The following is a 72089-nucleotide window of genomic DNA, read 5'->3' as shown; positions in this document are numbered from 1 at the left end:
AGTATCCAAGGTCCATCGCACATGTTAATGGGTCAATGAAGCCCAATATACGTATATATAGTATACAGGACCGATCACACATAAAAATGGGCCACTAAGGCCCAACAACCTAGAAAATGATCAAATTAATCCGTTTGTTAGTTTATCGTTGGTTTTGATTCAAGTATTCACTAAAATAGCATAAAAGCCGACTTTTTGTAAAAATGACGTTCTTGGCCCAATAAGCCAAAAATTTACAATTAGGGCCCAATTTTTGTAAGAAATACACTTTAGTCTCCATTCTGTTCAAAACTTGTGTTGATGACTAGTTTGTGGTAAAAATAACATTTAAAACCCATTTTTTTCAAAAATATCATTCTTGGCTTGATTTTTTGTGAAAATACACATTTTCTGGTTTTTGAGCTTTTCCGACCTAGTTGTTGGAAAATTTGTAGAAAAATAATCATAAGTCGAAATTTGGATCCGTAAATTCTGGAAGTTTGGAAACTTTGTCTACTTTGTTCACAATTTTTTTCATAATTTTTAATGGCTTCTAACAAGTGTGAAATTGCTCACCTCCACAGGGTGGTCAGAAATTATTTCAAATCTGATAGGCAGTTTTGTAAAATTCGCCAAAAATTGTAGACAAATCGTATGAAGACGTGAGAGTAGTCATTGTAAAGGTATAAACCTGAAGTTTTTGCATGTAAAACAGTTTTTTTTGAAAAATATTATCATTTAGGTGGTCAAAATAGTTCGAGATTGGACCAAAACTTTTCTGTGAAAGGCTGATTTTTGAGTTTAGTTTATAGATCTTGGAACACAACACTCATTTTTACTATTTTAAGTGTATAATTACCAAATCTACTAGTTTACATGTACTATATGTGATAGAACATACTTTTCTCAAGGTTTTCATGTAGATCTAAGTGATAAACTTCATGTTCTTAACATCTTCTTAGGTTTATGAAGTAAACAACACATAACCACCAAATAAATCATAAAAAAAACACACATATTCATGCATGCAAACATAGATCTACACAACACAACTTGTATTCTCCCCCAAAACAAAGTAAAAATCAAAAATAGGGTGTATGAACTCACCTTGCTTTGAAGTTTTCGGTTTTTGGTGAAGAAATGAGGAGATCTCGGCCCTTGATGTGTTCTTGAGGAGGTTTTCGAACTTAAGATAGATCAAACATGATGATCTTGAAAGATCTTCTTGAGCTAACTCACGCCAAGCTCAAGAATTTGAGGGAATGGATAAAGGAGTTCTCATGTGCTAGAAGGGAGAGATGTTTGGAGTAGTTTGAAGTGAGAATGATGGTGGGGGATTTTGGCTTTGGCCATGAAGTAGATAAGAGGAGAGAGAGAGAGAGAGAGAGAGAGAGAGAGACCTAGTTGGTTATTACTTGATGGTTTAAGATGCTTAATTGTGGAAATATGTGAGATAACCAACTTGGAAGACCTCTAGTAAATAATGAGGTGTCTTCATTAGGATTTTCCCATCTTTTCTCTTTTTTTTTTTTTATTTTTTTTTATTTTTTTTAACCGAGAATGAGGTGAGGAGATGGGATAAGAGTTATGTTGGGCCGCAATTTGAATAGGCTTGAAAATACAAGGCCCAATTATGGAAGTTTTCGGCCCATTAGGCTCTCATTGGTGTTCACGGCCCAATAGAAGTCCAATAATGTAGTTTACGGCCCTTTAGGGCTAATGAAATCTTTTACGGCCCAACAAGGCCCATTAGAGATAAGATGGATTATTTTAGGCCTACATGGCCCAAAATGCTAAAGTTTTATGAATGTGGTCTAATTAGAGCCCAATTAGGGTTCCTAGGCCCGAGGTGATCAAGTTGAAAGTTTATTGGTCCATTAGGCCCAGTAAGAGAATCCTAGTCCATAATGAACTTGAACCGGGATTTCTAGGGTTTCCAATCCTTATTTGAACACATGAGATGTATTTGAATGAGCATAGAGCATGATATTCACTTAGATTACATGTCTTTCGATAGTTGAATGATTACATGAGAATAGAATTTCCTAGCAAAATGCTAGGTGTGACATCACCGCCCTTCTTCTTCCCGTCACCCTAGCGCCCCTTCATCTTCTACTATTCATCAGGATTATGCGGATGTAACCCCCCTCCGAGCTGTCCACAACGACGACTATTACGTTTCTCCTAATCAGATGTACACAAACATTCAGACTGATTTTCAAGATCCCTCACAACCCCCCACCTCACATTGACCCCAACACCCCTCTCACCTATCAGCAGTATGTTAACCTCCAAAAGAGCATCGACAATCTTTGACTCAATGTTCAGCATGTAGAGACGACATTTTTAGGTGAACTTTGCAGTTTTCGTGACGAGGTGTTCCGTCGATTTCCACATCTTCCTTAGTAGACCCTTCCTTCTCCTTCCCAAGCATTGAGGACAAAGTTTTATTTTAAGCTTGGGGAGGGGATTTCATCTTTTTGTACAAAATCTTTATTTTCTTTTGCATTAGTTTTTATAAAAAAAAATTAAAAATTAAAAAAATCCAAAAATATGTTTCGTTTATGTTCTTAGTTTTCCATTTCTTTACTTAGTTTTTCTTTAAAAAAAAATCAAAAACCCAAAAAAATATTTTCAGTGTGTCTCCTTTAGTTTTTTACAAAAAAAAAAGCAAAAAATATTGTCTTATTTTCTGCATGTTTGCATATGCATTTATTTAAAAAAAAACCAAATTTTTTTCTTTGTTGTTAAGTTCAAAAAAAATATACGAGATGAGGATACTCTTTACATTCGATAGCTCTGTGAATATGGAAAATGAAAGTCTGAAATGACCGGATCGTTATTAGAAGTGTAGAATCAGCTACCATAACTAGGGACCCAAACAACGTGATCTGAGACCCCGACCGTAGAAAAAAAATGGTGTACTGAAACACTTTGTGGGCAGTAATAACAACTTTGGGATGATTTGCTTTTGAATATTTAAAAAGAACCTTTGTCGACAAGTCTGAACCCACAGAACATGACCTTATTTGTTGACACGTGTTACCTTTGGGTAACTGAGAACCTTATATCAGATGCACACAGTCAAGAAGAAAAGAAGGGTACAACTATCATATCCGGTACCCAAGTTGAATTTCAAGCACTTACAAAGATATCTCAAGAAATCCAAAAGTTGATTGAAGAACTCAAAATGAAGATAAGATTCAAATTCAAGTTTAATCATATCAAGAGTCCCAACGAAGACAAATCTGGCGCAAGAACTATGTGATATGATATTTGTCGTTCTCTACCAAGTGAAAGCATATATCTTTGGGCTCCTATGTGGGTTGGCCCTTTGCTGCTTTGGTGAAAGCTGATTTAGTCATGTCGGGTTCTTAAGGATGCGTCGAATCTGGGTTTTGACTATCTAGTCATGAGGACATGAGATTTTGAGTTGTGTTATTTCGCTCGCAAGGCTAATTAAGGTATAAAGTTTAAATAAATCTATGTTTGGATTATTCGGTTACATCGTATCAGGTCTTCCTCACTTTGGGAGTCTGTGATACATGAAAGGTAGTAGGATGGTCATCTAGGTAGTGATTCCATTAGAGCTCCCTCAGTGTAGAGTTTGATCGTATAAAAAACAAATAAAAAAATAACTTTTAGTTGTTTATTTTCTTTTCTGTATCATTGTTTATTTTTCATTTTGTTTTATCTTTGCATGCATATTTTAATCTTCATTTATTTTTCTGTTGATCTTTCTAGTTAGGTTTTGCTTTTAAGTTGTTAGTTCGTCTAGGTTATTCCCTTACTACCCTTACCCTCATATTTGTTCCCAATGCTTATTCTTTCCTTACTCGAGGACTAGTAAGGTTTAAGCTTGAGGAGGTTTCTTAGATGCATTTTTATGCATCTTTTAACACATTTTTCTCAGTATTTTTCTATAAAAAGCTAGCTATCTCCCTCATGTTATTATAAATTGTGTGTTTCTCATTATATTTGCAGAATGCCCATACTACTCACTTTTGTTATGATTTTGAGGGTAGATTGGAGCATTTTAACTCATACGACATATCGGGATGTGTTCTAGGGAGCATCAGATCTTGATTGGAGATGGAATTAAGGAAGGATACTGAAGAATGATCAGGAATAGTTTGAAGAAGAATTGCGACCAAAATAAGATAGGAATAAAGAAATGCGATCGCAGATTGTGCTCGCACACTTGCTTTGAGGTTCCTATGTGCAAAAATTCTATCTGGAAGAAAAAGCTCAAAAATGTGATCACATTTCCCATATATGTGATCGCAATTTTTCCTCGAAGTCCCCTAAAATCTCCAAAACGGTGTCCTATTGCATTAAATCACTTTAGGACATGTTTTCATAAAAATGTGATCGCTGAATCGGTATATGTGATCGCATTTCTTCCCTGTTTTTTGACTGGACGTATAAAAGGTTTTGAAAAATACCCGAGTGACCTAATTCGTGATTCCAGACGATTGAGAGGCGATTTCCATAAGTTTTCGAGTGCCAAACACAGATCTGAACAACACTATTCGATTTTTATTTTCGTTTAGTAAGATTCATCAATTATGTTTCATTTTTACATCTTGTAATTCGTTTTTAGCCATGTCAGGCTAGAAACCTTAGATTTCAGTATTCGCAAATGACTTGACTTTTTGTGCAAGTAATCATTAGGCATGATTTTTGATTGTGTTCACCGTTTAGTTTGACCAGTTTATGCTTAATTGAACGTTTGATTTTAATTCAGTTTTTGTTGGCCACTTTAATTGTTAATGAATCATTCTAGTTATCCGATTTGTTTAGATCCGTAATTGTCTTTATTAATCATTAAAAGTAACAAATATTAGATTAATTCCGTGTTAGGGTTAACTCTAATATAAACTGATCAAACAAGTCTTTACGCTTCCGAGCTTGTGAGAAGTATTGGATGTTACTGAGAATTTTACACTGTTTCTAATGCTGCTTTTCTAAATTAATTAAGAGCTTATTTGGTTAATTCATTAAAAAGTAAGGTTTAATTCAAAAATCCTATTTTGGTTAAACATTTTAGTAAAAGAAAATTGTTAGAGCTTATTAATGATTTCAATACCAGTTTAAACTGTACACTATTCAAGTATCGTGTTGAAGGTTATTTGTATGATTATGGGAGTCACCGCGAAACTAAAATTGATTTTACCTTCCGAATTTCTATTTTTTTTAATCAGTCAACAAATCCCCTCATCTTAATTTCTGTTAATTTAGTGAGTGCCTTATGCAAGAGAGACATAGACCTTAGGATGTGTCCCTGTAGATTTGACCCTGCTTTCCTGTACTACCCCTCAGTGCATTAGAGTAGTATTTTTATTTATATTATTTGTTTGATAGGCGTTGCAACACGTTGTTAACAAATTGCCGCCGTTGTTGGGCACACGACAAACACTAATCCTTTTATACCAAGATCTACACATACAGGTACTCCACTACAGTTTGATCAGGAGATAGAGAAGACAACAAGAAAACTCAGAAAATAAGCACTTCAGTAGAAAAAGTTAAAGGGTTTTCTCGCATCAACATCTTCTTGAGCTTCAGAGCAAACAAATCCACACGACACTCCCTTGTGGAGCGAGCCTGAAACAACCTTCTCATCTTTTCCCAAAGCACCCCCATCCTCACCTTCCCATAGTCCATTTAAAAATTACTCACCCACATCTTCCATCAAATCTGAAACACTTGAATCTTCTGATTTAGATCCTAAAACAGAACAAGCTATGAGCGAACACAGAGACGATCCTGAAAAAGACTCTTCGAGAGTGGGCGACACAAGATGTTACACAAGCATTGAGGACAATGCATTATTTTAAGCTTGGGGAGGGGATTTCATCTTTTTGTACACAATTTTTATTTTCTTCTGCATTAGTTTATATAAAAAAGAAATCAAAAAATTTTAAAAAATCGAAAAGTATTTTTTGTTTATGTTCTTAGTTCACTATTTCTTTTCTTAGTTTTTCTTTAAAAAAAATTCATAAACCAAATAAAAATAATTTCAGTGTGTTTCCTTTAGTTTTTTATAAAAAAACACAAAAATATTGTCTTATTTTCTGCATGTTTGCATTTGCATTTATAAAAAAAATATAAAAAAAAACCAAATTTTTTTCCATTTATGTTAAGTTCGAAAAAAATACGAGATGATAATACTCTTTACATTTGATAGCCCTACGAAAATGGAAAATGAAAGTCTGAAACAAATAGATCGTTAGTGGAAGTGTAGAATAAGCTACCATAACTATGAGACCCAAACACCGTGATCTGAGACCCCGACCGTAGAAAAATGGTGTACTGAAACACTTTGTGGGAGGTAATAATATCTTTGGAATGATTTGATTTTGAATGTTTAAAAAGAACCTTTATCAACATGTCTGAACCCACAGAACATGGCCCTATTTGTTGACATGTGTTACCCTTGGGTAACTAAGAACCTTATATCAGATCCACACAATCAAGAAGAAAAGAAGGGTACAACTATCATATCCGGTACCCAAGTTAAATTTCAAGCACTTAATTGAAGAAATCTCAAGAAATCCAAAAGTTAATTGAAGAGCTCAAACTGAAAACAAGATACAAATTCAAGTTCAATCAAATCAAGAGCCACAATGAAGACAAATCTGGCACAAGAAATTATGTAATATGATACTTGTCGTTCTCCACCAAGTGAAAGCATATAGCTTTTGGCTCCTACATGGGTTGGCCCATTGCTGTTTAGCAAAGCTCATTTGGTCATCTAGGGAGCATTGGAGCTTGATTGGAGACAGAATTAAGGAAGGATGCTGAAGAATGATTAAAAATAGTTTGAAAGGAATAATTGCGACCGAAACGAGACAGGAATGAAGAAATGCGATCATATTTTCCATATATGCGATCGCAGATTATGCTCGCACACTTGCTTTCAGGTTTGTACGTGCAAAAATTCGATCTGGAAGAAGATCAAAAATGCGGTCGCATTTCCCATATATGCGATCACAGTTTTTCCACGAAGTCCTAAAAAGCTCCAAAACAGTGTCGTATTGCATTAAATCACTTCGGGACATGTTTTCATAAAAATGTGATCGCTGAATCAGTATATGTGATCACATATTTTCCCCTCTTTTCTATTAGACATATAAAAAGCTTCGAAAAAGACTCCAATGACCTAATTCATGATTCTAAACGACTAAGAGGCTATTTCCATAAGTTTTCGAGTGCCAAACACAGATATGAAGAACATGATTTGATTTTACTTTCGTTTAGTAAGATTCATCAATTACGTTTGGTTTTTACTTCTTGTAATTCATTTTTCGCCATGTCATGCTAAAAACCTTAGATTTAAGTGTTCGCAAACAACTCGACTTTTTGTGCAAGTAATCATTAGGCACGATTTTGACTGTGTTCATTGTTTTGTTTGATTAGTTTTATGCTTAATTGAATGTTTGACTTTTATTTAGTTTTTGTTGGCCACTTTAGTCATTAATAAATCACTCCAGTTATCTGATTTTTAGATCTGTAATTGTCTTTATTAATCATTACAAGTAACAAATACTCCTTTTGTCCCAAATTTATTCTCCATAGAGAAAAAACGCACAGATTAAGAAAACATTAATTACGACTAACTTTATTAAATGAAATGACAGTCTTACTCTTTTTTTTTTTGTATTTAATTCATTTATAGTTGCATTTAATTCTATGGTAGTTTAACTAATAATGAAAGGTATTTTGATACAAGGGATGTTTATTTTTAGAAGTAGACTATTATTTTGGGACGAACAAAAAGGAACATGAACTATTAATATGGGACAGATTGAGTATTAGATTAATTCTATATTAGGGTTAACTCTAATATAAAGTGATGAAACAAGTATTTACGCTTCCGAGCTTGTGAGAAGTATTGAAATTTACTGGGAATTTTACACTTTGTCTAATGCTACTTTTCTAAATTAATTAACAGCTTATTTGGTTAACTCGGTAAAAATTAAGGTTTAATTCAAAGAGCCTATTTTGGTTAAACATTTTAGTAAAAGAAAATTGTTAGAGCTTATTAATGATTTTCAGTACCAATTTAAACACCACACAATTCAAGTATCGTGTTGAAGGTTATTTGTATGATTAGGAGAGTCAACGCGAAACTGAAATTGCTTTTACCTTCTAAATTTTATTCTAATGTTTAAATTGTGTTTTTCTTTTATAATTTTTTTTGGTAAAAATAGTTTTAATCAGTCAACAAATTCCACCCCCCCCCCATCTTAATTTCTGTTAATTTAGTGAGTGCCTTACGCAATAGAGGCATAGACCTTAGGACGTGTCCCTGCGGATTCGACCATGCTTTCTTGTACTACCCCTTTGTGCATGAGAGCAATATTTTTATTTATATTATTTGTTTGTTAGGCGTTGACACACACTGTTAACAGGGGAGATGTGATAATACATGTTGTCCCTAGTGCTTTGCTTCGCAACATATTTATACCCACTATCCTTAGGTGATGATAATTTACCCTTTTTTAAGTTAACCACTACATGATTAGGGTTACAATTCCCTTTGAATTCATCTTCTTTAAAAATATATGATATTTTTTTCTTCAAAATCCTCACTAGTGTTAATACTTTCATCTTCACAACCACTTTCCTATCATGATGGAACCAAAGCACTATTCCTAATTAATGTATTATCTACCAATTTTCAATCTCATCATTAATTAGTGGAATCTTTCCTTCTATTTCCCATACTCCAAAAAAAACATTTCTTCATCAACTGCCACCTTTATGGTTTTTAATGCCTTTATTATTGGTTGTTGTAATGCACACCCCAACAATATATAGATTATTATTTTTGTCATCATCATGCAAAACAAATACATCCAACTTTGAAGCCACTTTCAAAAAAAAGTTCAAACACCAATTTTGAATATATATATTCCTTCAATGTCAAGCCATGCAAGGCACTCTTGTAAAAAAATTATATTCTACGTAATGGCACAATGAAATATGTGATAACCACCATTAGAAGCTTTAAATTTATGACATCTGTTAGTGATCTCAAGTTTTAACATCACCTACAAACCTCAAATGAACTTTAGTGTCAAATCATCAAATCTCATGTCTATACAAAGAGTATGTAAAATTCATCAAAGAAGAAAACTCGTTCACACACCATAGAGAACTATGTGAAGGTGCATCTGACTAATTACATCATACCTGCTTGATTCAAGGGTCGTTTGATAGTTTCTAACTGAGTTAGAGCTGAGTAGGTTACAAGTTGTTTGGGTTAGAAGTTTTGACTGAGTTAACTTCTAACTGAAACTTGTTGTTTGTATTTTGCATCTACCTAAATGTACACACTATATTACCCTCAAACAATATTATTCGCTGTGACAACCCAAAATTTTTTTGCTTTAAAAGCCAGTCCAAGAAACCTTAAGTCAGACTCACTCCTGCTAACATTTGGCATTGTTTAGAGCCTGTTTGAGTGTTCTGAGCCCAATACACTCAAGAAATGAGTGTTAGGAAGTACCAGCTAGAACCACGGAACAATGATCGAGCCTCCAACACAGAAATCAGGAGTTCACGGCCACCACCAAGGAGTTTACGGCCGTAAACTCCATGTGGGCCGTAAACTCACCCCTTATATGCAAGTCATGGCCATTTCTTTCGTTTCTTTTCATTTCTTGGCTGATTTTCCTTCAAACTCTCTTAACTATCATCACACCCTTCATCCTAGATCATTGAAAGTTGTAAGTATTCATCCGTTAATTTGCTGTTACATCTCTTAAACTTGCATCATCTCATGATTTCATCCATGAAAATCATGTTTGTTTAGATCTTCAAGAAACACCAAGAACACATACTAGTGTTCTTGGCCAAAACCAACCCTTTCAAGCTTCTATATCGATCAGTGTGTGTGTTCAAGTCTCCACTTGACACCTAGCACCTTGTCCGACACTTCCATCCAATCCACTCACTACAGGTGAGTTCATACCCCTACATTTTGTCACTTTTTACTGTTTTAAGGGGGGAGGGGGAATACAAGTCTAAACACAAGAAATTGTGTTTATAATATATAATACTCTTTAAATGTTGTAAATGACATCAGGTCATCAAAATGGTTTTAAATGGTTTTTAAACTCTTTTAATATTAGAAAATGGTTTTAAATGTTTTATAAATTCTTTTAACTTATGTTGTGTATATTTGATGTCTATATAGATATAGTTATACAAGTAGTGTTTAAAGGACTTAGGACTGACTACCAGCCCTAATCCCTTTTCCTTGTTTGGATGTGGGTTTAGAGTAGGGTTGTTTGTCCGAATGTCGTTTAGATATTAACAGTATATCATGTGTATGTATGTAGATATAAAAGTTCTTAAAGTCAGTTTAATACCTTGGGTAGCAATGGTATTCTTTCAGTTCAGTTCAGTCCAATTAGATGCAGGGAACTTACTAGTAACTATAAGGAGTATAGTTAGAGAGTCAATATTCACTACTGGGTAGGTCAATACGTTTCACTTAGTAGTTCATGGAAGTCATAACTGTACATAGAGATATAATACTTGTTAGTTATCTATTCAGAAAGTACGAACAATAATACGAACTAAACTTAAGGAACTTAAAAAGGTACATCTTCCAATGTACCACACGTATAAAAGGGGTACCCAGGCACGGTGCCATACCTTCAGTTAACATGGGTATGAGAGCATTGTACCACGACACCAATCATAGGTGGGTACGCGCGCATAGTACCAATACCAAACATAAAATGAACATAGGTAGTAGTTTCTGTGATTTCCTAGTATGTACCCAAAAGTTATGTACAATGAGAAACTGATAGACGGCTGAATATGTGAACTTTCTTTTGCTTTCCTTTTCCTTGTTTGGATGTGGGGGTCCGACAGGATCGCACAATCAATTGTCCGTACTTTTCTGATTATGCATAATAAGTATGTACTATGTGAATCACAAGACATCCTTTTCAAAGTACTAATCAGAAGAACATAAAGATCATACTATAGTCTTTTCGTAGTATATTTATTATATTATGAACTGAGACAGAACTTGTTATTTCAATAGCATAATATCCAATACAGGAATGGTTTTATGAGATATAAAACTAAGTATTCTATTCCATAGTATATTTATAGATTCATTAAGTCGTACTTTTAGAAGGTTACAAGATAACTATTCCATATCACAGTACGCCATCCTTCAGTATAACGGTTTTAGGGGATAAAACCACAGTTCAATAACAGTTAGGGAATAAGGGTTTTCATAGGTTCATGGTAACATTTTCTAGGTATTCTAGTAACATTTACTAGGAACTCTAGTTCATTAATAAGGATTCGTGAGAAGGTTATTATTATGATTTCCTCGCTTATACATTCTCGAGTTATATATAACGAAGATCTGGTAGACAATAGAATGTGAGATTTCTAACTTAATTTCTTTTCCTTTTTGGATGGGAAACTAGGGTAGAACCACACATTTTATTATCCGCCCAATCTTGATTATATCATAACATGTATAAGCTAAGTTTTCATGGATAATAACTCACCACTTAGTTAGAATCCGTATATCATAGATTACTTTTAATTATAACTATAATCCTTCAGTTTATACGTAAGGTTATATATAATGAAGACTAGATAGATTGGAGATTGTGTGAACCCAGTTTTACTTTCCTTTTCCTTGTTTGGATGTGGGGGTACAACCGAATCACATCGCGTATTGATTATATGTAAGTAGTATAAACTAAATGATTATAGAAGAAATTGTTTCAGTATTACTTTACTTTTAGGGAAACATATGGTTTTCTTTTCAGTCTTTCAAACTTATTCAAATGTCAAAGAAGTTTCTTACTTTAAACTAAATCTTATGCACTCACTAGCTTTATAGCTGATACTCGCTTTCAAAATACTTGTATTCTCAGGAATAATATTAAGACAGGTATCCAACCGGAGTTCGTGAAGACGGAGCAATCGTTTCTCGTTTTATCTTTTGATACTATTATACTATAACCGCATGTAATGTTTTGATCTCGATGTAAACACTTTTGCATGTATATATATATATATATATATATATATATATATATATATATATATATATATATATATATATATATATATATATATATATATATATATTAAAGAATGTTGTTGCTTTGTTTTTTATTATTTATTTGCTGTGATACTATATATGACGTCCTCCACCCCCGAACGTTTCCGCCGTTCCGGTTTTGGGGTGTGACATTCGCATACACACAAACTTGCCAACCAAAATTTTGTGTTGTGAAAATTAATAAAAAAACAAACAATAAAACAATATGGTTTGAGAGTGATACACCATTGATTTAACTACCTTGGCTTCCCAAATTCTCTTTATGAAACTTTTGTTGCACATAATCACTATATATTGATGATTCTTACAAGTAATTGCTACAAGAACAAGATCTTAAATTCCTACTTTTATAGATTTAGACTTGTTGTCTACCATCTTTAAGGCTTTACAAGTTACAACCAATTAACCTCATAACTTAAACTTATCTTCAAGCTTTAAAGCCTAAACAACAAATTCAAAGCTTTAGACCTGTTGGTAGGTGTTAATACCTTTAATCTAAATTTTAAATTTATAATTATCTTGGTTATCATCATTCTTCCATGCAGATCCAACTCTAAACTTGCAAACAGGACAGATTCATTGACGTCGTAGCCATGGATCAATGCAGTCTAAATGAAACTGCAACAATACATAATTCAATTCAATATAATACATTACTCATTTATTTTGTACCAAATTGCATTAGTCTTCATTTCAAAATATGTTACATGATGCAAGCATGGCAAGCTACGAACTAGTTCACCTACATTAACTTGAGCAAAATTGGAAACGACTTGCATGGGGATGGAAATCATCAAGACTTTCTTTTCTTTGTCTAGTAAGTAAGATTTCAAGAAAGACCAACCAGTGCTGATGATAACAATCAGAGTGAAGAGTGTGACACCCTTTAAGAAACTAAAGATGTAGAACAGAACATCCCAACTCGTGTTCACATTGAAATCGGGAACTTATGTTCCCACTGAAATTGAAATTGGGCACAAGATAAACAAATATCGATAGGGCATACCTGTATTGGGAAGTTATGGTCGGAAGAAGACATGGGACGTAGGTGGGACAATGGAGGCGTCTCATATAGGGAAAAATAGGAATTATGGGTTTTTGGTGCACTTTTTTCCCAATCCTTCACTTTTGAAGAGAGGATTGGATCTGCACTTCCTCATAGAGCGATTAAGCTCTTTCGACCGAATCCAATAGTTAAAAAACAATATCAAACATGCCAAATTGGGTTTTCTTGGACCCAGTTAGAACCCATATCAAAAACCCCCTCAGTCTTGATGTTAGTCTCATCATCCTTCTTGTGATTCTTCGAAGGTTTTATTTCCATAAACCATGTTAGCATAAGGCATATTGCCTGTAGACATTCTATTCTCCACCTTTGTTTTCATATGATGTGTTTCTTGCTTGTTCCCATTCATGTGAGCCTCCCTCTTATTCTCCTTACACTTAAACCTAGCCTAATAACCTTTGTAGCAAAAAGATAAAGATTCCCACCCAAACAAAACATATTTTTTTTGTTAAAACATGCACCTTATCAACTCTAAGGAACCTTATGAACCCAAATATCTTTTCTGTAATGACCCAAATTTCAAGCCCGAAAATTTCATTTTTAAATTAACAATTCCATAAAGATTTTTACCAAATATTGTCGAATAAACAACACGTCACAAAATCATATTGTTGTGTCCCAAACCATAATGTCAAAAGTAATAAAAATCAGAGTACAGTCCCAAAAACTCCTTGCGGAAAACCATGTGTGCGTGTGATGCGCTGCTACACCGCCGGCTCCTTCCCCTTCGACGAAGAGGTACCTGAAACCAAAACCAAAACTGTAAGCACAAAGCTTAGTGATTTCCCTCATCATACCACATACCATACAGTATCATCAGTATCTTTCAACCGGTAACCTACATCGGTATCTTTCAACCGGTAACCAACATCGGTATCTTTTAACCGGTAACCAACATCGGTATTTTTCAACCGATAACAAACATTGGTATCTTTCAACCGGTAACCAACATCGGTATCTTTCAACCGGTAATCAACATCGGTATCTTTCAACCGGTATCCGACATTGGTATCTTTCAACCGGCAACTGGGGACTATTTCACCCCCTACCACTAGCATACAATCTACAGATATAAACATACAGTCAGGCATATCCGGGTACTGACCTACCCTTGGGTCCTACGGACCACTGTTAGGGAAACTAATCCCTACTATACATATAACATATCATCCAAATAAATCTCATAAACAACACATAACTAGAGCAAGATAATTATCACAAAGACCATTATCTTCTAAATACCCCTTTTTGGTGGGCCGACATTGTGGCCTTAGACCCACCCCTACTGGAAGGTAACTCACCTTAATGTCGTGTAGTGTTTGAATTCTCACTGGCGCACAAGTCGACTCCCTTCGACTCCTCGATCCCTACACGATAACCTTCAGGTCAACACACAACAAGTACAACCCTAAACAAGGTCAGTCGAAGTCCAAACAAATTCAACTTTAAGTTGACCCGACTCGCCGAGTTGGGTCGTCAACTCGCTGAGTCCCTCACCCTTTACTCGTCCTCATCCATGACCCCACTCGTCGAGTTGGGCCGTCAAATCGGCCAGTTCTTCTCTCATATGAACATCACATGAAAACTCATCCAACTCGCCGAGTTGATGAACAACTCGTCGAGCTTATCGTCATCCTTAAGAAGGTTGCCTTGGACTTGTCGAGTCTGTTCTAGCACTCGCCGAGTCCCATGAACTCCAAGTCTAAAATCACGTCCAATGCATTGGGTAACTCTTTCTGTCCGGTTACAAACCTTCTAACACTCAACTGGGTTCCTTTGACTCTCAATAGATATGGGGCTCAAAGCCTCGGAGTCGTCGAGACCAAGAACGGACTCGCCGAGTTGGTCACGTCCACACTCTAAATCTTTGATTTCTGATGTACAACCTTTGATCAAAAGATAGATCCAAGCTTCTATAGTCGATCTAGCACGTAAAGTTACAAACTTTACGTGTTTTCATGGGACATTGACCTCAAAAAGACATAAAACAAGCTCTTAAGATGCGTGGAGCCTTTCATGGGTGCAAAAGCCACTCAAATCTGCCTAGTGACCCCTTAAATGATGTGATTCAGAAGCTTTAACCGCCAACCATGTTCGCAAACATGGTTGGCTACCAAAAATGGCTTATAAAAGCCCTAAATCTCCCCAAAGAGGGATCTAACAAATGAATGAGCAAGGTTACAGATTTTTACCTTCAATGAGCTGTAGAAAGTGCACAATTTCGGGTTCCCTTGGTCTCTACTTGCTACCTCAAGCTTTTCTCCTTCCTTCTTAAGACCACAAGCACCAAAATCTACCAATAAGGCTTAGATTGCTTCAATGATGGCTAGGGTTTCAATGAGAGATGTTTTGGGAGCATAAGGGATGTTTTGGACGACATAAAATTGTTTAAATAGGTGCAAACCCTTGGATTAGGGTTTTTGTCCAGACAACGTCTACTCGCCGAGTCCGGGACCCGACTCGTCGAGTAGACGACTTAAACCCCGCATCACATCTCACTTCTACTCGGTGAGTTGGTCCTTCAACTCGCCGAGTCCAAGTCCAAAAATGCAAAATACATAGATAAAAATAAAAGAAGAGCGTACCAAGGACTAGGTGCTACATTTTCCATCTTAGATCTTTCTCAAGTAATTAAACATCAACAATGGTGTCAGAATTAGAACATATAACCTATACGCACATATTATTGTTACAATTGGAAAATTCTTAACATTCATCGTACATGTTAGATGATAAAAAAACATCGACTGTTATTCCTTCCCCTTATCATAAGTTCACAGGGAAAATGACACAAATGCCCTATGAACTTTCTAAGGTTGACTCGTTGAGTCTCTAAATTATTTTCTTGACTTTATGAGAGAAGGAATTTGTGGTCGAACTGTCCTTTTAGTACTCCTAATTTATTTCCCCAGTTTTCTTTGACATGTAGAGTAGAAATGCCATGACACCCACTTTAGTCCATTCAACCATAACCTGGAATGTACGTGGCACAGACGCACTGTTCCAAACACCAAAGTAAAACGACGTCTCTTCATTCTAATCGTAGGCTCAAAGATTTGAGTTTTGGTTTCCATTGTTGTATTTAATCGGCCATTTTGTGCCGTAAAACATCACTCCATCGAAACATTGATACCCTTCCTTGGAAAAAAAGTTCCTACCCTAATCTCTTATAACTTTTCTTTAACATGCTGCCGGTTCCATCTCCCACCAACAGCTGGTCAATCAACAATCATGGTCACTACGGTGGAAGCATTTCAAATGGTATCCATGAGGAAGATCTTGCCATCAGCTTGCTTCAAACTTTAATGGAAATGTCACTCATACGGGATGAGCTTGTTGTAGACATACTTCAGATTCAGGAGACCGTGAAAATACAATTAGATGCTCTAAACCTGGAGGTGGACAACATTAGAGCTGGACAAATCAACTTGCTCAACACGGTGGGTGATCTGAGAAATCATTTCGACTCTATTCAAGCATGTTATGTGAAGCTCCTAGTGAAGAAGCGTGCTGTGAAGAAGCATAACTGATTGGTGGTTTTCTGACTGTGGTTGTTATGGGGGTTGCAACCTACAAGTTGAGTACCTCAACTGATGGAAGGTTTCACGATTTCATTCTTGGGTTTGTAATTTTGCTGATGTAAAATACCCCTGTTGTTATTTGTTCTTTTGGTAGATGTTTTTAGGGGTATGTTACTTTATGGGGGAAATGACGTTACTGGTAATAGATATTAACTTTTTAGTTTGTATTTTTGTTGTCTTATGTAACCACCTGGATGGAACTGTAAAAGAAACAAACCTATAAGTAATGAAATCCTAACGTTTATGCTTAACTACTTGTGTTTTTATGTTGTTTATGCATGAAAGCCAAAATAACTATTAACATCTACATAAAAAAAAGGCCTATGTATTTGCATTTAGTAGTTGGAACATGGGATCACATACCAAAAAAGAGAAGAACAAATAATATTATCTTTATTAAAAGGGACAAAATAGAACATGCACCCACACAAATGCACTTAAAGGGGATAAAACAAATCATTCCCAAGTTCATATATTACCATTTCTTTTGTTTAATGGGGCCCATTAGTCATTTGTGTTTGGAAGATGCAACACTGCATGTACAAACATAGCAATGTAGCACAATTTTAACACCAATACTAAATTGACCAAAATTTTTAATTATCAAAAGGGCATTTCCCTCTTACATTACCAAAATTTCCCCTAGGTCCTACATTAAATACCAAAACTGTTCCTTCTACCTAAAATAGCAATGTACCATGATTTTAACACCAACACTAAATTGTCTAAAAAATTTAATTATCAAAAGGGCATTTACCTCTTACATTACAAAAATTGCCCCTAGGTTATACATTAAATACCAAAACTGTTCCTTATACCTAAAAGAGCAATATACCACAATTTTAACACAAATACCAAATTGTCCAAATTTTTTTTATTGTCAAAAGGGAATTTACCTCTTACATTACCCAAACTGCCCCTTATACCTAAAATACCCCTTACTTATACATCCTAAATGAACCAAACTTCTATTGCATCCTCATATACCAAACTTGCCCTTAGTTACATCAAACACATATACATTAACCTTACAAAACCATAAATTCAATTAATAAACATGATGCTCAATGTCTTATAAAAAACTCAGGAATGTCAAACACCATAAATACCCCACTTAAAACAAACATTGATATGTTAACGTTACACATACACACTTAAAACAAGAACTACTCCAATTCCATTATAGTTGCAGCAATGCTACCTTCACCTTCAACTACCTTAATAAGCTTCATTTTCAGGATTCTCTCTGATTTTTTCTCTGCTTTGGTTGACCTGTAGTATCCACCTTCCCAACAGTTTCATTCACCCTGACCACTTGTTCAGTTGCATTAACATGCACAATTTGTTGGTCACCTACGTCGACCATAACTACATCTTCCCTACCCTTTTGCAAATTTACTGGCTTTTGTGTTTGCCTTACCTTTTGTTTCTTTGTGACAGTAACTTTGGGTATCCTTTCCACTTGACTACAAGTGCTTTTGTTGTGTCCTTCCTGTTTGCATATGCCACAAGTAATCTTTTTGCCTACCTTTGAAACGTTGTGTTTTCCATGCCTTTTAGAAGCATCCCTTATTCTCTTGATGGTTGGCCTGCCTAGCATTCTTCTTTTCATTGGAGGTATGTACTCTGTAGAAGGCCACATGTTGCTTCCATTCATCCCATGTATGGGTTGTTTGTAAGTATTATGGAATAATGCTCCCAAGTACATTAGGTAAACATATGATCCATCAGGTGTAATGTTTAAGCATGCTAATGTAGCTACATAATGAATACACCTATACCCATTTAATTGCCATAGCCTGCAATTGCATTCCTTTTTTAGGACATTAACAATATATGCCTCATCCAATTTCCTTGTTTCAAACTTCACCCCCCACAAGATATAACCTGAGAATACCTTCATAATGTAATGTAAATAATTAGATTTCACACTATACTATTATGTACTGTAATATGTATACATACCTCTCCCGAGTTTGAAGGATATTCAATTTCTCCCAGATGTATGAACAAATTGAATAATGACCCTATCCTTCTCCCTTAGCTTTCATTTTCACCATCCTTTGCATGACATATATACGAATGTCCTCCAACAAGTTGATAATAGGTTTCTTCCTAGCATCCAATATGACACTATTAAAGCTCTCTGAGAATCCATTCTTCATAGATTCACATGAGGCATGGTGAACTCTAAAAAAAGCTAAAGACCATGTCTTTGGATCCCTCTCCATTAGATAAGTAAAGGTATCAAGGTTTAACTTTCCAATCTCTTTCATGGATGCATTAAAATGAGCCTTTGTTGTTGCCTCACCAGCTCTCTAAAAAATGTTTTCAAATTGTGCTCCACTAAATCTCTTTATAAAATTGGCATAAATATGCCTAGCACACCGCTTGTGTTCTGCTGCTGAGAATACATCCTTCATTGCCTCAATCAAACCCTACATACATAACAACATATTATGGAGTTAAATTAAGAATGTGTATTTTTATACATTTATAAAATTGAAGCATACCTTGTGTTGATCAGAAATTAAAACTAGTCTAAGACCTTCATTCCAACAGTTCAAATCTTCCGCAAGATTTTCAATGAACCGTTTCCAATTCTCTTTGTTTTCCATACATACAACAACCCAAGAAATTAGTAATAGTCCATTGTTACCATCCCTACCCACATCACAAAGCAACTCCTGTCACACCCCCAAACCGGATAGCGGAAACATTTGAGGGTGGAGCGAGAATACAATATCACAATAACTGAATACATTAAAAAACAAGTACATAAACAACCATCATGCCATATGTTTATATAAGTTACATGATTCAAATGTTAACTGATATCAAAATACATTACAAGTTCTACATGTTATCAAATAAAGTAGTTCCCATTCAAATATCACCAAGTTCAAGCAATGATATCCGATGTCTTGTGTTCAAAAGTGGTTCCATTGATCCGAGCTTATTTGTTTCCTGAGATTACATGCCGTTTTAAAAGTCAACATAAAGTTGGTGAGTTCATAAGAGTTTAGCTGTAGAAAAATCCGATGTTTTTCCTTATGTGAAAATCATATCTCTACCTTGTAAAAAGTTTTGTATTTGTATGCCTTAAGCATATAAGAAGAATGTATGTCTATAGAATGTATCTAAAAGTATTTATAATATAGAAGTTCCTATAACTTCTAACCTTATAAAAAATGTGGCTTGTCATGTGATTTTATTATCCAAAATCAAGTGTACAAGTAAGTAACCATACTTATAAATGTAGTGTATAAGTAAATAACCATACTTATAAATGTAGTGTACTAGAATTTCACTATTCGATGTTATAGTGAGCCCTTATAATCGACCTATCGAATGTAATGCTGCCCGCCAAAACGCTTATTCGGACGTCGTGAAAATGTTAAGACAATTGTCACCCTTGACCCGTTGGTCGTGGTTGTAGCTAGTAACCTTAGTTGGGGGTTGTCAATCCCATATAGATCTATACACAACTCTCTTGCTCATTTAAGATTTAATGATTATAAGGCCGAAACTTAATGTATTGGTTGAAGAAATTTCTCAGATAACCCGTCGAAAGTATGTTATTCTAGTTGTAAATAAAACCAAAGTTTTCCATGTCCAGGGTAATGATTAAAGTGTTGTGTTATTTACCTAATGTGTAATCGTATTATCCAATGGATAATGGTATTATACAATGTATAATGATTTTATCCAATGTATAATCATAAAATATTAATCTTTCAAATCTAGACTTTTGGTAAAAATGTCATTTTGCAATTATCCAATGTGTAATAGTATTATCCATCATGGAGTAGATCTAAACTTTAGAAACTTATCTAGCATGCATATAAAAGAATGTAACTTGTGTACTTTATTTGGAAACCAAATATGTATATATACTTTCATAACTAAGGCATAATCATGTATGAAGTAGTATTACCCAAAGGTTAAAGGTTTTATCCAACGTATATTAGATCTAGACTAAAGACTTAGCTAACATGCATATAAAGGAATAAAACTTGTGTACTTCATTTGAAATTCGAATATACGTATAGATACTTTCATAACTAAGACATAATCATGTATGATGCAGTATTACCCAAAGGTTAAAAGTTTTGTCCAACATATATTAGATCTAGGACTTTTGTGTAAAGTCATTGACCAAAATGTAATTTGTTAGCATGACATGTAATCTCCCCCGAAAGAGTGAAATGAGTAAAACTAGTAGAAAGGGGGGGTATGAACTCACTTGTTATGTTATTGTACAAAGGTTAAACGAACTTGAAGATGGCAGTCCTTGGCTTGGATCTTGGTGTTCTTGAGCTTTCCTAACAAGATACTAAGTTGTGAGGGTTGTATGAACAAGAGATTGAGCTTGAAATGAAGATATTGGAGGATGTTGGTGGTAGGGGTGAGATTTCCGGCCAAGAGAAGAAGGAGAGAAAATGAGAGAATTTCCTTGGTTTATCTTGAGTTATGAAGGAGGTAAGTGAAGGAGATGAAGGTATTTATAGGGCAAAAGTGCCCTAGGTTGCATGAGGGATGGGGGCCGAATTTTTGGGGCATGGGAGGGGGTATTTTTTTATTTAAAAGGTGTAAGAAGACATCATGATGTTGTCTTGTAATGTTTTTGCATTATTTTAATGGGTTGACTTTTTTATATTAAAATAAGGATGGTTAGTTATATATATATATATATATATATATATATATATATATATATATAACTATAAAAATACATAACTATAATAACTTTTATATATGCATGTATATATATATATATATATATATATATATATATAGGTGTATGCATGTATTTATAACTATAATAACTTTTATAAAAGTATACCAATTCTTATTCTTAGAGAAAGTGTCATAAAATTGGTTACTATAATAGTTTTTCATATGATCATTAGTGGTTGGTGATATGGAAGTTGGTATAGTTCATGTATACTCATTACGACCTTAAACTCTAAAGGTCATTTGTATGTTGTATTTCCATATACCTTGTATAACGTTGTATTGTTATAACCCGAAAATCATTCACCGATCATCTATTTTGTCACACATGTATTGTAGTGTTAAATGTACCGATCTACATGCAGTTCAAAGTCTGAAAGGGCAATGTACTTTCATTGAAAGAATTTCTAACATATCATAATAATTGTGGGGGATATATTATTAATACCTTAATTATGGTTGACTTTTGTTGACCAAAGTTGATGGGTGTCACAATTCCCATTGGCAACAACTTTTAAGGAAACATCCATCCAAGTTAATGATCCTTCTACACCTTCCCCTACATCCTTGTTTCACTCCATCAAAGTATATGTAATTCTTGCTGAAGCAAGTCTTACCATCAGGCAATGCATCCACAAAAACTTTAACTGTTGAGCCAAGAGTTAATCTTTTAATCTCCTCACAATATGACCATATTCTATAGTACTTTTCTATAATTGTGCCTTCAACTAGAGTCATAGCATAGTTCTTGGCTCTTCTACACTGACTCAAACTAACATTAATGTCAAAGGTGTTTTTGACCTCCTCTCTTAACAATCTCACACTCATCTTTTGATTGTTCATGAATTCTTGAGTAAAATGGGTACCTATCCATTTATAAGTGACAATGGAAACTAATTTGAAATTCTAGGAAAAATTATGGTCACCTATGAGAGACATGATTTGGAAAGACTTATCATCAGTCATCCATGAACCCAAAACCCTAAAAGTGTAACGTCCCAAAAATCAAGGCCAAAAATTTCATTTTTAATTAGGTTATTACATAAAACCAAAGTGTGAATAATCAGAATATAATATTATGAAACCATATCAGAGTATAATCCCAAGGATCTCGTGTGCGGAAAACATAGTGTGATGCGCTGCGACCAAGCCGGCTCCTTTCCTTTGAAACAAAGTACCTGAAACCAAAGTTGTAAACCTTAAGCACGAAGCTTAGCGAGTTCCCCTATCATACCACATACCACATAACACCATCGATATCTCTCAACCGGTAATTGTCATCGATATCTTTCAACCGGTAACCAGGGACTATTTCACCACTACCACTATCACATAATAATATGTCATAAACATACTGATCACGTATTAACATCATAAATATGCTGATCACATACTAACATATCATAAACATGTTGATCACATACTAACATATCATAAACATGTTGATCACATACTAACATATCATAAACAGACAGATAAGCATTGCATGGCTTCTGTATACCCCTTCGGTATCTTTCAACCGATAATTGCCATCGGTATCTTTCCACCGGTATCTGCCATCGGTATCTTTCAACCGGTATCCGCCATCGGTATCTTTCAACCGATAACCGAGGACTATTTCACCCCTACCACTATCATATAATAACATGATATAATCATACAGTTAGGCATATCTGGTGTACTGACCTACCCTTCGATCCTAATGACTGAGTCAAGGAAGAACTAATCCCTGCTACTACCACTGACACACATAGCATATATCACATGAGCATATCACATAAGCATATCTCATAAGCATATCACATAAGCATACCAAGATAATTATCACAAAGACAATTATCTACCAACTACCCCTGTTGGTGGGCCGGCATTGTGGCCTTAAACCCATCCCTACTGGAAGGTAACCCATCTCGCACCGTTGAAGTCCCGTAGACTCAACCCCACACTGCTGAAGTCCCGCAAACTCAACCCCAGCTACTGGAGGACAGATTCCCGATCTGTCAATATCAAAACATCACCCAATTAATAATTGGGTTCCACTACATAACCATAAGTACATGCTTTGGGTAATTACTACATTACCTCTAACTTGGCTTATTCAAGCCCAAGGCCCAATCCATAGGCCCAAAGTCCATTAAGAGTCAAAACCCAACACATGGCACAATTTTCCAAATTGGGCCTACGCCTACACATGGTCTTATTCTAAGGCCCAACCTCATATAATCATTAAGGCCCAAACTATGGCCCATCTATGGCCCAATTTTCTTAATTGGGCCCAACTCCTCATATGGGCCTTACCCTAAAGCCCAACTAGTTATTCTAGTCCATTTGATTATTCTTGGATGGCCCAATAATAATCCAATCATCCAGACCCAATAGAAAGCCCAACTCAAGGTCCAAGTGAAATTAGGGTTTAACATAAAATGATGATTAGGGTTAAGTTTTCACACTTAACCCATTAAGAACTTAATCCATTAAGTCCAATATTACTTAGATTAATTTCTTGCCAATGATTATTATTTAATATCTCCAGTTATTAAATAATTCCTGTCTGTCCCAATTAATTCCCCAAATTAGAGTTATATAGGCATTAGGCTTTTCCAAACCCTTATTAGGGTTTCCAACCCAATTGCTAGCATATTTATCAACTTGTTGGGCTTTTAGTTCGATTAGGGCTTTATTGGGCCACTTAAACCTACCAGGATATTATTAAGCACCTAGGGTTTTATTTAAGCCCATTAGGCTACTTTGAGCCCATTAGGGTTTCAATCACCCCAAACGAATCAAACTCACAAGGCAAGCACACTGCCACCCGACACGGCAGCCGGTGGCGGCAGCCACCACCTTAAGTTTTAATTTATTTTCATTATACCATTCTTGTTACAATTTACAGCGCAAAATCCAATATCTCACACACACACACATTAATATAGACACACCCGCAGCCACCCTAGCAGTGGTCAGTGGTGACACATGGTGGCAGCCACCACCTCGCGGTGGTGGTGATGCCTTGCACCTAGATTCCGGCCAAACACACACTAAGGAAATAAACATACACACAAAATTAACCCATACATCAGCATACACAACCGTTATGGCGGTCCTTGAGGTGGCAGCCACCATGGCCGGCAGAGATGGTGGTTCTTCCTTGGCTTTTTCCGGAAGCAACAACACATAGCGGCGGACATGGCGATGGAATAAATGGAAGAAGAAGAAGGATAGTAGCGATTGGAAACAGCTACAACAGCCGTGGTGGTCGCAAAGGACAGCGGCAACGACAGAAGGCAGAAGAAGAAGAAGAAGAAAGGTGGAGGGGAGTGGTGGAGATCGTCGGTTCTGGCTTCGTCAACGACTGTGCAAGGCAATAGCAGCAGATACAGCAGTGAATCGGTGGTTCACGCTACCGGTTCTTGCTCCCGAGATTGGTGGTTGGAGGTAGCAGCGGTGCCGGCGATTGAAGAGGTGAATGGTGACGGCTGGAGGGAGGTATAAGGTGGGAGGGTGACGGATGCATAAGAATGGTCGATACGGTTAGGGTTTTGAACCCTTAAATACCCGCTCCATCTAAATGTTTGCTTTATTTACAATAACAGTCCCTCCCTTCACATTTTCTTTCAAGCAAGGCCACTATTTACCATTCAAACCCTGAATCCATAAATATCATTCATAAAAAGTCTGGGTTTACTAAACAGCCCCAATCTTCTAAAATATTTATGAAACTAATCCAGAATTTACAAAACCGCCCCTTGCTTGACAAATTCTTTTAAATTAAGGTCCAAAATTTACCCTTCAACACTCATCTTCTAAATTTGTGACAATTAGCCCCTCGAGACCATCCTTTGATATATAATTATTTATTTTAGGGCTACTATTCGTTCATTATTTTGTTTATATATTTAATAAATAAACATGGTGTTACAACTCTGCCCCACTTAAATTAGATTTCGTCCTCGAAATCATTCCTTACTCGCCCAACCACTCTAGTAGCATGGTCACCAACCTGGGCACACCCCAGCCTTCCTAGGGTAGCCATGACCAATCCTCGTAAAGCCCTAAGATCCGTAGGTGAACGAATTCCTCACCACAAGATCACATCCACTTCGTCTGAAATATGTTGCATTGAGATAGTCTGATTCCCTGACAGACCACTCATACGGAGTCATTATCGTTGAATCCAATCCGTTTATCTCACAAGTGACTACTGAACTTCTGATCACTCACGGTTCCCACTATAAAACAGGGGCACAGACCCAATTATCCTTGCATAAGACTTAGACTCGGCCAAAGCTCAACAAATTCCGCAGCGAGTGACTTGGCATAATCCAACAATCTGTAATTCCGTCCAAACTTGCAACCCCAAACACAAATACTAATACTGCCTAGACGCTGAAACTACCCGAACACTGAACTGCTTGACAAATTCTTTTCAATTAAGGTCCAGAATTTACCCTTCAGCCCTCATCTTCTAAATTTGTGACAATTAGCCCCTCGAGACCATCCTTTGATATATAATTATTTATTTTAGGGGTACTATTCGTTCATTATTTTATTTATATATTTAATAAATAAACAGGGTGTTACAAAAAGTACATTTTCCTTCACAACATTTGGCTAACAGCTATCTACTATTATTTTTGACAAAGCATAAATGATTACCATTCGCAACAACATAGTTACAGAGCATGTGTTTCAATTGTCTAGGACTCTCAAACCTCATACCTAACACCGGTACCTGCTCCTTCCAGTGTAGATGTTCATTGAAAATGTTTGGCAAGTCAGGATCAACATCTATATTGTCATCCATATCTTCATCAACAAGCTCAGCTACACTTGGGTTGGTACCCATGTCCGATTGTGTAACCTTATCCTCTTTGATAAAAAGAGGCCTTCCATTGTCATCATCATCCTCGTCTTTAACCTCAACCTCATCCTCATTCACTTTGTCAAATGGGTCAACTTTTTCTGCATCATCAATTACTTCTTCGGGGCTCATTCCTTCTTCCTTCATGTTATCAAAAACTTCCTCGTTCTCTTCATCTAACCATTCCTGCATGTTAGTATTACCAAAATGGTCTACATAGATAGGGAGAATGACATCACATTCGTAAGCAATTGCTATAAATTCGACATAATCCTTCTCATTCCTAATTAAGATCAAACCTTTTGGGAAATCTATATCAGGTTGGCAGTAGTAGAGCTTCTCACACATTTCTCCACTTAACCTTGCCATGAACGCATAACACTCATCCTTGTCCATGCCTGTGAATTCGATGTCGACTAGCCTCTGAGTAACCCCATCGGTGTAACATATGGGGTATTTCGCGAAGATTCCTTGGAAGTGCACATCCACAACGATGTATACATCATCCATCTTTGAGTTAGGAGGAGAGAAATATTGAAATAAGGGTTTACTGGAAGAGATGGAACGATGAACAATCTTCGTTGATAATCATCTTCTTAAAGGTGTAAAGAACACGCTGCATAACTGATGTGGCATTAGTAAATGATGTGGAAATAAACGAAGGACACAATCAACTCTCTTTGTTTTCTTATTAAAGGAGGTGCCCAAAAAGTGACCGAGTTACCCCTTCAAACCTTAAAATGTGACTTATTCGACCCGACAAACTTAAGTTCCTTCCCTCATAAAGCCAAGAAAATAATTTAGGGACTCAACGGGTCAACCCTAGAAAGTTCGTAGGACATTTGTGTCATTTCCCCTAAGTTCCCAACCCTATTTTTGCTCTAAGAATAATAAAAACAGAAAAAAAAAAAAACAAAGAAAACATCTATGAAGGCGATGAAACACACATGCACACATCGAACATATCTCCAGCCTACGAAGCAATATGAAACTTATCCTACCAGATACACAATTATCCAAGATAAAGAAATCAAATCGTTGTCCACTTCTCTGTTGACAATCTCTCTCGAAAATAAAAAGTTAATGAGAGCCTTAGAAATTCAATAATCCGATTGCTTTAAATAAAAAAAGAAAAAAGAAAAAACTAGATGATCAATATATAAATATTGGTAAGGAAATAATTTCAATCTGATTTTACATCAAACTAGTAACAACATCCTAATCAGAAACCAATGATCTAATATAAATGATCCAAGTGTAAAATTCACTTTAAAAAAATGTAACTTTTAACACACCACAAACATAAAGAGGATAAATAATTTAGCTTTATTTGAAATTCGGTTCAAATCAAAAGATAACTTGTTGAAAAAAGAAAAACAAACAAATAAATAATGACGATTTTGTTTTTCTATTATTAAACAAAGAGGTATTTAATTATTTATCTAAAATGACTTTTTAACTTATTGATTTATTGAAAAATAATAAGTTAAAAAAATGTTTAGATATAAAAAACCTTTTAAAACAACTTTTTGTTTAGTATTTGAAAATGAGATTTCAAGATGTCACAATTTCTAACTTCTTGAAACAACTTACTTTTTCTTTTTGGTTTTTCCCAAAATAATAGTCTATTTTTAAAAATAAATAATATTTTTACCAAAATACCCTCTCATTATTACTTAACTAACTAAGCATTTAATGAAATATTAAATGCAAAGTAAGGACAAAACTGTCATTTTATTGTATAAAGTTAGTAATAATTAATGTTTCCTTAATTTGTGTATTTTTTGTTCTGTAGACAATAATTTTGGGACGAAGAGAGTATTACTTATTAGGTTTACAAAGTAGATAAAAAGATAATATTAAACTAGGGATGAACATTTGGATCGGAGAACCGGCCGGAACCAGTACCGGATAGAACTGATTGGGTCGGGATCGGGACAATATTCTTGTGGATTTTTGGAACCGGGAACAGGTAGAACCGGCAAAAACCGGAACTATATGTTGCTATTTCTCGAGGACCAGTTTCAACATTAAAGACACGATAAAAACTGGTAGGAACCGTAACCCGCGGTACGGTTCGGTTCTTATTTTCCACCAAGTTCGGGTTTCGTACTGATTCAGATGCTCATCCCTATATTAAACAAAATACTTTTTAACTTATCGATTTTTACGATAATTTTACGATAATAAAACCTGATCCAAACACTTATTTAAAAACACATTTGCACGTCTACATAAGACAAATCCTTTGGAATAAAAATCCTTTTTAACTTCGAATGAAATCCCAAACACCTCAAAGTATTGAGGTGATAATCTGCACACGACTGTCTATAGAATTAGAAGACGTAGGAGCGAGGAACAGAGCTACGCAAAATGGAACGACGCCGCATACAACAGAATCTCTATTTCTCGAAACTCTGAAATTCTGCTATGCAGTTATCTATGCAAATGGCCGTCTCTGCTAAAACTCCAACGGTTTCTTCATGCCACTCCGACCTCACAAACTCTCTTCACCATAACCAAATCTCCCAAACCATTAATTTCTTAGTTTCATCACGGAGCTGTAAAATTTCCCTACAAAAGAAGCATAAAATATTCGTAGTCAGCACTGATTCCATCGACACTAGAGACCCCAATTCCGTCATATGCGATCTTTGTCTCCGTGGGAACCTCGAACAAGCTCTAATACAGCTAACTGCAATGAAAAAACTCCGACTTTCGGTCGAGGAAGAAACTTACATCACAGTAATTGACCTCTGCGAGCGGAAACGAGCAGAGCCTCAAGGGCGTCAAGTGTACATCTTAATAAAGAATTCGACAACCCAATTAAGTATCAGACTTGGGAACTCGTTGTTGAGTATGTTTGTTAGGTTGGGTAATTTGGTCGAAGCATGGTATGTGTTCGGTAAAATGTCTGAGAGAAATGTATTTTCTTGGAATGTATTAATCGGTGGGTATGCTAAAGCAGGTTACTTCGACGAGGCTTTAAACCTATATCATCGAATGTTGTGGGCTGGACTTCTACCGGATGTGTATACTTTCCCTAGTATTTTAAGAACTTGTGGGGCCATACCTGATTTACTCAGAGGAAGAGAAGTCCACCTTCACGTATTGAGATTCGGATTTGAATCTGATACTGATGTGAATAATTCCCTAATCACCATGTACGTGAAATGCGGGGATGTGTATAGTGCTCGCTTAGTGTTCGATAAAATGCCTGTAAAAGACACCATATCATGGAACGCAATGATTTCTGGATATTTCGAAAATGACAAGTATCTTGAAGGCCTAAATCTATTTCTTGACATGCTTCATCATTCTGTAGCTCCAGATTTGATGACTATGACTAGTGTAATCTCAGCCTGTGAATTCATTGGAGATGAAAGATTAGGAAAAACCCTTCAAGGGTACGCCACAAAACATGAATGCAGCAAAGATGTCTCCATTGACAACTCATTAATACAGCTTTACTCAAGTCTTGGATCTTGGGAAGAAGCAGAAAAGATTTTCACCCGAATTACATCAAAAGATGTGATATCATGGACTTCCATGATTTCAGGATACGAGAACAACTCCCAACCCGAAAAAGCTCTTGAAGTGTACAAAAACATGAGAAAAGACCATGTTGCCCCTGATGAGATCACTCTTGCTAGTGTTATTTCCGCTTGTGCTTCATTACAACTCTTGGATATGGGAATCGAGTTACACGAGTTTGCAAAAAAGACTGGACTTATATCATATACCATAGTTGCCAATTCTTTGATCGATTTATATTCCAAATGTAAACTTATCGATAAGGGTATAGAAGTCTTTCAACACATTCCCAACAAGAATGTGATATCATGGACTTCAATCATACTTGGTCTCAAGATCAACAATAGAAGTCTTGAAGCTCTTACTTTCTTTAGAAAAATGAAACTCACTTCAACTCCCAATTCAGTCACATTAATTTCAATCCTATCTGCATGTGGTAAGATAGGAGCTTTAATGGCAGGAAAAGAGATACACGCGTACACCTTAAGAGCTGGACTAGCATGTAGCGGATCAAAATATCTACCAAATGCACTCCTTGACATGTACACAAAGTGTGGGAAAATGGACACTGCATGGAAACAATTCAGTTCACAGCATAAAGACATTACTTCTTGGAATATTTTATTAAATGGATATGCACAAAGAGGAAAAGGGAAAGAAGCAATTGAATTATTTAACAAAATGGTAAAAGACTTAGTAAAACCAGATGGAGTTACTTTCATTTCTTTATTATGTGCTTGTGGTAGATCAGGGATGGTGGAAAAGGGTTTGGAGTATTTCAATATCATGACAGAAAATTACAATCTTACCCCTAACCTAAAGCATTACGCTTGTGTGGTTGATTTACTTGGACGCAATGGGAAGCTTGAAGAAGCTTATTCATTCATCAAAAAAATGGATATAAAACCAGATATAGCGATATTTGGAGCTTTGTTAAATTCATGCAGGATTTACAGTTGGGTTGATTTAGGGGAGATTGCAGCTAGAAGGATATATGAAATGAATGAGAAAGATCAAAGTGTTGGATATTATACCCTTTTGTGTAATTTTTATTCTGATATTGGTAGATTTGATGAAGTTGGGAGATTGAAAAGGGTTATGAGAGAAAAAGGGGTGACAGTTGATCCAGGGTGTAGTTGGGTGGAAGTAAAAGGAAGTGTTCATGCGTTTTTAAGTGGGGATAAAAATTATCCTCAAGAAAAAGAAATTAAGGGTGTTTTGAATGGTTTTTATGAGAAAATGGGAGAAAAAGAATATGGAGTTGATGATGATTGTAAAGATGAGGTTTTATGTGGGCATAGTGAAAGATTGGCGATTGGATTTGGGTTGATAAATACAGCTCCTGGGATGCCTATTAGAGTCACAAAGAATCTTTATATGTGTGAAAAATGTCATGATTTGGTGAAGTTTGTTTCAAAAGTTGTGAGGAGAGAGATTGGTGTTAGGGATATTGAATGTTTTCATGTTTTTAAGGATGGGTTGTGTTCTTGTGGGGATGTTGGGTTTAAGCCAAAAGGTTTGAAATGAAGGGAACAAGTTTGTGATCTTATAATGTGCATTTTGTTTATGTATATGATGTTGGTATATATATTTGTAATTGAAAATGTTTTTTTTTTTTTATTTAAATTTATGGTAGATCGAACATATTAACAGTTAATGGCGGTGGTAATGACGGTGGTTGGTGGTGGTGGCGGCTTGAAACAAATTTGACATGGCCTAAAATAAGATTTTTTTTGATGTAAAATCAAATTTGACATTAGGTTCATTTTTTTGATGTAAAATCAAATTTTACATGGCCTAAAATAAGATTTTTTTTGATGGCTTGAAACAATGAAAAATAATTTATTTACTTCCATAAGCGAATTTGACTACCAAATTCGAAATGTTTTAGCTATAAAATCGAATTTCATAGGCTCTGTAGCAACATAAATTATTTTCAGAAAAGAATGATGCTATTTACTAAAGTGATTTTAGTAAATAACATCCTGTTTTTTTATTTTATTTCGGAAAATAGCATTGTGGCCTAAAATAATAAACTACTTATTTTTTATTTTATTTCAGAAAATAACATTGTATTTTCATATGGCCTAAAATAATAAACTACTTATTTTTTATTTTATTCCAGAAAATAACATTGTATTTTCATATGTCCTAAAATATTTTCAGTTCCAAAGACCACTAGGATCATTTTGTTGTTTCATCAACAGAAAATCATGTTCATTTTTAATGTACGCTAGAATTGAAATAGAAGATTTTGATTTACTTTTTAATGGGGTTTTCCTTATTTTTTCGTGGGATTGCTTTACTTTAATTAGATTATTTGGGACTTGCTTTACAAGCCAAAACATTGCAATTCTATGACTTGAAAACTTCAAAGATTATGTCAAAATAGTTTTATAATACAGAGGATTTAAGGTTCTGTTAGGTAGATTATTTATTATGTTTTTACTGATATAATATACTTTTCTTGAAAGTCATTTTTTTAAATCAATCTATGTATTTATTTGTTCATATACAAAAATACTTGCTAATAAATTAATTCTAAACTGCTATCCATTTTTCGTTTACAATTTTGATCAAGTGTGCCCCCCATCCACTTTTTTTTTATATATATACGAGTTATAGCCCGTGGAACTGTGATTATAAAAATAATTAAATTTTTATAGTAAAATTCATAATTATTAATCAATTATTTTCAATAAATTGTTAATTAAACATGATTTTGTAGGATTTTAAGTATAGAAATACAATTAATTATCAGCAATCATAACCCAAAGTTATTCAATACGAATTGAAATTTCTTGTAAAAATTAGGATATAAATAAATAATTATCTAATTTATTATCAACATTAATATTTTTAAAAAAATAAAAACTGATGAAAAAATATCAAATATCATTTTTATAGAACATTTAAAAAGAAAATAGCACTAATATATATATATATATATATATATATATATATATATATATATATATATATATATATATATATATATATATATATATTTTTTATTATTATAAAAATATTTTTTACAATTTGGCCCACTAACCTTAATCCTACTGTAATTAATAATATTTTCATTTTTTAGTTATAGTTAATAAGTAAATATTTTCTAAACAATCATTAGTTGGTATATATATATATATATATATATATATATATATATATATATATATATATATATATATATATATATATATATATATATATATATATATATATATATATATATATATATATATTTCAATCACAAACTTTTAGTTAAAAAAAAACGATGTTTATAATCATGGACAAAGTTCAAAGTGGACTTTTGTCCAAAAATGCAAAATTATATTCCCACCAAACAATTAAAATATTAAAAATAACGCCCTTTCGTACTCGGAGAGTAACTATGCAATTAAACAATTAACAATCTTTATGAATTAAAAATTAAAAAACAAAGAATAAAGGTACCGTCAATTATGAGAGTTAATCATTTCGTTAGATATATTATACAAGATGCTAATTTTTTTTTTTTTTTTTTTTTTTTTTTTTTTTTTTGGTTTTAAAATTGCATTAGCATTTAAAGAAAGTATTACATAGACATAGTGGATAAATGAATAATAAGCCGTATCGCAACTCATTTTTAGATGACAAATTAAAGACAACATCTATAGATCTTGGGGTCATAACATTACTTTGCATAACCTGTTCGATCTATTGAGTAGTTTCACAGCTTCTGACGCAAGAAAACCGAAAGTATCAACTGCAAAATGTATAAACGTGTGTTGATTTTTTATTTATGTTTTCTCATGTTCTGCCACTTTACATGATACAACTTTTAAAGCAGTTTGCATCACTGTGAAAACCTCACTCCCCAAGCTCACAAGAGGGAAAGCTCATGTTAGATCAACGCATAGATGCTTCCCTCCAGCCCATCCAAATACTAAAACATCAGTTGGTCTAAGTGTTGATTTTCCTTCCAATGGGTCGGTTAGAAAGTTCGCAGATGCTTTTTCCTTGGCAGAAACCCCAGTGCGCCTAAATATATCGAAACGAATATCCCTAACCAAATCATATTGGTACTTCAAACCTGAGAGCTCTTTACAATGAACTGTGTGCTTCCAAAAAAATCCAAGTCTGCCTTGCGACAAACAGGGCAAGTCTCATCAGCTGGAACAAGTTGCAGGTTTCATGGAGAATCATTCCATAACGACGAAAAACAAATGTTCAATTTCCAACTTTTTTTAGTGTAATTATAAGAAATTAAGGTCATGTTTTTAAACATCATATCTCAATGTTCAAAACGAATTAATTATAAATCATTATACATTTTCATTAAAAAAATTACACGATAACTTGTCAGTAGCATTATTTTAACATATCTTTAAATATATCATTTGTCGCTAAATATCTTTTGTATTAAACATGTAAAAAATTTAACCTATGATCAGGTGTAAGCATCATGTTTGCCACTGAAGTATGCTGCTCTAATTAATGAGGGTGTGTCCACTTGATTAATATTTTACTGAATAAAATCAGAATGAAAAGATATAAGATAACATATCATTATATTGTATTCTTATTTCTATAAGTAAAATGAAAATGCTAAAGTAGATTATAATATTTACTTTATCATATAATAAATTAAAAGTGATGATAGCTCATGCAACCCGTGATGTGCGCTATGTTTGTAACAGGTGCAAGAATTGTTCATATCGTGAACTCATACACCTCGATATCATTACACACGAGTGAACTCTGTTTTTATACGCAAACTGTTGGTTCAGATATTGTAGGTCTATTGAAAAAATTAATGTAGTCAAAACAAGATCGAGATTCTGAGTTCTGACATGTATTATTGCAATTAGAACCATCATGATTTGATTAACATAGGGATGACACAATTATATAATCATACACCACGAATAGGACGCGCACAAAAACAATACCAAAAATCTAACATCATAAAAGGGGACCGTAGTAAACAACTTATCGTAACCGTGACAAATTTAACAATGTTTTTATGAGAAAATCAGCATCGCCTTTGTACTTTTTTATTTGAGAAATGATATTGATTAACGACCATGCATCAATCAAACAATTAATTAAGTCTTATTAGCTTATTAGCTTGAACTAAAGAGCAATTAGTCAACATCAAGCAATTAAAGGTACAATCATGTAGCTATTAAGTGACTCATGTGGTACCAAACTTCTATTTCGTTTTCCGGAATTGGACCACTAATGATAATGATGTTCTACCATATATGTACTTCAATACTTTAAAATTTCAGGACACAATATTTTAAACTATTTTCTGCATGCAATACTAGTTATATATCATAATGGTGTTAAAGAGTTTTAAACCCGTAGAGAACAAAATCAAACATCTACGATATAATGGGGTCCTTGACACAATCCAAACTTCCTGTTATCGACCTCACTCGTAAAAACATAAACCCTGCTTCAAGTTCTTGGATCACAAAGTGTGATGAAGTTATCCGTGGGCTTGAGGAATATGGTTGTTTCATAGCCATGTATGATGGAGTTTCTCAAGAACTCCATGACTCGATTTTCCTTGCATCACAAGACCTTTTTGATCTTCCTATTGAAACCAAAGTCCTAAACACTTCAGATACACCATCTCATGGTTATGTTGGGAAAGAACCCATAGTTCCTCTTTACGAAGGCTTAGGCATTGAGGATGCAACAACTACGAAAGGAGCTGAAAGATTCACAAAACTCATGTGGCCTTATGGGAATGAAAGTTTTAGGTATGCTTTCTTACTTTACGTTATATCCAACATCTACTAATAATTCATTTTTCACATTTTTTTTTAGTAAAAGTGCATTGATGTTCTCAAAGGCTGTAGCGGAATTAGATCAGATAGTTATGGGGATGGTAGCAAAAAGTTACGGAATAGAACAACACTATAAGTCTCTCTTTGGGTCGACAACTTATCTTCTTCGATTCATAAAGTACCTATGCCCTCAAGGCAATGGGCAAAATCTAGGTCTTGTTCCTCACACTGATAAGAGTTTCATGTCCATTCTTCATCAAAAACAAGTAAAGGGTTTGGAGATAAAGACAAAAGATGGACAATGGATTGAAGTTGATCCTTCTCCGTCATCATTCATAGTCATGGCAGGCGATGCTTGCATGGTAGGTAGCATACTAACTAGCTAGTATTAATAGTATTGTGAAAATCTGTGAAATTTATGATGTTTGCATTTTCATAGGCATGGACAAATGGAAGAATTGAAGCACCGTGTCATAGGGTGATGATGCAAGGAAATGAAGAGCGATTTTCATTAGGGTTATTTACGTTTATCAGGGATTTGAATATAGAGATTCCTCAAGAACTCGTTGATGAAGACAATCCTCTACAATTTGAGGCATTCGACAACTACAAATACATTCATTACTATTACACAGATGAAGGGAAGAGATCTAAGTGCCCCATCAAATCTTACTGTGGAATTTGAGTTGTATATTGTTCAAAATCAAGGTAGCACCGGATGTATGTTTGATCATATTATATGTTTCAAGTTGTTTCTTGTTTCCATGTAAAGTACAAATAATAAATATATATACAAGCTGCATGGATTGGCATTAGGCCTTGGGCCTCTTGGGGTCTGCCTGATTAATTAAATATCTTTTTAATTAAGCCTAAATTTATGCCCAATTAAGATAGCCTAAAACAACATTCCAAGCTCATCCATCTTAGCCTAATGTTTTATCCATATTGATAAACTAGTAATGCTTATGCTTATAAGGAAGAGATTTTTCTTTCTTGCTTCCAGTATTGGACAAGTCCTACAAGGCTAATTTCATTAAACAAAGTTTCAACAATACCTTACATGTTGGAAAGGGATATCTTAGTGAGGGTCTTTTTAAAGTCACTACTAGAAAAACAGCCTTTTACGACGCTCATTGCGCGTCGTAAACGGCTCAGACGACGCGCAAATGCGTGTCAAGGAAGACCCTGTCATAAAGAGAGACGACACGCTTTTGCGCGTCGTCTATAGACGACGTGCATTTACGACGCGCAATTACGACACGCAATGCGTATCAAGGAAGGCCATGTCATAAAGGAAGACGACACGCATTCGCGCGTCGTAACCTTACGACGCGCGTGTCAATGACACGCAATGCTTATCAAGGAAGCCGTTACTAGCTTGAAACACCAAACAATGATAATGTAACCAATGTTAATCTTAATGTAATAATGGACACTACTAGCTTGTCTTTTATGTATATGCATGATCTTTCATTTTTATGACATTCTCGATTGGGACATGTCAACTTTCATTCTATTCAAAGAATAGAAAAACTTGACATGTTACCAAAATGTTCATTACATAAAAATCAGAAATGTGAGGTTTGTGTAGAATCAAAAATTCTCACAACAGCCTCATAAATCATTAGAAAAATCTAATGAAATTCTTGGTTTAATCCATTCTGATTTATGTGATTTTAGAGCAATACCTAGAAGAGGAGGAAAAAATTATTACATATCTTTTATAGATAATTGCAGCAAGTATTGCTATATTTATTTGTTAAATACCAAAGATGAAGCCTTGAATTCATCTAAGAATTATAAGGATGAAGTTGAAAATCAACTTGACAAAAAAATAAAAAATTTAAGGTCGGGCCAATGAAGAGAATATGAGTCCAAAGACTTCGTCGAATTTCGTTCTTTACATGGTATTTTGCATCAAACAACTACTCCATATACTCCTCAATAGAATGGAGCGACTGAAAGGAAGAATAGAAAATTGAAAAACATGATTAATTCAATGTTAATTACTTTTGGAGCACCACATAATGTGCGGGGAAAAGCATGCCTTGGCACAAATGTAATACTTATTAGAATTCCTCATAAAAAGAGTTATAAATCACCCTTGCATATATGGAAAGGGAGATTACCCTCTTACAAAAGAATGAGATTGTGGGGGGTGCCTTGCTAAGGTAAAAGTAACTCTTCCTAAGAGGACCAAAATTGGATCAAAAACCACAGATTACATCTACCTTGGCCATGCCATGAATAGTACATCCCATAGGTTTTTAGTGCATAAATCACATGTTGATGATATCCATAACAACACTGTAACATCCAAATTTCCAAACCAAAATTTTCATTTTTAAATACATATAAAAAAAACATTGTTCATAAAAGCCATCTCAATAAAATCACAAATGTCAAATACAGATAATCATTGAAATATCAGAGTGTCCCAAAATATCCGAAATCATAAACTGCAGGCAAATGTATACAATCAAGCCTTCACCTTCCCACTCAGAAGTACCTAATACACATTTAATCAACAACTGTAAGCACGAATCTTAGTGAGTTCCCCAAAGTACCACATACAACACAATAGAAAATAAACAACTATGGGTTATCAGCAACCCAGAAGACTACCTGAAGTCTCAGTCGGCAAACAACACGTCTTGTGGGTTATCAACAACCTTGGAGACTACCCGAAGTCTCAGGACACATAGTAACACATATTACAGTAATTGAACATAGACCCAGCTGGTAATCACATATATAAATATATTCTACCACACATGTAAAAATAGGAGGAGACTCACCTTGCACAGATGACTGATATAACTCACACCCGAACTGTCAGAACTAGACTCCGCCTAATAATTACACCAATTAACCCTAATTAATAATTAAGGTAATTTTCCATAATCCACTAGTCCCAAGCCAAGTCTAATCCACATTTAGGGCAAAAGATCATTTCCCCCTTCCAAGACTAAAAACCCTCACAAGTTCCCTTAAAGGAACAGTTAGCCAAACATCATAGAAAGTCAACACTTGGACTTACGCGCGGTGTATGCAACTTTATGTTGGGAATAGAGCTCATGGCTAAAAGGAATCGGGCTCGTAACTGGCTATGTTGGGTATAGCTAGAATTACACTCAACATACACGATCTCAACTCAAAATCCAAGTTTTAATGTCTTAATCATTAAGACACTTTACCCCAACCTCCATAAAGTCTTTGACTTTATGCCTTTGCATGACTAAACAGAGCTTAATCCCAAAACCCTAACTTCTAACATCATCAAAAAAAACTCCATAACTCATGCATGGATGAAAGGAAAGGATCAAGATTGCATTTTTATGACATTATGCACCCTAAAACGTCTAAAAGAACAACTCATATGCTCTGGAGTATTCCATATTCACGAAGATCAAGGTTTTGGGACAAAAAGAACATAAATATAAGCTTAACAAGATCTAGCAAAACAAGCTCCAAGGTATGAATTTTATACCTTCAATAGATGAACAAAGAGATATAGATTTTGGATCCAAAAAATTGAATGCACCACCACTTCTTTAATGATCTTCCTTTACTACCAAGAACACTTAAAAATCACTCACAAGCTTCAAATCTCACTCACAAGGGCTAGAGTTTCGATTTAGGGTTTAAAGTAATGGAGGTTGGTCATAAGAAGGTCCAAGGGGGATTCAAATGTTTAAATAAGGGACACAACCCTCAAAATTTAGGGTTAAAGAGTTGCACCAGTATGCCTGACATACTCACGTGTACGCCCAGCGTACTCCAACTTTGACACACCACAAGTTGTTGACTTATGCCTGGCGTAGAACCTTGTATGACCAACGTAAGGGCCTTATTTGCAACAAATTTAAATTATTAAGGGATGAAATGAAAATACCTGACATCGGTTGTTACCATTCTCCCCCACTAGAATCAGACTTCGTCCTCGAAGTCAGCCTCTACGAAGAGATTAGGATAATGCACATTCATCTCAGCCTCGTGCTCCCAAGTCCACTCCGAGCCTTTATGATGTTGCCACTGAACTTTGACGACGTTTACTACCTCATTCATCAAGGTCTTCACTTTCCTATCTAGAATTACCACCGTTCTCACAACGTAATTCAGAAGACCATCGACCTAAATGTCCTCCAAAAGGAGCACAACTGTCTTATCGGCCAAAAACTTCCTCAATTGAGAAACATGGAAGGTTTCATGAATGTAGCTTAAATCATCAGGCAACTCTAACCGGGGTACCACCTTGCCCACCCAGGTTATCACTCTGAAAGGGACAATAAACATGGGGCCCAACTTGCCCCACTTCCTGAATCAGATCACACCTTTCCAAGGTAATACCTTCAAGCGCACCAAATCTCCAACTTGAAACTCCATCTCAGAGCGGCGCTGGTTCGCGCAACTCTTCTGGTAGCTCTAGGCCGTCTGCAACCTTTGTCTGACTTGTTGAATAAGCTTTAGTTTCTTGACCACTATCTCAGTGCTCTGCATGATTCTATACCCGACCTCTCCCCAACAGATAAGCATATGACACTTCCTCCAATACAGGAGCTCGAAGGGAGGCATGCCAATACTGGCATGATGGCTGTTGTTGGAAGAAAACTCAGCCAAAGGAAGGTAGGAGTCCTAGCTCCCACCAAAATCAATGATGCAGGCTTGTAACATATCCTTAAGTGTCTGTATAGTATGCTCGCTCTACCAGCCTGTCTGCAGATGATAGGCGGTACTAAATGTAATTGGGTGCCCAAATCCTCGTGAAACCTCTTCCAAGATCTGGAAGTAAAACGAACATCTAAATCTGATGCAATAGAAGTATGCACCCCATGACGTGCTACAAACTCTCGGACATAGATCTCGGCCAATTTCTCGGCAGAAGAGCTCTCACTTATGGCTAAGTCTCGAATGAATCTCTAATAATATCCTACCAAACCGAGGAAACTCCGAACTTCAAATGGAGACTTCAGAACCTCCCACCACATAACCGCCTCTATCTTGGCTGGGTCAACCAAAATATCATTCTGATTAAGGAGGTGTCCCATAAACTAAACCTTGCGCAACCAAAACTCACACTTAGAGAACTTGGTGTATAACCTCCCCATCCTTAAAACCCCAAGAGTCTCATGCAAATTCTCCTCATGCTGCTCTCTGGTCTTTGGATAGACCAAGATATCATTAATGAAGACAATCAATTACCTGTCCAACATTGGTCTACACACCCAGTTCATGAGATCCATGAACGTTGGCGGTACACTGGTGAGCCCAAAAGGCATCACCATGAACTTGTAATGCCCATAACGAGTTTAAAAGGTCGTCTTTTGAATATCCTTCTCTTGCACCCTCATCTGATGGTAACTGTGACATCCCCATTTTCACGGACAGAAAAGATCGATTTTGTTTATGCTTTGTTTGAAAATCAGAGTAACATTTTAAATAAAAGTGTTGCGGAATTTTTTCCCAAAATAAAATATGATAAAGATTTATCAAAGCATTTCTGAAGAAATGTATTTCATTAAAAACTTCGGGATGTCATGTTCGATACAAATCAAAAGAATAAATAGTACAATATAAGCCTTACAACATTTATTCATATCTACAGGCCTATAATCCGTAATCCCTCATCCAAAACATCACATCTATGCTCGAGTGCCACTACCTGTAATACAAGAAATTGATCAGGCTTGGGAGCCTGGTGAGCACATAAGGTTTTCAACCCACAATAAATAAGTTTATTAATTTCATCAACCAGCAATAACCCGATTACCCGTTCACGTTATCCTCACCTTATGTCACTAAAACATCTATCATAAGGGACCTAGCCTAAGGATCATCATCAGGATGGACACTGCTGCTAAGGGGATTCCGCAGAAATAAATGTCCTTAAGGCAACCATGAAGGGGATGGAGTACACCGGTGAATCCATGGGCAAACTTGTTGACCTTGGAGAGCTGAGTTGGAACTAGGTAAGGAACAAGCTTCATTTTCTCCGTAAAACTTGCAGCATACTCGATGACACTCATCCTTCCCTTCTTTAGATTCTGAAACTCGTTGTTGATCTCCAGAAGATCCTGTTCAGAGCAGTACTGCATCTTTAACTGCACCAGAAAATCTTCCCATGACATCTTGCTCGCTTCTCCTTTGGGCATCGAATCGGCTAATAGCTTCCACCAACTTAGTACTCCAGATTTCAACAGAGGAACCGCGAGAGCGGTCTTCTGCCTGTTGCTACACTCGCAACTCTCAAACATCGTCTCCATCTCAGAGATCCAGTTCATGACTTCCACCGGCGTCGGGCTTCCAGATAGACTCGGTGGTTTGGACGCCATGAAATCCTTGTATTTGCATCCACGTCCATCATTTCCTCCATCCTGGTGGTTTTGCCTAACTATCGGTGGGTTGGCTTGACCAACACTCCCAATGTAGTTTCCCTCCTCAGTCTGCCCTTCGTTCAACTCGGGCTGTTCGATCTGTATGGTCGCTTCCTCTCGATTTTGCTGGAGCAAACGTCTGGTTTCCTCCATTTGGAGATCCAACATCGCCTGGATCATCGCTTGCACTCCGGCCATCGTTATTGGCTCAATAGCGGCCACCACAACCGGTATTTGCTCAATCACTGGGGGCTGATCTCGGTTCCCATTTGCATTCACGTTTCCGTTATGGGTCCTTGCCATCTTGATCTATACACCGAATAAGGTGAATCTAGATCTTTATGTAGGATTGACGTTTAAATCATCCTTATCACTCCGAAACGTTTACATGCTAGTTCTAATATCGTTGTCGTACGTTTAGAATCCTAAACACATAAGGTTTCCAGATCCGGTCGGCAACAGACCATGGATCCGAATAAATAACATCATATATGGCACAAAGCATTTAGCGCATAAAAACATTTTAGGCATAATTCCTAAAATAAGCTAGTGCTCACACCTCACAATCGTCGCTTAGCATTCTAAGTTTAAGTCTAGAAATAAATCCATATTCCTAGTTCGCTTAAACTAATGCTCTGATACCAACTATGACATCCCCATTTTTCACGGCCAGAAAAGACCGATTTTGTTTATGCTTTATAAAAATCAGAGTACTTCTTTTAATAAAAATGTTGCGGAATTTGTTCCCAGTAAAACATGATAAATAGGTTATCAAATCATTTATGAAGAAATGTATTTTTATTCATTTTAAAACATTTGGGATATCATCGTAAATACAGAAACATAAGCATAAACAGAACTTACATTCATTATCACTAGTGATCTATATGTCCTTAATCTCTCAGTGTAATGTGACTTCATGACAACACCTGTGACATAAATAATCTGAGTGGGTCAGGTTGGGAAACCTGGTGAGTACATAGGGTTTTCAACCTACAATAATGTATTTATTATGTTCAAACAATCAAACAATCAACCCAATTACCCATCCCCATTATCTTCTTTACTCTTAAGGATTTACCCTAAGAATCAACCATTCCTCGTTCATACATTCCTAAGGATCATCCTAAGGAATCGGCACGAAGTCCATCGTCGCCAGGGTTTAGGCACTAAGTCTGCATAGTCGCCAGAATTTATACAACAGGCACTAAGTCTGCATAGTCGCCAGGGTTTTGGCACCAAGTCTGCATGATCACCAGGGTTTAGGCATCAAGTTTGTATGATCGCCAGGGTTTAGAGTACACCGAGTGAACACATCGTTCACAACACTTACAGGTTGCGAGTCTGCTAGTGTTCCACTGGACTGTCTAGAATAGTCCGTGGTTGTCATCCATACTCTACTGAATGACAGGGCCATCGTTTGGGAAAAGGCTTCTCACATCGTTCACCTCTCACCCTCACCTCGTGGTCTATAACCCCTCTCAACTCATCGTCCAACTTATATTCCATCTATTACATCTACCCATGTTTTACCCCAACATTTTTGTAGATATAAAATACATATACAATTTAAATCATTTAAAACGTGTATAAAATCGTTCAACTAGCATAGACAACAAGTACTCAGATAATACGTACACATAACACATAATTTATATAGAATACCTCATATCTATGTGTAGATGAAAGGGACCATGCACTCACTTGAAAAGGTGGTGATTCCGAACTCAGACAGCGCTTCGCTTCTTAAAAAAAAAAATTCGTTCGACGAAACCCAATATTATTACAAGTCGAGTTTAGTCTATTATTCGCCGAGACTAATTAATAGTCTAGCTATTATTACTATTACATAAGCATTAAATAACACTCAATATAACTCATAATAATAGCCCAAATAATTATTTTAAGGTCCTAAGAATGTTACTATAATTAAATAAAATCTATATTAAATATAGTATAGGCGTAGCTCACTTACAATAGGTTTTTATTAAAAACCGGGGTTCGCTGGAGCAGCGTTTCCGAGCTGAAAGCTTTTCTTCTCGGAGCCGTCGGGCGCTCCGGGGTTTTCTTCTCGTGCTAGGGAGGTTCCCTAGACTTGGGATGGGTTTAGGGAGGTTAGAGAGAAGTTATAGAGAGAAATAAATGCTTATGGTGTGAAGAAATAATGAAGGGTTCACCCTTTATTTATATGGATTTTATAGTAAAGTAGCCACTAAGTTTCGTCCGTATCTTCTGCGTACGAGCTCCATTTTCGACGTTCTTTATATCCACGCGTTGGTATTTACGAGGACTACAACTTTCATTTAGACATCGTCGGCTAATTCTCCTTCTATCTCAGATTTACAAAAATTGTATCGTATTTATCGCGCTCAAAGAGTAGCGACTAAGCTTCGTCCATAACTTTCGCATATGAGCTCCGTTTTTTACTGTCCTTTTATCGTTTAACTCGTATTAACAATATATTCATTTCTCGTTTAGATTATTTTGGCTGAAAATCGAGCGATCTAAAATTCGAATTTTCGGGCTGTGCACTACTATGCTAAATCTTAGAAAACCATAACTTCCTCGTACGAAGTCAGATTTGGGTGTTCTTTTTATGGAAGCTCTTGGTTTAACATATTCTACGACTTTCGTTTGGATTTCTAAGTCTAAATCTTGCTCTATCGTAAATTCACTATTTACGCTTCCCGGTATCGTGCCGGTTTCGTCGCGAAACTTCAACGGGTCATAACTTCTTCGTTATAACTCGGATTTCGGCGTTCTTTATATGTACGGAAACTTTGTAACATATACTAAAACTTGGTTAAGATTATTCATTCTAAATAATATTTTGTCGAAAAGTCGTTTTCGACCCCTATTATCTCTAAATTGACTAGCCCGGATCTACGAGCGTTACACTAGCGTTCCACTGGACTGTCTAGAAAAGTTCGTGTTCGTCATCTGTACTTTGTTAGATGACTGGAAACATCGTCAACATCGAGGCCTCTCATCATTTTATTTCATCACACCCAACTATTACATCTACCCATGTTTTACCCAACACATTTTGTAAATATAAAATACATATACACTTTAAATCATTTAAAATATGTATCAAATATTTCATCCAGCATAGACAGCAAGTATTCAGACAATATGCAGACATAGTACGTAATTTATATAAAATACTTCATATCTATGTGTAAGATGAAAGTAACTATGCACTCACTTGTTAAAGTGACAACTCGAAATTCGAGCGGCGCTTCGCTTCTTAACAATATGATTTCCTTCGACGAAACCTAGTATTATTACCACTAGATTTTAGTCTAGTATTCATTGCGACTAATTATTAGTCTAGATTCATCATTAACTTAAAGTCTACTTCATGATCTATCAAGTAAGGAACAACCAGGTAGGATCATATCGGAGGTAGGGTACGTCTGGTATACCAAGTATATTGTTTGTAAATCCCACTTTAAACACCTCACTAAATCATATCTTAGACATCATTTCCGTAAGTAGATCAATCAGTATAACGACTTTGAATAATTGATAAATCTTATTTATAGGCTCATAATAACGATATTATATTTAAATATAAGCTACATATAATGTACGGTAGGCGTATCTTACTTACAGAGGTTTCTTTTTTATTAAAAACTAGGCTTCGCTGGAGCATCATTTCCAAGACGAAAAGCTCTTTTCCCAGAGCCTTCGGGAGCCTCAGGGCTTCCTTCGGGTGCTAGGGGGTTTTCCTAGGCTTTAGGAGGGTTTAGGGGCTAGAGAGAGAAAGTAGAGAGAGAAAGTAGAAGGTAAATTGGTGAAGAGAAGAGGCTCGCAACCCTTTTATAGGCAGAGCCTCGCAAGTATGCTGGGTGTACCGAAGCTCTACGTTGTGCGTAATGGGGTGGTCGTAAAACACGCGTCCGAATCTCGGTGGACCATCGTGGTGCTCTTCGGTCCAAGCATGGTGAGTTTGCTGGGCGCAGCTTCTTCCGACGCGAGGCGTACACATTACGGTGGGCGTAACCCTCGCACCAGGTGTCACATCCGAAGCGAGGCCTTGGGTAACAAGCAACGGCTGGGATCGTGCCACGTCATATGTTCTCGCAACAGCTTCATAATTAACATACTTAACTTCTAAAATTCGTAATTTTCGCATACGAGCTCCGTTTTCGATGTTCTTTATATCCATGCGTAGGTGGGATCGTACTCTACAACTTTTGTTTAGACTCCGTCGGCTAATTTTGACTTTATTCTTAAAGTTATATTTTTAACATTCCGGGACAGGAATGGTCTGTTAAAAATTCATAACTTCTTCATCCGACGTCCGTTTTCGTCTGTCTTTTTATCGTTATGCTAATATTAATGAGACCTTATATTCTCGTTTAGGTTGTGTTGGCTAAAAATCGCTCGATATAATATTCGAACTTTGGGCTGTGTACTGCTAATCTGAAACTTAGAAAAATCATAACTTCCTCATACAAATTCAGATTTGGGCGTTCTTTTCGTGTACGCTCTTGGTTTAACGTATTCTACGACTTTCGTTTAGATCGCTAAGGCTAAAAATCGCTCTATCATAAATTTACTATTTACATCGCGGAATGTCGTGCCAGTTCTGTCGCGAAACTTCGACAGACCATAACTTTTTCGTTATAAATCGGATTTCAGCATTTTTTATATATCCTGAATCCTTGTTTCGGCCACTACAACTTTATGTATAGATATCGGGTTTATCTAACACTTTTTTATGCTTATTTTTATCCTTTATTTATTATACCTTTATAAATAAGTATAAAGCACATAAATTCACATAATACTCAAATAATTCAATTTTATTACTTCAAAATAGGTTACAATGGTTGACCTGACTATTACATCACTACACTAATGCTTAGCCCAGAAACACGGGCGTTACAATTCTCTCCCCCTTAGGATGATTCTGTCCCGGAATTATGCATTAGAAAACAGATGTGGGTAGTGACTCATCATGACACTCTCTATTTTCCACGTGAGATTCGGCCCATTCGTATGTTTCCAATGCACTAGCACTAAGTCGACCATCTTGCATCGTAACTTCTTAGTCTTACGGTCAACGATTGCCCCGGGATCTTCGATTAGCCTCTTATTCTCATCCATCCTTAACTCTGAGATTGGTATTATGTCGGGAACTTCTCCCGAGAACTTCCTCAAATAACACACATGGAAAGTGTTATGAATACCATCTAGTTCTTCGGGTAATTCGAGCTTGTAAGCTTGGTTTCCAATCTTCTGAAGAACTTTGAACGGTCCTATAAACCTTGGACTCAAGTTTCCTCGTTTCCCCGAATCTTATAAGTCCCTTCCATGGTGAGACTATAAGCAAAACTCAATCTCCAACTTCAAATGTCATCGGTCATCTTCTCTTGTCAGTATAGCTCTTCTGACGATCCTGAGCTGCTACCATTCTTTCCCTGACCACCTTTAGCTTTTCAGCAGTCTGATGGACTATCTCCGGGCCCATAAACTGCTTTTCTCCAGCCTTAAGCCAACAAGACGGCGTACGGCACTTATTTCTATACAAGGCTTGATAATGTGCCATCTTGATGCTCGAGTGGAAACTGTTATTGTAGGAAAACTCTACCAGAGGTAAGTGCTCATCCCAATTACCTTGGAATTACAGGGTACATGCTCTTAGCATATCTTCAAGTGTTTGAATCGTTATTTCGCTCTGACCATCAGTTTGTGGATGGTAAGCTGTACATAAACACAATTTCATACCCAATTCCTCTTGTAGACTTCTCTAAAACCTTGACGTGAAACGACTATCATGATCTGATACAATCGACAGAGGAACACCATGAAGTCTTACCACTTCCTTCATGTAAGCATTTGCAAGCTTATCCATAGAACACCTCTCGTTGGCTGCTATGAAGTGTGCACTCTTGGTGAAACGATCCACAACTACCCAAATCATGTCGTGACCGTTCTTCGTCCTGGGCAGTTTAGTCATAAAATCCATAGTGATGTCTTCCTATTTACCCATTGGTATAGGTAAAGGTTCTAAACTCCAATATGGTTTCTGATGTTGTGCCTTAACGCTTTTGCAAGTTACACACTCGGCCACATACTTTGCAACATCAAGCTTCATCGTCGGCCACTAGTAGTAGGGTTTTAGAAACCTATACATTTTAGTGCTGTTAGGATGAATCGAGTACATGGTCTTGTGAGCTTCTTCCATCAGAAGATCTCTTACTCCTCCTGTCTTAGTTACCCAAATCCTATCTTGTAATACCTTCAATCCTTGATTGTTTGTACCGAACACTAACGTTTTGCCTAAACGTTCTTCCTTTAGGTCATTTTTCTATGAAGCTTCTTCCTGAGCTTTCTTGATACTTTCCAAAATAGTTGAGACAACTTCTATTCCCAACGCTCTTGGCCTTTTTCTCTCAAGTCTCACTTTTTAACTCAGAGCATGAGCTACAACATTCGCTTTACCAGGGTGGTAAAGTATCTCACAGTGATAGACCTTGAGTAACTCTAGCCAGCATCGTTGCCTTATATTCAATTCTTTATGATTAAAGAGATACTAGAGACTCTTATGATAAGTGAAAAGTTTGCACTTCGTGCCATATAGATAATGCCTCCATATCTTTAGGGAAAATACTACCGCTGCCGATTCCAAATCATGAGTAGGGTAATTCTTTTCATGATCTTTCAATTGTCGAGATGCATATGCTATCACCTTCTCTCTTTGGGTCAGAACACATCCCAACCCGACTCCAGATGCATCACTATAGACTGCGTCGTGTTCAACTCCATTGAGTAGAGAAAGAATCGGTGCTTCACATAATTTCTTCTTTAGCTTCGTGAATGCTTCTTTGTGCTTCTCATTCCACATATATGTAGCTCCTTTGTGGGTCAAAGCTGTCAATGGAGTAGCTATCGAAGTAAAGCCTTGGATAAACCTTCAGTAATATCCAGCTAATCACAAAAAGCTTCGAATCTCCGTGGGACTTTTCTATCGTTCCCACTTCATCAAAACTTCTATCTTTGTTGGGTCAACCATTATCCCTTCTTGGTTAACCACATGAACCAAGAATTGGACTTCTCAGATCCAAAAATCGCATTTAGAGAACTTTGCATATAGCTTCTCATTCTTCAGCACTTCCAACACTTCTCGTTGATGCTGCCATGCTCCTCTTGGCTTTTTGAGTAAATCAGAATGTCATCTATGAACACGATCATGGGTTTATCGAGGAATGCTTTACAAACCCTGTTCATCAAATGCATGAACACTGCTAGAGCATTGGTTAGTCCAAATGACATAACCAAGAAGTCGTAGTGTCCATATCTTGTTCTGAATGCGGTCTTCTTAGTATCCTGCTCTCTCATCTTCAATTGATGATATCTTGAACTAAGATCAATCTTTGAGAAATAGCTCAAACCTTGCATTTGATCGAATAGGTCATCAATTCTTGGCAATGGATACTTGTTCTTCACCGTTGCCTTGTTCAACTCTCGGTAGTATATACACATTCTCATGCTAACATCCTTCTTTTTCAAGAATAGCACCGGAGCTACCCAGGGTGATGAACTAGGTTGAATGAAACTGTTGTCCAACAACTCCTAAAGTTGCGTCATAAGCTCCTTTATCTCCGTCTGTGCTAATCGGAATAGTGATTTTGCTATTGGTGTCATTCCTGGTAACAAGTTTATTTGGAACTCTAGTTGTCTATCAGGGGTTAATCCAGGAAGATCTCCGGGAAAGACTTCTGGATAATCGCACACCACTGGTATACTCTGCACCTCCCTTTTCTCCTTCTTTGCATCGATGACAAATGCCAAGTCTGATGTGCATCCTTTGAACAAACATTTCTTGGCTTTCCTTAGGGAGATGATTCTAAAATTCACTATGCGTTTGTCTCCGTACACCATAAATGACTCTTTTCCAGGGGGATTTACCCTTACTATCTTCTATCGACATAATATCTCGGCAACGTCGGCGTTAAGACAATCCATTCCCAGAACGATGTTCAACTATATGGACAACAACTCTTCGTGGAATTCATTTCCATTTAAGTCGATGACGATGTTCTTAATACGATCACTAACAGGTATGAACTTGCCACTAACAACTTCCACAACTAGGGTATTATTAAGTTTTTCTACATGCAATGCTAGTTTCCCACCAAATTTATGCGATACAAAGGAGTAGTTTGCTCGTGAGTCAAATAGTATATTGGCAGGTAATTCATTTACAAGAAGGGTTCCTGAAGCGACATCTGCGGCCTCCTTCGCAACTTCAAGCATCATTTGGAAGGCTTTCACCTTCGGCTTTGGTGGAACATTGGGTCTTGCTACCTCCTTTTTCTCTGGCCAGTCCCTCGAGATGTGACCTTCCTCATTGCACCCATAACAAACCTTTTTATTGAACGTGCACTCGTTGGCATAGTGCCCAAGCCTTCTACACTTCAAACATATGACTTTTCCATCACATTTCCCATAGTGCTTCTTCTTGCATTTGTCACACCATTTCGCTTCGCCCCTCCTCATCCAAACTTCCTTGAACCAGACTTGATTTTATTATTGGGCCTTGCAGACCCTTCGAATTTCCTTTTCTCACCAACCTCAACCATGCTGGCGACTCTTCCCTTGATCATATCCTCCATAGACTTGGCAGCCCAGATAGCCGCCTTTAGAGTAAGTGCCTGACATACTGACACTGCATACTCCCATGGAAGTCCCTTTAAGTACTTGTCAATTTTCGTCAGCTCGTATGGGACAAGGCACAAGGAAAACTCCATCTTTTCTGTGAAGTTGTTGGTGTATTCATTAATGGACATGCTCCCTTTCTTCAAAGTTAGGAATTGGTTCTCTAGCTCGATCAGGTTTTGCGCTGAGCAATACTTGCGCTTGAATTGCACCAAAAACTCTGACCACGTTTGTTTCAAGGTTTCATTGGGGCTCAAAGTCTTCCCCAAGGTGTTCCACAAACTAACCGCGCCTCCCCTGAATTGGCGTACTACAAATGTGGTCTGTAACTTGCCTTTGCAACTACACGTCATGAATGCCAACTCTATCTCCGAGATCCAATCTATAACTCCAATCGGATCTTCCCCAAGGTGTTCCATAAACTAACCGCGCCTCCCCTGAATTGGCGTACTGCAAATGTGGTCTGTAACTTGCCTTTGCAACCACACGTCATGAAGGCCAAATCTATCTCCGAGATCCAATCTATAACTTCAATTAGCCTCTTATTCTCATCCATCCTTAACTCTGAGATTGGTATTATGTCGGGAACTTCTCCCGAGAACTTCCTCAAATAACACACATGGAAAGTGTTATGAATACCATCTAGTTCTTCGAGTAATTCGAGCTTGTAAGCTTGGTTCCCAATCTTCTGAAGAACTTTGAACGGTCCTATAAACCTTGGACTCAAGTTTCCTCGTTTCCCCGAATCTTATAAGTCCCTTCCATGGTGAGACTATAAGCAAAACTGAATCTCCAACTTTAAATGTCATCGGTCGTCTTCTCTTGTCAGCATAGCTCTTCTGACGATCCTGAGCTGCTAACATTCTTTCCCTGACACCTTCAGCTTTTCAGCAGTCCGATGGACTATCTCCGGGCCCATAAACTGCTTTTCTCTAGCCTTAAGCCAACAAGATGGCGCACGACACTTCTTTCTATACAAGGCTTGATAATGTGCCATCTTGATGCTCGAGTGGAAACTGTTATTGTAGGAAAACTCTACCAGAGGTAAGTGCTCATCCCAATTACCTTGAAATTACAGGGTACATGCTCTTAGCATATCTTCAAGTGTTTGAATCGTTCTTTCGCTCTGACCATCAGTTTGCGGATGGTAAGCTGTACATAAACACAATTTCATACCCAATTCCTCTTGTAGACTTCTCTAAAACCTTGACGTGAAACGACTATCACGATCTGATACAATCGACAGAGGAACACCGTGAAGTCTTACCACTTCCTTCATGTAAGCATTTGCAAGCTTATCCATAGAACACCTGACGTTGGCTGCTATGAAGTGTGCACTCTTGGTGAAACGATCCACAACTACCCAAATCATGTCGTGACCGTTCTTCGTCCTCGGTAGTTTAGTCACAAAATCCATGGTGATGTCTTCCCATTTACCCATGGGTATTGGTAAAGGTTCTAAACTCCCATATGGTTTCTGATGTTGTGCCTTAACCCTTGCACAAGTTACACTCGGCCACATACTTTGCAACATCGAGCTTCATCGTCGGCCACTAGTAGTAGGGTTTTAGAAACCTATACATTTTAGTGCTGTTAGGATGAATCGAGTACATGGTCTTGTGAGCTTCTTCCATCAGAAGATCTCTTACTCCTCCTGTCTTAGTTACCCAAATCCTATCTTGGAATACCTTCAATCCTTGATTGTTTGTACCGAACACTAACGTTTTGGCTTAACGTTCATCCTTTAGGTCATTTTTCTATGAAGCTTCTTCCTGATATTTCTTGATACTTTCCACAATAGTCGAGACAACTTTAATTCCCAACTTTCTTGGCCTTTTTTTCTCAAGTCTCAATTTTCGACTCAGAGCATGAGCTACAACATTCGCTTTACCAGGGTGGTAAAGTATCTCACAGTGATAGACCTTGAGTAACTCTAGCCAGCATCGTTGCCTTATATTCAATTCTTTCTGATTAAAGAGATACTAGAGACTCTTATGATAAGTGCAAAGTTTGCACTTCGCGCCATATAGATAATGCCTCAATATCTTTAGGGAAAATACTACCGCTGCCGATTCCAAATCATGAGTAGGGTAATTCTTTTCATGATCTTTCAATTGTCGAGATGCATATGCTATCACCTTCTCTCTTTGGGTCAGAACACATCCCAACCCGACTCCAGATGCATCACTATAGACTGCGTCGTGTTCAACTCCATTGAGTAGAGAAAGAATCGGTGCCTCACATAATTTCTTCTTTAGCTTCGTGAATGCTTCTTCATGCTTCTCATTCCACATATATGTAGCTCCTTTGTGGGTCAAAGTTGTCAATGGAGCAGCTATCGAAGTAAAGCCTTGGATAAACCTTCGGTAATATCCAGCTAATCGTAGAAAGCTTCGAATCTCTGTGGGACTTTTCTATCGTTCCCACTTCATCACAATTTCTATCTTTGCTGGGTCAAGCATTATCCCTTCTTGGTTAAGCACATGAACCAAGAATTAGACTTCTCAGATCCAAAAATCGCATTTGGAGAACTTTTCATGTAGCTTCTCATTCTTCAGCACCTCCAACACTTCTTGTTGATGCTGCCATGCTCCTCTTGGCTTTTTGAGTAAATCAGAATGTCATCTATGAACACGATCATGTGTTTATCGAGGAATGATTTACAAACCCTATTCATCAAATCCATGAACGCTGTTGGAGCATTGGTTAGTCCAAATGACATAACCAAGAACTCGTAGTGTCCATATGTTGTTTTGAATGCGGTCTTCTCAATATCCTGCTCTCTCATCTTTAGCTGATGATATCTTGAACTAAGATCAATCTTTGAGAAATAGTTCAAACCTTGAATCTGATCGAATAGGTCATCAATTATTGGCAATGGATACATGTTCTTCACCGTTGCCTTGTTCAACTCTCGGTAGTCTATACACATTCTCATGCAAACATCCTTCTTTTTCACGAATAACACCGGAGCTACCCAGGGTGATGAACTAGGTCGAATGAAACCGTTGTCCAACAACTCCTAAAGTTACGTCATAAGCTCCTTCATCTCCGTCTGTGCTAATCGGTACAATGATTTTGCTATTGGTGTCATTCCTGGTAACAAGTGTATTTGGAACTCTAGTCGTCTATCAGGGGGTAATCCAGGAAGATCTCCGGGAAAGACTTCTGGATAATCGCACACCACTGGTATACTCTGCACCTCCCTTTTCTCCTTCTTTGCATCGATGACAAATGCCAAGTATGATGTGCATCCGTTGGACACACATTTCTTGGCTTTCCTCAGGGAGATGATTCTAAAATTCACTCTGCGTTTGTCCCCGTACACCATAAATGACTCTTTTCCAGGGGGATAGATGTGTGTAAAACAACTTAGTTTTAAACCTACTTTTAACTATAAAATAAACACACAAAGGCAGTGGACCTATCAATTGTGGTATAGCTAAATAAGTAGGGTATCGAACATAGGGAACGGTAAATTAAAACTAAAAACTAATTGTATCTAAATTAATTAATAAGTAGGGGTTTTCTCTAGTTTTACAAGACTAGAAACTTACTAACTATCACTTAATCTAAAAGCTAGAAAAGCAAAGAATTAACTAGATTCAATAATGGGAAGGACTTCTGTTTTGTTCAACTCAATTAATCCTATGGTTGATATTATGGTAATAGTGCAATGGATTAACTCTTTTGTTGGCTACCGACTCAAGTGATTAGCTTTGCATTCACTACACTAACCCTTAGTGAACAAACTAACTCAAACAGTGATCAGTTGTCTAATTTAATTAAATTCACTAGATTAATTATTCGGGTGAATTTAGACTTGCAATAGTTAACTAATTTGGTTCTTTAGTTAACTTCTTGTTGATGGTCATCACACAAGCTCACACATGAATTTACCTAATTTTCTTATTAATTCTAGTTTCATGTTCATTAATCCTAGACATATGATAAAGTGGTCACATAAACATATGAGGTTGATAATCAAAAGATGTTCATACTATTTAATTACCTTCCTATTAACAGAAAATTAATTATCATTCACACACAAGGTTCTTTAGCAAGCTAAAACTAACAAAAATCACCAACATTGAATTAATCCTACTAATAATCAAACCATAGTCTCAATTTTGTATCCCCAAACAGAAGTTTAAGAGTTTTAGCTCATGATTGAGGTAATAAATAGCAAATAAACGAATTCTAATTGTCTAGCCATAATGGAAAACAAAAGATTAAGTAGAATGATGAGAATTTGCCTCAAATCTCCTTCAGAATTGGATTCTAGGTTGTATCTTCGTTCTTTAGGGTTCTTCTGGCTCTTCAATCGCAACTAATCTCTCCAGAAGGGTTCCAGAATTAATAATGTCGATCTGAGAAGTTATATTTATAGATGCGAAACGACTCGTCGAGTCCATCTCTTAATCCCCGTATGCGATAAGTCTCTGAGTCTTTATCTTCTCGAATATTCGATCGGACTCGCCGAGTAGTCGACCCTACTCGCCGAGTAGGTGTTGTTTTTGGTGTTTTTGTTCTTTGTTCAATTCCCGAGCTCCCAACCACTTCTCCTGCTTCCTTTTGCTTCCAAGCTTCACTTTTGGACTGAAAACACAATTCAAGCATTATTCAGTACCTTTTGTCCATGATATGCAATAAATTAGCTAATAAATGATAAAAATTTATACTTATTATGAGGCTAAATATGCAAATATCCGGGATTTACCCTTACTATCTTCTTTCGACATAATATCTCGGCAACGTTGGTGTTAAGCCAATCCATTCCCAAAACGATGTCGAAACTGTTCAATTATATGGGCAACAACTCTTCATGGAATTCATTTTCGTTTAAGTCGATGACGATGTTCTTAATACGATCACTAATAGGTATGAACTTGCCACTGTCAACTTCCACAACTAGGGTATTATCAAGTTTTTCTACAGGCAATCCTAGTTTCCCACCAAATTTATGCGATACAAAGGACTTGTTTGCTCGTGAGTAAAATAGTATATTGGTAGGTAATCCATTTACAGGAAAGGTTCCTGAAGCGACATATGCGGCCTCCTTCGCAACTTCAAGCATCATTTGGAAGGCTCTCACTTTCGGCTTGGTGGAACATTGGGTCTTGCTGCCTCCTTTTTCTTCGGGCAGTCCCTCGAGATGTGCCCTTCCTCGTTGCACCCGTAACAAACCTTTTTATTAAACGTGCACTCATTGGCATAGTGCCCGGGCCTTCTACACTTAAAACAAGTGACTTTTGCATCACATTTCCCATAGTGCTTCTTCTTGCACTTGTCACACCACTTCGCTTCGCCCTATCCTCATCCAAACTTCCTTGAACTAGACTTGATTTTCTTATTGGGCCTTGCAAACCCTTCGAATTTCCTCTTCTCACCAACCGCGACCATGCTGTCAGCTCTTCCCTTGATTATATCCTCCACAGACTTGGCAGCCCAGATAGCTGCCTTTAGAGTAGGTGCCTGACGTACTGGCACCGTATACTCCCATGGAAGTCCCTTTGCGTACTTTTCAATTTTCGTCAGCTCGTATGGGACAAGGCACAAGGAAAACTCCATATTTTCTGTGAAGTTGTTGGTGTATTCATTAATGGACATGCTCCCTTTCTTCAAAGTTAGGAATTGGTTCTCTAGCTCGATCAGGTTTTGGGTTGAGCAATACTTGCGCTTGAATTGCACCAAAAACTCTGACCACATTTGTTTCAAGGGATCATTGGGCTCAAAGTCTTCCCCAAGGTGTTCCACAAGCTAACCGCGCCTCCCCTGAATTGGCGTACTGCAAATGTGGTCTGTAACTTGCCTTTGCAACCACACGTCATGAAGGCCAACTCTATCTCCAAGATCCAATCTATAACTCCGATCGGATCTTCCATCCCAATGAAGGTCGATGACTTTCAAGTTAGAAAATCTTTTTACTTGCATCCATTCCTTTCGCCTCCGTCATCTTGGTTGTTTCGTCGAACTATTGGTGGGTTGGCTTGACCAACGGTCCTAATGTAGTTCCCTCCTCCTGATTGCCCATCGTTCAATTCGGGCTGTTCAACTGGCATCGTATGTTCGTCCCTATCTTGTAGCAGTAATCGCCTTGTCTCCTCCATTTGACGATCCAACATCATCTTGATCATTGCTTGTACCCCGAACATTGTGATTGGCTCAGGTGCGGCTGCTGCTACATGCACTTGCTTAATCACTTGGGGTTGAGGTTGTTGATTTCTATTTCCATTCGCGTTTCCACTTCGGTTTCTTGCCATCTTGATCTATACACCGAATAGGGTGAATTTAGATCTTTATTTAGGATGGACGTTTAAATCATCCTTATCACTCCAAAACGTTTACATGTTAGTTCTAATATCGTAGTCGTACGTTTAGAATCCTGAACACATAAGATACCAACTGTGACATCCCCAGTTTCACGGCCAGAAAAGACCGATTTTGTTTATGCTTTGTTTGAAAATCAGAGAAACATTTTAAATAAAAGTGTTGCGGAATTTGTTCCCAAATTAAAATATGATAAAGATTTATCAAATCATTTCCGAAGAAATGTATTTCATTAAAAACGTCGGGATGTCATGTTCGATACAGATCAAAAGAATAAACAGTACAATATAAGCCTTACAAAATTTATTCATATCTTCCGACCTATAATCCGTAATCCTTCATCCAAAAAATCGCATCTATGCTTGAGTGCCACTACCTGTAATACAAGAAACTGAGTGGGTCAGGCTTGGGAGCCTGGTGAGCACATAGGGTTTTCAACCCACAATAAATAATTTATTAATTTCATCAACCAAGAATAAACTGATTACTCATTCCCATTATCCTCACCTTACATACCTAAAACACCTATCATAAGGGACATAGCCTAAGGATCATCATCGGGATGACACTACTGCTAAGGGGATTCCTCAGCAATAAATGTCCTTAAGGCAACCATGAAGGGGATGGAGTACACCGGTGAGCACATCGTACACAGACACCTATAGGTTGCGAGCCTGCTAGTGTTCCACTGGACTATCTAGAAAGGTTCATGTTCATCATCTATACTCCACTAGGATCTCGAACTATCACCAATTTCCACTCACATCCAATCAGATCCCCAAACCGGCTTAACTAAACCATACCCACGATAACAAAGATATCTCCCATCGCAATAGGGATAAGGTCTATCGGATACCCAACACCAAAAATCTCCAGTACACAGTCACTTAGGCCTTCCCCTTTTGGTCATTAGTAATACATAAAGTAGTAGGAGCAGGAGCCTGAACCATCATCGATGCAAGCTGAGGACACTCGGACCTCATATAACCTGTCTGGTTGCAATTGAAGCAAACCTAAAATACCTTGGGGAAATCCTTCTATAACACCCGACTCCCAGGTATAAATTTTAATGCATTTTGTGCATGTTTATGGACTTACTCGACGAGTTGATTGCCCCCAACTCACCGGATAGAGGTGGGTTAGCCCGCGTGGATTATTGGACCTACTTGAAGAGTCGGAGGACCCTGAATTGATGAGTAGGATCTGGAAGATGAAACCCTAATTTTTAGGGTTTACACCCTATTTAAAGGACCTTAAGTCCTTACCTCCAGTCCCTTATCACCTCTTGACAACCAGAAGAAACCCTAATCACTATTAACCTTGTTTTTGAGTGTTTGTGAGGCTTAAAGAGTGATTTTGGTGTATTTTGTGAAGAAGGTGTGAAGTACAAGAAGCTTGGAGCAAAGAGGAGCTTGTAGATCTAACTGTACTTCATCTTGGCATCATTTTGAAGGTAACAAGTCGTTACCTTGACTTATCTTTAGCCAGATCTTTTCATGTTTAGGTTTAGGGCCGTCTTTAGCATTTTTGGGAGTCATTTCATGTATTGGGTATGATCTGAAGTTGGAACTTCAGATCTGAACTCTTCTTGGTCCTAATAGCCATAAAGTTATCAGATTTAGCAAGCTTGGGTCTCTCTCTTTGGGTTAAACCTTTCCCTTAGTTTGGTTTTGGCATTTAGGACCAAGCATGCACGTAAAGTTTTCAACTTTATGTGGAAACCATGCCCTAGGAGGTTAGATCTGCAATATGGAGCTTTGGGGTGGCTTAAAATGTCTAGATAAGAAATGGGCTGCATGAACTCAACGAGTCTCATAGACGACTCGATGAGTCCAATAAAGATTGATCGTTGATAGTTTCTGCATGGACTCGGCGAGTCAGTAAGAAGACTTGACGAGTTAATAAGATGACTCGACGAGTTAGTTAGGGTTTTCCCGACTTTTGGACGCACATGGACTCGGCGAGTAGTCAGGAAACTTTGAGATTCAACTAGGGGTTTCAGGATTTCTCGAGTTCTGGAAGGGCTCGACGATTCAGTAAGCTACACTCGACGAGTTGGGTCAACATGCACTGTTGACCTTGACCGTTGACTTTGACTTTGACCAAGGGTTGACCAGTTTCACTTATGGGGTATCTTAGTAATTTGGAAATTTATGGAAGTGGTCTTATGGTAAATATAGGTGGTGGAGTTTGTGGCTGTGATTCGAGAGCTTGACCTTATCACTACAGTTTGACCTTTGTGAGGTGAGTTTTCCTCATTATACTTAAGGGTCTAAGGCACCAAGGCCGGCCCTTTTGGATTGTTATCCTGATATGTTATGCTAGTATGATCTGTTAGATCAGTATCCTGGTAGATAGGATGGTATTATGATGTTATGATTTGTTAGATCAGTATCCTGGCAGATAGGAATTTATTATGTTGTGATGATTTGTTAGATCGGTTTGTCAGTCTATAGACTGTTATATGATTATCTGATATATGTGCACATATTTGATTAGTGGTTGAGGCTTATCTGCTTTGTGTGAGAGCCAACAGACCCGGGCATTCCAACCCGATGGTTGTGGGCCGTGAGTATTCCATCCCGAGGATGATTGAACTCATAGTATGTGGGCATTCCAACCCGATGGTTGTGGGCCTGGGGTATTCCATCCTGAGGATGACTGGACCCGTAGTATGTTGGCATTCCAACCCGCTGGTTGAGGGCCTGGGTATTCCAACCCAATGGTTGACTGGACCCATAGGATGTTGTTAGTGATTATATATATTATTCTGTGTATGGGTATTTTGGGGGAACTCACTAAGCTTTAGGCTTACAATTTCAGTTTTGATTTCATGTACTTCGGATGATCGTGGGAAGGAGAAGGTGTGATTGTACAACTCCTCACATTTTAAGATTTTAATTTCTGGGATTGTCTGACATGAAACTATTTTGAAAACACTTTGTAATAATTAATGGTTTTAATTGGTTGAAAAAGTTTTAAATTGGCTCAAATCTTATGGATGTTACAAGTTGGTATCAGAGCCAGTAAGTAGACCCTAAAATACCATGCAGTTATTCGGTATCGAGATATGTTAGAACAACATGCTATTCCTAGGCTAGGGATCTTTAGGAATTGCATGACAAAATTTCTTGATTACATGATGCCTGATAGCCTAGGGTTTTCCTTATATGAAATTGACATCATTATTGTAGTTTCTCAGTGTATGCATCATAGGTTGTACATAATTAAGATCAATTATATCCTGAGAATATTTGGTTTCGCTTTATTTCATGTTCCTTTTCTGGTTGTGGGCTTAGAGTAGGACCGAGTATTCGAATATCTATAGGGTCCAGCGTTATGTATGGCTAGCATACACCAGTGTTGCAGGGTTGGTGGAAGTTTCATGGATGGTTGAGTTGTGCGGGGTCAGTAGACCGGTGATGAGATAGTTAGCCTTCCTATAGGAGTGAGGATTGAGCGATCACCATGGATATGTATATTGTTAGGGTGTTGTGATGATACTTGAGACAAATATGGGTAGGTATGGAAGGTAGTATGGGCCCATACTACTAAAAGCACATGACCCATACGCGTAGCAAGGAAGTCACAACCCCTAGGGTTTAGTTGGGAGTTGGTTCCTTGTTATTTGTGTGGATTATCTGATATCTTCTTGGTGTACTTTTCAGTATGGTGGTTACGAGGAGTTTTGTGACTGGATTCAGATCGGGATCAGAGTAGGGCGGTCAGGATGCACCTACAACTTTCGAGACTATCGGCCACATTGGGCCAGTGTTGACAGAGTATCGTGTCAGGGAGATCATCCGCGAGGAGGTGGTCGAGATTGTCCGGGGTCAGATTCTGGAGATGTTTGGGTCTATTAAGACTGCCATGATGGAGTATTTTGATGACATATATACAGCCCTAGCGGAGATGACTGCCGCAACAGCTACAATAGTTGTAACAACGGAAGGGGGAGGAGGGAGTAAGGGTTTTTAGTATCGGGACTTCGATAACACGAAGCCCTCAACTTTCGATGGGACTCAGGATCCGATCATAGCCATGAGGTGGCTGTCTGACGTGGAGGGATGTTTCTTCATATGCTCATGTCATGTTGACCAGAAGATCAGATGTGCCCTGACGTTGCTGAGGTTCGAGGCAAAGGACTGGTGGAGGTTGATGATTGGGTCGTATACCGATGATCGGAGTGCTGTAGTTACTTGGGAGCAGTTCAAGGATATGTTCGACGCTCACTACATTCCACGGTTTGAGCGCGAGCGACTATCACAAGAGTTTTTGGATATGAGACAGGGTACGGAGTCGATGACGGAGATCACCCGCATGTTCGCTAAGAGGGCGATGTTTTGCCCAGAGTTTGCTTCCGAGCTAGCTCAGATGACACGTTATCTGAGCATGCTCAAGACTGATATCCATCAGTTTGTTGCTACCCAGCGATGTGATACACTGTTGGAGTTACAGGAGGCCGCTAGGCGACGTGAGATGGAGATTGAGTTATAGTTATGAGAGCAGAGGAAGGCCCCATCACAGACATAGCCGGTGCCGAAGCGGTCCAAGACCGCTGATACTAGGTCTGGAGGTCAGCCGGGCCGCACTTATGGGAAGTGCGGAAAGGCCCATTATGGGGTTTGCTGATCGGGTAGGAGGTGCCACAAATATGGCAAGCAGGGCCATCTTGCAAGGGATTTCAGGTAGTAGACTCCAGCTCCCAAAGTCCGAATTTGTTACCATTGTGAGCAGGTGGGCCATATGAAGGCCTAGTGTCCCCTACTAGCCGCCAAGCTAGTGCAGGCTCCAACATCAGCTACACTGAGGATTACTGACGAGATTCAAGGTAGAGCAGCGCCCTTGAGGGCTCAGGCACGCGCCTTCCAGCTTACGACTGAGGAGGTCAGGGCAGCACCAGACGTAGTTGCTGGTATGTTTGTATCCCTTATCATTCTGATTATATATGTTTTATGCTTATATGTTTGCACATGTGATTAGGTATGTTTTTAGTGAAATCCTTATGTTGTCTAGATGATTACGTCATGGGCTCGGTCCATAGCCTAGTTAAGTTGCCGGTATTGGGCCTGTCCCGCCGTGCATTATTTTACATTAGGGTTTAGTATTTAAGCTGCATGCATGCATGCTTAGAAAAAAAATGCTTTCATTGTTTTCGTATTCACTGTTTTGTAAACCCTAGCTCGCCTCTACAGCGGAAGTTCTTCATCGAGCTCTGCTGAGGCGTGACTCAGTTTTGAATCATAAGCTTTTATTTGATTCTGTTCTGTGTTCGTTCTTAATTTATTCTTAAACTGTTAGAATTCTTTTGACGTACTTGTGAAAGATCTAAACGATCTAAGAGTTTTTGAACTCATCAATTGGTATCAAAGCAGGAGACTGTGTAATCTATACACACCCCTTCTGTCGAAGAAGTTCGTAGGGTTTATATTCCGCATTGATTGATATTTATTGAGCCGTCGCTCTTTATTGACGTATCTCATTAATTGTTAATCCAACCCTAATTGAAAAATTACAAGTCTGATCTTTTAAAGGTTTTCGATCAATAGTATTCACGATGTCTATGGACGATTCACAAACTAATCCGATTAATATCTCCAACAGCATAGGGTCTACAACAAGAATACCGATCATCTATACACAAGACTATGAAGTCTAGACGCATCACTTTGAAGACTACATGATTTGATCGGAGGACAATGGGTATCTAATCTGGGAAGCAATCACTTCAGGCCCATTCGCTCATTCCAGCACGTGAAAGATTGTTAAAACGCAGAAGGAATACAATCAGCTCGTTAATGACGTCAAAGACATTCCACAGGATGAAAAAGAGAATTTTCAGTGCAACATCAAAGCTATAAGGATGATAAGGTTTGCGCTGCAATCAGCTACATTTCGTTTGGTTAGTTCCTGTGCTACAACCAAGGAGATCTGGGATAGATTGAAGGAATTATATTCCATAGATGAAGATCTGGAACACTCTATCCAAACCTTCCTGTTATCATAGTTTGGTGATTTTAAGCAAAAGCCTGAAGAAAAGCTTATCCAAACTTTCGATCGTTTCAATCATCTTTTTAGCAAGATGATAAAGCATGGTATCGAAAGAAAGGTGATTGAACAAAAGGTCACTTTCATGAATGGTCTTAGACCTGAATGGATGGCTGTTGTGTAAACCGTCAAAGCTCATGAACAGTTCAAGTCATACTCTTTGGCAAAACTTGTGGGTATTTTAAAATCCCATGAGAATGCCTTATCGAAGGAAACGAATGTGGTTTCAGGTCTTGGTTCTCTAGCTCTTGTCTCTAAAGGTAAGAGTTCGATCGAAGAAGAAGAATTAGATATTGCTGATTTTGATCTAACCGGCGAGGAATATGCAATGATGGTGTTAAACCCAAGAAAATTCATCAAGAAGAAATTCCCAGCCACCAAAAACCGAAATTGGCAGGGTAGTTATAGCACCGAACGGGTCAAGGAGGAACCGAAGATGGGATCAAAATCTGAAGAGTCAAAGAAGGAGACTAAGACTGGAGGAGACTCGGGTTTTGATTGTCATTACTGTGGAGGCAAAAATCATTTTGGTAAAGACTGCATGCTGAGAAAGAAAGAAGAGAAGACAGGCGAAGATGATGCGGAAGCGAGCCTCCTGAGAAGATTGGAGGAGATAAAGAAAAGAAAGTCTGCTGTTAATAACTCTACTATGAATGTTTTAATTGTATAGGGTTCGACCAACAGTGATGAGTTTGGAGGTGTAGAAGTCTGGTCCACAGATTCGGAGGATGATGAAGTCAGGAAGCCTACTCACGGAAAGGCTATGATGGCAAAAGCAGAGCAGTCAATGGGAAGATGCTTTGCAGTGACCGAGGGTGTGTCCCAAATGAGAGGATACACAACCGATGGGGGAGTTGAAGAAGAAAGAGAGCGAGAGGACAGATGTTTCGCTGCCAAGCCTGTCAGTGCTCAGATCAACGAGTGCGATGAGTGGATCAAAAAGGTACAAGATATTCTTGCTTCTCTAAAAATATCTGCTAATAATTATGAAAAGTAATTAAATAATTTGAAGTCAAAATTCTCTAGCATAAGTAGCAGTCTCACCCAAACCCGTGTCACGAATTCTAACCTAACTGATCAAATCAGCAGGATTTCATCAAAGAGTGAGGAACGTGTTGGAATAGTGTCTAAGGCTGCAATTATATTAGGCAAGTATTTGACCCGATTGTGCATGGTCCTTTTGGGTTGCCTTCACCATAGCAACTTGACAGGATGATTTATTATGAGAGAATAAATATTATTAATATATTATGAGAATAATATAAGGAATAATAATATTGTTATTTGATTAATATAAGTCATAGATTAATAGTATTAATTTGGTGACTTAAAGAGATTAATTAAATAAGAGGGTATAAACTGTCAATTGTTTGATAGTTACACTTTGGGCTGTAAATCCTTAAGGGATAGGGTTGGACGAATTCTAGGGCTTGGGATAGCCTCAAATTCATCCAAGGCTTATCTTAGGTAAGGATTAGGATTGCTTTAAGGAAAGATTATCCAACTAGAGTTTAAGGGTGAAACCCTAGGAGCCTTACAAGTATAAATAGACCCCTAGGGCAAGGGAAATCGGCATCTCTTCAAACGTAAAGTACCCCTGGCCGATTTCTTGCCCAACCTCTCTCTCAAATCATCCTCCTTGCTAGTTGGTGTTTGTAAGCCATTAGAGGAGTGACAATTGTGACTCTAGAGCTCCAAGACAACAAGATCAAAACAAGAGATTCAAAGGTAAACTTCTAGATCTGATTTTGTATTGTTCTTATACCTAATTAGTCATTAGAAGTCTTGGATTCAAAGTATGTTTAATTAGAGAAACCTAGATCCAAGCATTAGGGTTTGCATGTGCAGATAGGAATGTTCATATGGCTAAAACCCATCAGTGGTATCAGAGCCTGGATTGGTTTCTATTAAATTGTTGCTTGTTTGTTTGAATCTTACTTGCAAAATTCAAATTTTGTGTTTCTGAGTCATGGACTCGGCGAGTCCCATGGTGGACTCGGCGAGTTGGCCTGACTCGGCGAGTCCCATGGTGCACTCGGCGAGTCCGAGCGTCAGGAAGGGCCAGATTCGGGATTTTTTGATATTTATCGTATGGAAACTTGTCTTTATCATATTAGATCAACCCTAATCCGATTTTTTGATATATATGACTATAATGTTGATCTAATTAAATATATTTATCAATTAATAAAATATTTAATTTCTTATGTGATAATTAATTAATTATTTTGATTAAATTGGTAAATTATTATGCAAGAAATCTTAAATAAATCAAATATGGATAATTATGGAATTAATTTTTAATTAAGATTATTTGTTATTTGATCCTCCATGTTTTAAATGTTTAAAACTTGTCCTCAAGTTTTGAAATTTATGTTTTGTGATTAAAAGTTTTAATTTAGACAATTTAAATTTCAAACCCTAGAATTTTACAAGTTTAAAATACAACCCTATACTAATATAATATTACAAGATTAATATATATATATATATATATATATATATATATATATATATATATATATATATATATATATGTATGTATAACTAAAATGCTAGTCTTACCGTTAGTAGGCCTCATTCACGAAGCCGATCTATAAGGTGGGTATAAGGTTGCGGCCTATAAAATGGCGCTTAATGGGTGTACACTCACACCCACCGCTTGCTTGATCGGTGGAGGGTCGTTAGCCGAACGGGTAGGATAGGGCAACCTCATCCTCTCATTAAAGTATAATATGAAATACAAAGTAACTACATGTTTTTTAAAATTTTCCCAATCTTAGTTACTTTAGGAAAAGTGAATTGATGCAATCCCATGAAATTACACTTTGCACCTTGCTAAGAAGTTAGTGGAGCGTGTGTGGTTTACCATCACACTAATTGGTTCTAAGCAAAGGTGGCAAAGGGTGATTCATTGTTTATCATAGTTCGATGGAGTGTGTGTGGTTTACCGACACATCGAATGGGTGATCGTTACAATGAAGGCACCATGTGAATTTGCATGGTAATTCACACCCGCTTTGTGATCCTCGGTATCCCAGTCACAAACAAGAGGGGCATATCGAGATTTAAACATGCCATTGAAATGTTTCAATGAATCTCATCTAAACCTAGGAATTCTCAAATTCATTTAGAACTTAAAGTTAGGTTTTCATGGTGGAGAACTAGTGAATCGTCATTCACTTACCTTCAAATTGTTTGCATGTTAGATTACGACATCCCTTTTCTAATATGTAAATATTGTTGTTGGATCCTAGCCCTAATTTTCTTATTGGGTGATAATTAGGGATTCATATTCTAATCTATCTTTGTCCTTTCTATTTGTAGATGTCGAACGCAAACAACGCTGCTGCTAGTTCATTCACATTGATGAGCCTTTGTCAAAAGGTCACTTTCGATGGGACGAACTTTAGCGAATGGAGAAGATACATTCACACTATTGCTCGCTATGAGGATAAGGAGTATGTCCTCGATGAGAAGCTCGAGAAAATCAACCCTGAAATCGCTACTCCAGCTAAAATGACCGCTTTTGAAACTCACGAGCGAGATGCAACGAAGGTAAATTGCATCATGATTGTCACTATGAACTCCGAATTCCAAAAGTCCTATGAGGACATGTGCCCGTACGAGATGCACCAAGACTTATTGGAGAGATACCACCAAAACGCGAGACAAGAGCGTTATGAGATTTTCACTAACATGATTTCCGCTAAGATGGGTCATGGAGAGTCTCTTATCGTGCACCTGCAAAAGATGCAAAGGTATGTCGACCGTCTTCGCAAGTTAAATGTTGACTTTGGGGAAGACTTGGCGATCGACATGGTGGTTCACTCTTTGCCTCCAAGCTACAATCATTTTAGGATGACCTACCACATGAACAAAGAGGAGGTCAACCTAAGAAAACTCCAAGGTCTGTTGAGGGTCGTTGAGAGCAACTTCAAGGACAAGTCTGTTGCACCAACTCCCAATCCACCCGCTGCTCCTGTTTTGGCTATTGGACAAGGAAAGGGAAAGAAGAGGAAGGATTCGTCTAAGAACTATCGCAAGGTTAAAGCCCGAGATGGTGCCTCTTCTAGTGGGACCAAAGTTGATCCTGCTAAACCCTGCCCTAACCCAAAGGAGGCAGAGTGCCACCACTGCCACAAGATAGGACATTGGAAGAGAAGCTGCCCAAAGTACCTGCAAGCCATCAAGGAAGGAAAGATCAAGCCATCTTTCGCAGGTATATACACAATCAAATCTAACGATTCATCTCATGCTATTTCTTGGGTTCTTGATACCGGTTGTGGTTACCACATTTTTTCTAATGTGCAGGGACTAAGAAGAAATAGGGATGTGGAGGCTGGAAGAATAAATCTAATCATGGGGAACAGAAGATCGTCGCCTGTGACCAAGATTGGAGTGTATTCTTTAGTGCTTAGGAATGGTTTAAGTTTAGATTTGAACAATTGTTTCTATTCGCCAGAAATGGCTAGAAACATCATTTCATTTCATGGTTTGTTTAGACAAGGTTTTAGATTTTCTTTTAATAATGAGAATGGTTCTATTTTGGCTTATCTAAATGGTGTCTTTTATTTTGAAGTTATACCATGTAATGGAATTTATGAAACTGTTATGATTGTTGATAACTTAGGAAATGATGTTTTGAACATAGATTTTTCCAATAGTATGGATAGAGCATCCTTGTGGCATTGTCGTCTTGGACATGTCAACAAGAAACGCATAGCCCAACTCCAAAAGGATGGAGTGTTGGAGTCATTCGACCTTAGGGAAGATGACACATGCGAGTCTTGTTTACTTGGAAAGATGACTAAGTCACCCTTCACGAGTACGTGTGTAAGGGGTGAGGGTCTATTGGACCTAATACATACCGATGTATGTGGACCGTTTAGATCAACCACGAAGGATGGGAACCACTTCTACGTGACTTTTACCGATGACTATAGTAGATATGGGTATATCTATTTAATCAAGAAAAAGTCAGAAACTTTTGAAAAATTCAAAGAGTTCAAGAATGAAGTGGAAAATCAATTGGGCAGGAAAATCAAGATGCTTCGATCCGATCGAGGAGGAGAGTACCTAAGTCTTGAATTCCACTATTATCTCAAGGAGTGTGGAATAGTTTCACAATTGACGCCTCCTAGGACACCGCAGTTGAATGGTGTGGCATAAAGGCGTAATCGAACCTTATTGGATATGGTTCGCTCTATGATGAGTCGTGCTTCACTATCAATCTCTTTTTGGGGGTATGCCTTAGAGACTGCCGCCCATATCCTTAACCGAGTCCCTACTATGAAGGTTGCCAAAACACCTCACGGGATGTGGACATGGAAAGCTCCCTCGTTAGCACATATCAAGGTTTGGGTTTGCGAGGCTTTCGTAAGACGAGATACTCACGACAAGCTCGAACCTCGTAGTGAGCGATGTATTTTCATCAGCTACCCGTAGAAATCCTTTGGATATCTCTTCTAAAGACTGAAGGACAATGTTGTCTTCGTTGCGAGGAGAGGAGTTTTCCGAGAACGAGAAATCATAGCCCAAGGAGACAGTGGGAGGTAAATCGAGCTTGAAGAGATTCAAGAGTCGATAGATGAAGGAACCTCTACCGCTGGCACTCAACCTGAGGAGGAAACTCCGGTTGAACCGATTGACGAATCCTTACTTCTTAGACGTTCCGAAAGAGTTAGAGTTCAACCCCAATTTTATGGTTTTCATATTACTACCGAAGGGGACACGTATATTAGTGATGGTACACTAATAAACCTTGATGAACCTAATAGCTATAAGGAAGCTATGGCAGGCTCGGAGTCTGCAAAATGGAAAGAGGCTATGGATAGCGAGATCCAATCCATGTATGATAACCAAGTTTGGAATTTGGTTGATAATGTGCCCGGACGTAAGACCGTTGGGTGCAAATGGATCTTTAAGAAGAAGACCAACGTGGATGGAAACGTACACACATATAAAGCGCGATTGGTCGCGAAGGGCCTTACTCAAACTCCCGGAGTTGACTATGACGAGACCTTCTCACCAGTTGTGAAGATAAAATCTATTAGAGTGATGCTAGCTATTGCCGCATTTCATGATTATGAGATTTGGCAAATGGATGTCAAGACCGCTTTCCTTAACGGAAAGTTGGCTGAGGATGTTTACATGGCTCAGCCAGAGGGGTTTGTGGATTCGAAGCATCTGAATAGAGTGTGTAAGCTTGAGAAGTCCATTCAGGGCCGGTCCAAACGTATATGGGGCCCGGGGCAAAAAGGAAAAAAAAAGGCCCCTTACATACAAATATAATGGAGATTCAAAAAAATATCATTTATTCTTCGCTATAAACACGTTCAGTTAGCAACAACAAGCAAACCAAATTGTTTATCTTTTGACCTAGTTTGAATCTTTGCTTCGATGAGAAAGTCAAAGAGTTTGGATTTGTACGAAGCGAAGATGAATCATGTGTATATGTCAAAGCCAGTGGGAGTATAGTTAGCTTTCTCGTTTTGTATGTCGATGACATACTACTCATAGGAAACGACGTCCTGACTCTGCAGGAGGTTAAGTCCTGGCTCGGGAAGTGCTTCGCTATGAAGGACCTCGGAGAGGCTTCCTATATTTTGGGAATAAGGATAGTAAGAGAAAGAAGTAAGAGACTAATAGGACTTAGTCATAACACTTACTTAGAGAAAGTACTAAAACGTTTTAGTATGGAAAACTCGAAGAAGGGAGAATTACCGATACAAAGTAATGCCAAGTTGAGTAAGACTCAAAGTCTGAGTACCGAAGCTGAAATAGCAAAAATGAGCCGAGTACCATATGCTTCCACAGTTGGCTCAATCATGTATGCTATGACTTGTACTCGCTCTGATGTAGCCTTTGCTTTGAGCATGGTTAGCAGATATCAAGGGAACCCTGGCAGAGCCCATTGGATTACAGTGAAGAATATCCTTAAGTACCTTCGGAGGACGAAGGAATGGTTCTTAGTCCTCGGAGGGAGTGATGACTTGAAGGTGCGAGGGTATAGTGACGGCAGCTTTCAGACCGACAGGGACAACTACCGTTCGCAGTCGGGCTGGGTCTTTACCCTGAATGGAGGAGCAGTGACTTGGAAAAGTTCCAAGCAGGAAACCGTAGCTGATTCAACGTGTGAATCAAAGTACATTGCAGCGAGCGAAGTGTCGAAAGAGGCAATATGGTTGAAGAAATTCATCGGTGATCTAGGAGTTGTACCCGCCATAAAGGAGCCCATGGAGATTTTTTGTGATAATGAAGGAGCGGTTGCCTTGACCAAGGAACCAAGGGATCATGGTAGATCTCGACACATCGACAGAAAATATCACTTTATTAGACATCGTGTAGAAGAAGGACAACTCGTAGTGAAGAGGATATCATCAGAAGATAACCCATCAGATCCGCTTACGAAGGGACTGAGTAGGGTTAAGCACTTGCAGCATGCTAGGAGTATTGGGCTGAAGGATGATATTAACATAGATTAGATAGTATTAGAAACGTGTAATAGATAAATGTAATTAACATTTGATGATTAAATAAAGGAGTTTTATTTATGAGTAATGTTACTGTCTTATGTTAATTGTTTAACTATTGTTTCATTTTGCATGTTTTGACTTCCAGAATAATTGAGTTTATTAAGAATAATCGAATTATTCAAATTGTCCACATTCGTTCATATGTTGGAAGTAGATATGAATGAAGATTGTCGTGAATTGGTGCGTAGATTGTCTAAATGGTATTAGACATAGCAAAAGATTGCTGCGATGTTCATGAGTGCTTATGAACTGGTTTTGAGCATTGGAACAAACCTGCGCTTGCTGGAATCACCTTATGGAATATGATATAAAAGGGTGATCGCAAGACAATAATATCATATAGTCTTAAAACCTAATATATGGTTTGTTATTTGTTAATTGATTGTACATTGATAATGCGAAAACGCATCAGTAACTCGGTGTTATAAAACGCATTGTTGTGTATAGTTGATTAATGAATAAGTAAATGCATATAAGTCGAAGTTTATCTGCAACTTTTATCCTAAGAAGGTAAAAGCGATATCTCGGCCGCTCGATGATTTGATTTGACTTATGTGCCGGGCCCGGTCAGAACTGAATTGATGTTTTCGATTAAGTTCTATGTCAAATAAATCGGAGATCGAGAAACCAAAATGCTAGACAAATTATTCCATAGAATTGTCAGCATGATATCTAACAGAGGACTGTACGATCCCTTATCTAAAGGATAAGATTGATTAGATCAGAGTTTGACAGCGTCTTTGAGAGCTACAATTGCAAATCGAATTGTACTTGTGCATATAGTTACTAGACTTATCCAAGTGGGAGACTGTTGGAATAGTGTCTAAGGCTGCAACTATATTAGGCAAGTATTTGACCCGATTGTGCATGGTCCTTTTGGGTTGCCTTCACCATAGCAACTTGACAAGACGATTTATTATGAGAGAATAAATATTATTATTATATTATGAGAATAATATAAGGAATAATAATATTGTTATTTGATTAATATAAGTCATAGATTAATTAGTATTAATTTGGTGACTTAAAGAGATTAATTAAATAAGAGGGTATAAACTGTCAATTGTTTGATAGTTACACTTTGGGCTGTAAATCCTTAAGGGATAGGGTTGGACGAATTCTAGGGCTTGGGATAGCCTCAAATTCGTCCAAGGTTTATCTTAGGTAAGGATTAGGATTGCTTTAAGGAAAGATTATCCAACTAGGGTTTAAGGGTGAAACCCTAGGAGCCTTACAAGTATAAATAGACCCCTACGGCAAGGGAAATCGACATCTCTTCAAAATTAAAGTACCCCTGGCCGATTTCTTCCCCAACCTCTCTCTCAAATCATCCTCCTTGTTAGTTGGTGTTTGTAAGTCATTAGAGGAGTGACAATTGTGACTCTAGAACGAAGAATGTGGATCGAGCAAAATATGTTTAATTAGAGAAACCTAGATCCAAGCATTAGGGTTTGCATGTGCACATAGGAA

General features: G+C 37.4%; 3 protein-coding genes across 3 annotated transcripts; 2 read left to right on the top strand and 1 right to left on the bottom strand.

Annotated features, from left to right (window-relative positions):
• The first annotated feature begins 28507 nt into the window (after positions 1-28507).
• On the top strand, positions 28508-31459 carry LOC111877126 (pentatricopeptide repeat-containing protein At1g15510, chloroplastic). Its single transcript, XM_023873659.3, has one exon. It carries the CDS (start codon positions 28770-28772, stop codon positions 31398-31400), a length of 2631 nt encoding a protein of 876 aa, XP_023729427.1. The 5' UTR covers positions 28508-28769; the 3' UTR covers positions 31401-31459.
• Positions 31460-35202: 3743 nt separating this feature from the next.
• On the top strand, positions 35203-36541 carry LOC111877160 (probable 2-oxoglutarate-dependent dioxygenase AOP1). The gene is made up of 3 exons (XM_023873689.3): positions 35203-35629; positions 35697-36018; positions 36096-36541. Exons 1-3 carry the CDS (start codon positions 35256-35258, stop codon positions 36339-36341), a joined length of 942 nt encoding a protein of 313 aa, XP_023729457.1. The 5' UTR covers positions 35203-35255; the 3' UTR covers positions 36342-36541.
• Positions 36542-50028: 13487 nt separating this feature from the next.
• On the bottom strand, positions 50029-50544 carry LOC111877146 (uncharacterized). Its single transcript, XM_023873678.1, has one exon. The coding sequence runs from the start codon at positions 50542-50544 to the stop codon at positions 50029-50031; it is 516 nt and encodes a 171-aa protein (XP_023729446.1).
• Between the last annotated feature and the right edge of the window lie 21545 nt (positions 50545-72089).

This window comes from Lactuca sativa, chromosome 4, assembly GCF_002870075.4.
Source record: "Lactuca sativa cultivar Salinas chromosome 4, Lsat_Salinas_v11, whole genome shotgun sequence".
NCBI classification, from domain to species: Eukaryota; Viridiplantae; Streptophyta; class Magnoliopsida; order Asterales; family Asteraceae; genus Lactuca; species Lactuca sativa.
Note: the sequence above shows the minus strand (reverse complement) of the source record. Positions and strands in the feature narration are given on the sequence as shown.

Coding starts and splice junctions, on each gene's coding strand:
- LOC111877126 (XM_023873659.3), top strand. CDS start 28,770: ATGCAGTTATCTATGCAAATGGCCGTCTCTGCTAAAACTCCAACGGTT.
- LOC111877146 (XM_023873678.1), bottom strand. CDS start 50,544: ATGAGGAGGGGCGAAGCGAAATGGTGTGACAAATGCAAGAAGAAGCAC.
- LOC111877160 (XM_023873689.3), top strand. CDS start 35,256: ATGGGGTCCTTGACACAATCCAAACTTCCTGTTATCGACCTCACTCGT. Junction 35,630..35,696: donor TATGGGAATGAAAGTTTTAG/GTATGCTTTCTT, acceptor ATTTTTTTTTAG/TAAAAGTGCATTGATGTTCT. Junction 36,019..36,095: donor TGGCAGGCGATGCTTGCATG/GTAGGTAGCATA, acceptor GCATTTTCATAG/GCATGGACAAATGGAAGAAT.